Source organism: Coptis chinensis, chromosome 6, assembly GCF_015680905.1.
Source record: "Coptis chinensis isolate HL-2020 chromosome 6, ASM1568090v1, whole genome shotgun sequence".
NCBI classification, from domain to species: domain Eukaryota; kingdom Viridiplantae; phylum Streptophyta; class Magnoliopsida; order Ranunculales; family Ranunculaceae; genus Coptis; species Coptis chinensis.
In genome coordinates, this window is record NC_141461.1 from 62,825,028 (window position 1) to 62,881,950 (window position 56,923).

The 56,923-nt window shown below is 36.9% G+C and overlaps 3 protein-coding genes across 5 annotated transcripts; 2 read left to right on the plus strand and 1 right to left on the minus strand.

Moving 5' to 3' along the window:
• Positions 1 to 20,314: 20,314 nt before the first annotated feature.
• On the plus strand, positions 20,315 to 33,251 carry TNO1 (TGN-related, localized SYP41 interacting protein). Of its 2 annotated transcripts, XR_015198436.1 has the most exons (9): positions 20,315 to 20,591; positions 20,670 to 20,870; positions 20,941 to 23,844; positions 27,414 to 28,269; positions 28,367 to 29,013; positions 30,820 to 31,040; positions 31,842 to 32,001; positions 32,083 to 32,164; positions 33,086 to 33,251. XR_015198436.1 is itself a non-coding variant. In XM_086565595.1 (8 exons), exons 1-8 carry the CDS (start codon positions 20,547 to 20,549, stop codon positions 33,186 to 33,188), a joined length of 4,998 nt encoding a protein of 1,665 aa, XP_086421721.1. In that variant the 5' UTR covers positions 20,315 to 20,546; the 3' UTR covers positions 33,189 to 33,251. The 2 variants fall into 2 exon arrangements, 1 of the variants encoding a protein (XP_086421721.1); XM_086565595.1 differs by lacking the exon at positions 30,820 to 31,040.
• On the plus strand, positions 33,242 to 36,945 carry LOC147493874 (glyceraldehyde-3-phosphate dehydrogenase, cytosolic-like). 2 transcript variants are annotated; one of them, XM_086565597.1, is made up of 11 exons: positions 33,242 to 33,527; positions 34,100 to 34,200; positions 34,282 to 34,397; positions 34,588 to 34,687; positions 34,794 to 34,940; positions 35,041 to 35,101; positions 35,181 to 35,278; positions 35,503 to 35,645; positions 35,764 to 35,847; positions 36,372 to 36,461; positions 36,662 to 36,945. In XM_086565597.1, the coding sequence occupies exons 2-11, from the start codon at positions 34,198 to 34,200 to the stop codon at positions 36,705 to 36,707; spliced, it is 888 nt and encodes a 295-aa protein (XP_086421723.1). In that variant the 5' UTR covers positions 33,242 to 33,527; positions 34,100 to 34,197; the 3' UTR covers positions 36,708 to 36,945. The 2 variants fall into 2 exon arrangements, with proteins under 2 accessions (XP_086421723.1, XP_086421722.1); XM_086565596.1 differs by lacking the exon at positions 33,242 to 33,527 and adding an exon at positions 33,586 to 34,028.
• Positions 36,946 to 39,857: 2,912 nt separating this feature from the next.
• On the minus strand, positions 39,858 to 50,024 carry LOC147493875 (prohibitin-3, mitochondrial-like). Its single transcript, XM_086565598.1, has 2 exons — positions 48,926 to 50,024; positions 39,858 to 40,087 (listed from the first exon to the last, which is right to left on the minus strand). The coding sequence occupies exon 1, from the start codon at positions 49,772 to 49,774 to the stop codon at positions 48,932 to 48,934; it is 843 nt and encodes a 280-aa protein (XP_086421724.1). The 5' UTR covers positions 49,775 to 50,024; the 3' UTR covers positions 39,858 to 40,087; positions 48,926 to 48,931.
• Between the last annotated feature and the right edge of the window lie 6,899 nt (positions 50,025 to 56,923).

Below are 56,923 nucleotides of genomic sequence, written 5' to 3' on the forward strand. Positions count from 1 at the left end.
GGGATGCAAATGGGGGTGTTGGGAGCTTGGAGAAAGCCGTTAATGGCGGCGAGAAGCTTCCAGATCCAGTTTTGGGTTGAAGATTTTAAATTCAAGAATGGAGTTTTAGCTTTTATTAAAGTGGTAGGGGTTGTCGCGGGGATCAAAACCGTGGGCTTGAAATGGGTGGTCGAGTGGAGGTCGACGGTGGTCGATCCGGTGGTGGAGGCTGTTGGAGGGAGAAGATGATTGTTGACCAGTTGGGCCTGGGTTGGTTTCTCTAGGCTTGGGCTTTGGACCAAAGCCTTGAGTATGGTTTTGTTTAGGCCCGATTCTATTTTAAGTTGTTGGGCCAGTTCTAGATTAAGTTCTATGGGCCAGTTTTATTTGGTTTAGTTTGGGCCCAGGTTAGGTTAAGTTGTTTGGGCTAAAACTATTTGGTTTTGTCTTGGGCCTTAGTTGGTTTTTGGGCCCGATTTTAGTTTGTTTTGTTTTGGGCCAGTTCTATTAGTTTTCTTTAGGCCAGTTTCTAATTTATGTGGGCTGGTCCTTATGTCCCCAATTGGGTTAGGTGGAATAAATAAGTTGGTTTTAGACTTTTGGGTTCTAAGGTTTGGGCTTGGCCAGTTGGGTCCAAACCATTACCTTGGTCATGAGCCCATGAGCCATGCACCTTGACCTTAGCCATGAACCATGGCTATAACCATGAACTTATTGGACATGGAAATGACGTGTTGACTTTGACTGTTGACTTTGACCGTTGACTGTGGAATGTTGATTTTTTTCTAGATTTTCACATATTTAAGAATATGGACAAATGTAGTAATAAAATATTATCGGAAATTGTATAATTTTGTTTGTCTTTATCTAATTAAGATTTGACGTGAGTAGTGTGTAAAGCATATAATATATTGGCACGTAACAAGCGAGGAATTATTATAAGACTTAGATATATATGTTTTTATGAGTATTCCATTATTTACGGACTTAGATTCATGGACTTTAGATTTTTGGGGATTTGATTGTGGACTGTGGACTGTGTAATTGTGCTACGTTTTATGTTGTAAATTGTATGGACAAATCAAATGCTAAAATGCTGTGGAAGCTTGTATAAATTTGGTTGTCATTATCTAATTAAGATTTGACGTTGATATTGTGACATTATATAATATGTTGGATATATATATTAAATGCAATAGTTTTGGAGAAGTAAATGTATAAACGTTCCATTATTATATATGTGAGATGCTACTATGAGGTAGTATAGTATTTGTGGATATTTTCCATGGGAGTGTGGCGTAGTGCAATAATATATTGGCACGTGAAAGAATGAAAGTGGTTATGAGATATAATTGAGATATTTCTAAATATTATGGCTTAGTGCAATAAGGTATTTGACCTGCACGTGATATAGTGGAATTTTTATGAGTCATAAATGTATGACATTTGAATAAATTACGTAACGAAAATCCTAGAACCTAGCTACCACAACTCATGTGATTTGCCCTGTGTGGGCGTGTGTAATTTGATTGGCCCTTCCGGGTTTGGTGAATCTAAATGGCCTTCGGCGTAAGTAATGTGATTGGCCCTTCCGGCGTTTGGTAAAATTTGAATGGCCCTTTCGGGCGAGCCAAATAGTGGATTGATTATTCCGTTCGCAAAATAGAACGAGACGCGACGACGATATTTTATGCCGAATAGTGGGCGATTTTGCATAATGGCTTTCGTGTGAGGGTTACCCGGTGTCGCGCATCCCGCTTCGAGGTGGTAGTTACACGGAGTGGTTCATTATGTGAGGAGGCATGTGGATGTACATGTTCGGCGGTAGAGGCGATTGTGGTAGCCAGAGAAACTAGGTAAGACATAGATACGACATGATTTTAGGGACACGCAAAGAAAGCCTTAATTAATATAATTATGGTACTGTGTTGGTTAATGATGTATCTTTAGATAGATGATTGTATATGGTTTTGCAGAAGTGTGGGTCAAACTAATTACTTGGGCAGAGACGACCCACTATGTAATTGAGCATGAAATGCGGTACGGATATAATATGCATGGTTGGTTATTTGTTTAGTTAGAACCTAAGGCACCTCGATGGAGGAACTACATGCCTTATTTATTATGCGTATAGTTTGTTGTGTGGTTAGTAGGAAGTTAAGGCGCCTTAGTGGAGGAACTACCTGCCTTAGTTATTGAACTTAAGGATGTTGTATTAGTCGTGGAAAGTTAAGGCACCTCGGTGGAGGAACTAACTGCCGTATGAATTGTGTATATATTTGGTATAAGTATATGTTGTATTTTAGAGCTACTACTCACACCAAAGCATTTTTTTTATAATGTCGACTGATTTGCATGTTTGCTTATCGGGTGTGTTCATTAAATGAACATAGTTGATAAGTCTTGACAGGTTTAGTGTTGAAGAAGATTGGTTGCTGCTCATGGTTTGCGTTAGCGTCGCATTTCAAGATAGGCTTTGTTTTCCTTTGAGATGATATAGATTTTCAGTTGAGATAAGGTTATTTGTATTTTCATTTGTTAATTTTTGTAATGAAGAGGACTTTTGTTAATTTGAAATTTTTATTGGTTTTTAAATTATCCGCATATTTAAACTGTTTATGGGTTTTTGGGAGTTGAGAGTGCATCACACCTCGAAGATCGAAGAGTCGGGAACAAATATTGTTTTTCCGAATTCTGTCGAAATTCGGGGTGTGACAGAATCAAAGTCGATAAAGCTAAGATTGAAAAAATTGTTTCCCTTCCTATACCAAAAACAGTTCACGACATACGTGCGTTTTAAGGACACGCAGGGTTCTATAGGAGATTTATTCAAAATTTCTTTAAGGTTGCTCGACCTTTAACAAATCTCCTGCTAAAAGATGACGTCTTTGACTTCAATTTCAATTGCAAACAAGCATTTGAGACCTTAAAATCCGCCCTGACTACAGCTCCTATAATTTATCTACCTGATTGGTCTAAACATTTTGAATTAATGTGTGACGCGAGCGACTACGCTATTGGAGTTGTCCTAGGGCAATGCCGAGATGACAAGCCAATTCTCATTTACTACGCTAGTAAAACTCTTAATGAAACTCAACGTAACTATACCACCACTGAGAAAGAGTTTCTCGTTGTTGTCTATGCCTTGGATAAGTTTCGTCCTTACCTAGTTGGTTCTTCCACAATAGTCTACACTGAATATGCAACACTTTGTTACCTGCTAGCGAAAAAAAATGCAAAATAGCGGTTAATCCGATGGATACTCCTATTGCAAGAGTTTACTCTAGAAATTAGAGATAAAAAAGGTTGCGAGAATGTTGTTGCAAACCATTTATCATGACTCGTCAGTGATGTCGATAATGATACCGAATCCATCTGTGATTCCTTTCCTGATGAACACTTGTATTCCGTCTTTTCGTCTCCTTGGTACGCTGATATAGTAAATTACCTAGTTACCGAGGAAGTCCCTTCATCTTTGTCTCGTACTGACCGGAAAAAGTTCTTATCCAATGTAAAATTTTATTTCTGGGATGATCCTTACCTCTTCAAGTATTGTTCAGACCAACTGATCCACCGTTGCATTCCCGACTGGGAACACAATGACGTGTTATCCTTTTGCCATGAACAATCTTGTGGTGGTCATTTCAATGGTAAGAAAACTACGGCCAAGGTTCTACAATGTGGGTTTTATTGGCCAACACTGTTTAGAAATGCACATGAACATTGCAAAGCCTGCACCCACTGCCAGCAGCTAGGACGCATTACTCAGCGCAATATGATGCCCTTAAATCCAATTTTAATTGTGGAAATTTTGTATGTGTGGGGCATCGACTTCATGGGTCCCTTTCCAAATTCTCATGGCTTTCTCTACATACTAGTAGCTATTGACTACATGTCAAAATGGATTGAGGCAATGGCATGTCGTGCGAATGATCATAAGACTGTCGTTTTGTTTGTAAAAGAAAATATTTTCTCTCGTTTTGGTGTTCCCAAAGCTATCATTAGTGATGGGGGAAAATATTTTTGTAATAAATTTTTTGAGCTGTTAGTAAAGAAATATGGAGTTACTCACAAGGTGCCAACTCCGTATCATCCTCAGACCAGTGGCTAAGTAGAAGTCTCTAATAGAAAGATTAAGTCCATTTTAGAAAAAACAGTTAATCCATCTAGGAAAGACTGGTCTCTCTATTTATCTAATGTCTTGTGGGCATATAGAACGACCTTCAAGACACCTATAGGCATGTCTCCTTACCGCCTCATTTTTGAAAAACCTTATCATCTGCCGGTTGAACTTGAGCATCGTGCTCTATGGGCTATCAAAAGCCTTAATTATAATACCAATGCAGCAGGTGAGAAGCAAAAATTGCAATTAAATGAGCTTAAGGAAATTCGGAGTGATGCATATGATCTCTCGAAGTCCTATAAAGCAAACATGAAAAGAGTGCACGACAAGCATATATTGAGAAAAGATTCCAAAATTGGTCAAAAGTTTTGTTGTACAACTCAAGATTACACATTTTTCCAGGAAAATTGAAAGCACGATGGTCTGGTCCTTTCACTGTCTCTGCTGTCACTCCTTATGGGGCTATCTCTTTGAAAAATTTAAACGATAATAGCGAACTTCAAGTAAATAGCTAACGCCTTAAACATTATCATGAGTTACGTTCTCCAGATGTCGAAAAGACTCTTTTCCAAGATCCAATCTACATAGACTACTAGATTCGCTGGTGTACTTCCTTCTATGTGTTTAAAAAAGGGGAAGTACACCATTAGGGTAGCCAAACCCTCTTTTCTTTTCTTCTCTCAAATCTTTTAGAGTGTGTGATTGTAAGTGCCGGAACCAAAGTCCACAAAAACTCAATTTCAGAACTGAGTATAAATGTTTTCTAATAATCAAGCAAACGTGCCTTATGGTAAACAATGGGTACCAAAAATTTCTCCTCCTTCTTTCTCTTCCCTTTTCTACTCTCTTCTTCGCGAACTTCAGCTCATCATTTGGTGTAAGTCTCACTCATTTCAAATAAGTAATGGCTGTAGTACTTTTGATCATAAGCGATGTGCGCTAAGGATGGGGTGGTGTATGCATTGTCAGACACCTTTCTGTCCAGGTCTTCAATTACTATCCGATATTTGCCAGTATAAGGTATACTTTTGTCTGACACCAGCTGAGCAGGATAAACTTCATTGTCACCCCGTTACTCCCACAGGTTGGGATTCATCTTGAGGATCTGACGTTAAAAGACTCACATTCGTCTTGAGCATCTGACATTAAAAGATTCACATTTGTCTTGAGGATCTGACGTTAAAAGACTCAACATGTATATATTCATTTTTTTTTCCTTAGCACTATTTTTGTGACCAACAAGATTCGTGTTCAACATCGGATGTGGCCTTCTTAGGACACGGACAATGGATTGCACCAGACCCCCTAGTTGTTTCCTACTTAAGTTCTTTTTGGGGCAGTTTAAGGCTATACCATATGTAATAAGGGTAATATTATTAGACCGTTGCACCCCTCACATGGTCAAGGATAGCGCCGTCCTACACCCTAGGCCCCCAAAACATAAAGGTTAAGCCACAGTCTGGCTGGATTGGGTTCCCTCCAGCGCCGATATGACCGTTGCCTGGAATTTTACATGGAGAGTCTTCTGGCAGTCTGGTGTTCCAAACATGTTACTCTTCCCTTGTACATTTGTATATAGGTCTCTAAATAAAAATATAAAATATAAAATAAGTAAAAAGGGTTGAGTTCTGTCTCTACAGGACTCAACCCCTTGACATATTGTATATTCTTCTTCAACCTTTTCAAAAACAAGTTTGAATGTGCCCTTTCCATATCCCATTGGATAGTATTTTTAATGTCGATCATTTTGGCAGCTCATTCATTCCATTTGAAGTTGAAACGAATCGAGATTTCATGTTTGAAGTTTTTGGACCATTTCGGGACATAATGGGAATTTCTAGATTTCATATGGGCTTGGGCCAAAAATTTCGATCCGACCCAACTCATGTGTGCGAGCTTTTTAGCCCATGTGATCCCCTCCCACGCGTCATTCACTTTCACCTTCTTCCCCCACAAAAAACCGGATCTGGTTCCCCTCAAATTCCACTCGCGCACGCGATACACAACCCTACACACAACACGCGTTCGCGAGTTTATCACCACCAAACCAATTTATGTTCCATCAACCTTCCAAAATTTTCCAGCTCATCTCAAAGCCACCCTATGCGATTAAATCAGACCTCTCTATGGCTCAGAACAGGCGAATCACAGTTGAGCGGAATTTTTCAATCTCAACAATGGGGGAATGTTCCACCCATTTTTTGATGAGGAAATTGACGCTAGAGGATGGGAGTATCTCCTACATCAAAATGAGGAGTCTTACTCCCAAGATTTGGTTTTTGAAGTTTTACAACAATGGAGGTTTCCGGGGGAATGAGTTTTAGGTAGCGGTCGACGGAGAAAAATGTGAACTCACGTTGGAATTAATCTCGGAAATCACGGGCATTCTAATCCCGTTCAATGAACCAATGCTATAGCAATCCGAGTACCCAAGGATTTACGACCTAATGGTCAACACGCTAATCGAGGGGGAATATAATGAGACCTCGAGATGTGCGTTCCAACACTCTCTGCGTCGCAACCAGCTGGTAGTAGCACAGTGGTTGGCTTACAATGTCATTGGCACTTCGAAGACGTTTCTGCACCTATTGTGGATTCTACAGGAACGCAAGGTAAATTTCTGTATGGTGGAATTCCTCTGCACTATCATTACGAATGCAAAATCCAGGTCAGCACCTCTTGCCGTACTTGTCACTCAAATTATGCTTCATTGGGGTTTCCAATCTGCTACTCCTTTTATTGACACGAAGTCGTTTGAAAATTTGGGCATTTTTAAGACTTGTGTCCTGAATCACTTGGACCCGTAAGAGCACATAGAGGCCGAGCTCCCTAACGTGCCTACCCCTCCTCAATCTCCATCACATTACTTTAATAAGGATGACTTGCAAGAAACTCGTCATCCCATGGAATCATTACGCTTGATGAACACTGGCATGTGTGAAATATTTACCCGCCAGGAGCGCATGGAAACTTCCTTGGTTGCTTTCCAGCAGCAGATGCAAACTTCCATGGGTAATTTTCAGCAAGAGATGCGTAATCATCATAGCCGTTTCCAGCGCATGTTGATGGCTAACCAGCATCAGTTTCAGGAACAAGTGGTTCAGTCTTTAGGCAACATACAGGACCAATTAGCTAACTTAGGAGTTCGCAGTGACCGTCGTCGTCGTAACCCTGGTTCATCTTCCATGAACCCTGAAGATTCACAATAGCAGCTTCCTTCTTTTAGTTTGAAAATGACTCTATCATTTTACACCACCACCTAAGCCCCACAATATCTAATAAATACTTCTAGCTCAATTAGGAATAGGATGGTGTGATAATAAGTAGTAGATGTGATTGATCAACCTCAGCTCCTCTGTTTGTCATTGAGATGTGAGGAAACGTGTGCCACTGCACACTGGAGTTAGCAAAACCTGAGTGAAAAAATTAAGAGCGAATTTGTGTTTCAACACATACCTGTGAGAACCTATTTAAGGATGCTCACCAAAGGATCCAGAAACGTCCTTACTTGTACATTTCAATATAAAGTTCATTATATGCATGTTTATATGTAGATGTTTTAATTATTGTATGCATATTAACTTGACTTTCAAAGGAATTAATCCTCGTTCCCCACTAAGGAGATGTATGGATATCTGAGATTAATTTAGGAGACAAGTTTTTGTTACTGAGTCATTGTAGTATAAATGAAGTTCACTATAACTCGTCCACTAGGGAATTCCTAGTGGTTTAAGGCCTTGTTGTATACGGTTAATGCAACTGCACTCTGCGAAACGAGAACTAGCTTAGAACTACACATTTTTTGCCACTTATCTATTAAATATATCTTTTTTGCTTAAGGACAAGCAAAGTGTTGTTTGGGGGTGGTGTGATAAGTGTAAAGGTTAAGTTTGGTCTAACCTTACAGATGTATAGATTTGGGGGAAATTAGGGGAAGATTGTGGATATGACTGAGTTCGTTCCGAACAAACTGCCTACGTATCAGGTTCTCCCTGAGGAACCTGAATCAAGTTAGACGTAGTTCATGATTTGGTGTGATTAGATCTGGTGTGGTAGATAGAGAGGTCTCTTCTGGAGAGCCTAGGGGGAAGATAGAGTAGATTTGGTGATCTCTCGGAGGGAGCCGATCCAGCCCCAGCAGATGGAGTCGATTTGGGGTGAGCGGATGGAATGGATCTAGCCTCCATGAATGGAGTTTCTCCCCTCATGATTTGGAAGGAGAATGGAGTCTACTTTTATAGTCTTCTTAGTGATCTTTTGTCTTCTCTTTCGTCAGGTCAAGTCGTATTAATGTGAGACTTTATAGAGCATTGATAGCAAAGCAATAATAAGCGTGGCTGAAGTTTTGGACTTGATGGAGACAGCTGGCTCGTCCGTTACTGACTGTTACGATGGCGCATTATGATGGCAGTTCATGAATGAGTATTCAGGCAACCTACTCGGTGATCTCATGGAGAGACTGTCAGTTTGCTATTAGTTCGTAATGAGGTCATCGGGAGAAGTGTTCTTTGATAAGTTGTGCTGGACACGTGTATAATATACATTGGTTGTGTATATTAGTCCCTCACACAACCCCTTCTCATTAGGTTGTCCTGTTCAAAGGGGCGACCTAATGAGAGAGTAGTTCCATTCGTGGGAAGCGCACGGGGAGTTTTAATCAAGTCGACGTAGTTCATGTTTTGGCCGATGGATCGAGTGGTTGTTATTTGTTGAGTCGCTCTTGGACGAGTTCATCTACTCGACTTGAGTCACTTTGGAATGAGCTCATAGGGCGGGTACATGTTGAGTTTCTCCTAGCTTTAGATCGTCCTGCATATGAGTGACTGATATGTAGGTTGGGTGGCACTTCAGTAGACTAAGTGGCCATTCCAACGTTGAGTTTCTCCTGGACAAGGTCATCCACCCGGCTTGAGTCACTTTGGATTGAGCTCATGAGGTGAGTACCTGTGGAGTTGATCCTGGATGAGGTCGTCCACTCGGCTTGAGTCATTTTGGAGTGAGCTCGTGAGGCGAGTTCATGTGGAGTTGATCCTGGACGAGGTCGTTCACTCGGCTTGAGTCACTTTGGAGTGAGCTCGTGAGGCGAGTTCATGTGGAGTTGATCCTGGATGAGGTCGTCCACCCGGCTTTAGTCACTTTGGAGTGAGCTCGTGAGGCGAGTACATGTTTAGTTGCTCCTAGACGAGGTCGTCCATTGGTATGATACTATGATAGCTCAATCCTGAACTGGTCCTATAAGTATAGGTCCCCAGTTGGTGAGACTATTTACCCGACTGGAGTCACTTTGGAGGAGCTCATGAGGCGAGTACCTGTTTAGCTGCTCCTAGACGAGGTCGTCCACTGGTATGATACCATGATAGCTCAATCCTGAACTGGTTCTAGAAGTATAGGTCCCTAGTTGGCGAGACTATTTACCCAACTGGAGTCACTTTGGAGTGAGCTCATGAGGCGAGTATATGATGAGTAGGTCCTGGACGAGGTCGTCCACTCGGCTTGAGTCACTTTGGAGTGAGCTCGTGAGACGAGTACATGATGAGTTGCTCCTAGACGAGGTTGTCCATTGGTATGATACCATAATAGCTCGATCCTGAACTAGTCCTAAAAGTATAGGTCCTTTGTTGGCAAGACTCTTGTGAACGATCTGTGAGTTAGGTGGCATTTCAGTAGATTGAGTGGTCATTCCATAGTTGATGTGACGATTGTTGAATTTAATTAGATCTTTTGTATGTCGTCAGCATGGCGTTTTAGTTGACCTGCAAAAATTGTGAACTAGCACATAGTTGTTAATACAGGCTAATGGTGGTAGATACCTCTGGATTAGTGAGGTACTCGTGTCGAAGCGACTGTTCTTTAGTGAAGCCCCTAATGTATGATTCAAATTTGAGCGTCCTTGATTTTGAGTTGATCTCGTTAGCATTCTTTGAAGCTAGCCCCTAGTTCGTGTTGTAGATGGTCTAACAAGGAGAGCTCGGTTGTGAAAAGGAAAGCCCGATACGTCTTCAGCATTTTATGTACGATCTATGTAGCATCGCACTTGACGGTACTCTGGTTGATTCGCTTGGACAGCTTGTTGATCCGTTGATTCACCTCATTGATACCGTCCTCAATGGTGATACCGTTCGAACTCTGGGTTGCGACCTAGTTTTTCAGCGTCAGGTTCTTTTGCCAGAGGAAAGTAATGCTCTCGTTCATTGTCCCAAGCTGGCTGACCAGGTTCTTGACTTGCTCCTGTAGGCTTTCCACGCTTTGTGGGCTTGAGGGAAACTGATTTGAAGAATGTCGTTTTTCTCAAGAGATCGGACCACAGACAGCGCCAATGTAAATGTTAAGTTTGGTAGATAGAGAGGAAATTGGGAGAAGATTGTGGATATGGCTGAGTTCGTTCTGGACAAACTGCCTACGTATCAGGTTCTCCCTGAGGAACTTGAATCTTAGGAGAAGATTGTGGATATGGCTGAGTTCGTTTTGGACAAACTGCCTACGTATCAGGTTCTCCCTGAGGAACTTGAATCAAGTTAGACCTCGTTCATGATTTGGTGTGATTAGATTTGATGTGGTAGATAGAGAGGTCTCTTCTGGAGAGCCTAGGGGAAGATAGAGTAGATTTGGTGATCTCTTGGAAGGAGTCGATCCAGCCTTAGTGGATGGAGTCGATTTGGGGTGAGCAGATGGAATGGATCCAGCCTCCATGGATGGAGTTCCTCCCCTCATGATTTGGAAGGAGAATGGAGTCTGCTTTTATAGTCTTCTTGGTGATCCTTTGTCTTCTCTTCCGTCAGGTCAGGTCAGGTCGTATTAATATGAGACTTTATGGAGCATTGATGGTGAAGCATTGATGAGCGTGGCTGAAGTTCTGGACTTGATGGAGACAGCTAGTGTCACACCCCAAATTTCGACAGAATTCGAAAAAACAATATTTGTTCCTGACTCTTCGATCTTCGAGGTGTGACGCACTCTCAACTCCCAAAAACCCATAAACAGTTTAAATATGCGGATAATTAAAAACCAATAAAAATTTTAACTTAAACCAAAGTCCTCTTCATTACAAAAATTTACAAATAATATTAGGTTACAAATCTCTTTTCAGTAACTCTTTATTTAAATACAACTGAAAAATATAAAACAACATTTGTCTAAACTAAAAATCTATTACACCTTAAGGGAAAACAAAACATATCCTGAATGCGACGCTAATGCAACCACAAGCAGCAACCCACCTTCTTCAACATGAAACCTGTCAAGACTTATCAACTATGTTCATTTAATGAACACACCCGATAAGCAAACATGCAAATCGGGTCAGCATTATAAAAATGCTTGTGTGAGTAGCTTTAAAATACAACATATACTTATACATATACATACACAATCTATAAGGAAGTTAGTTCCTTCCCCGAGGCGCCTTAACTTTCAACGACTAATACAGCATCCTTAAGTACAATAATTAAGGCAGGTAGTTCCTCCACTGAGGGGCCTTAACTTCCCACTAACCACACAACAAACCATTCGCATAACAAAAATGCATTTAGTTCCTCCACGAGGCGCCTTAGGTTCTAACTAAACTATAACCAGCCAAGCATATTCCATACTTACCTCATTTCATGCTCAATTACAGAGTGAGTCGCCTCTGCACAAGTAATTAGTTTGACCCACCCTTCTGCCAAACCATATACAATCATCTATCTAAAGATATATCATTAACCAACATATTACCATAATTATATTAATTAAGGCTTTCTTTGTGTGTCCCTAAAATTCACGTCATATCTATGTCTTACCTAGTTTCCCTGGCTACCACAATCGCTTCCCAATGCCGAACATGTACATCCACATGCCTCCCCTTACATAATAAACCACTCCGTGCGTAACTACCCCCGGGATGCCGCACGGGTAACCCCTCACACGAAAGCCATTATGTAAGTACTGCCACTATTCGGCATAAAATATCGCGCTTCTCGTTCTAATTTTGCGAACGGAATAATCAAGCCACCATTCGGCTACGATTGCCAAACACATAGGTCAATCAACATTTTATATATACACCCTATATAAGGGCCAATCAAATTGCACACGCCCACACAGGGCAAATCACATGAGTTGTGGTAGCTAGGTTCTAGGATTTTCGTTACGTAATTTATTCAGGTGTCATATATAAATATCTCATAATAATTCCACTATATCACGTGCAGGTCAAATACCTTATTGCACTAAGTCACAATATTTAGAAATATCTCAATTATATCTCGTAACCACTTTCATTCTTTCACGTGCCAATATATTATTGCACTACGCGACAATCCCGTGGGAAATATCCACAAATACTCTACTAGCATCTCACAGATAAAATAATGGAGTGTCTATACATTTATTTCTCCAAAACTATTGCCTTTAATATATATATCCCAACATATTATATAATGTCACAATTGTTTCAAACGTATCGCATACATTTTTATAGCATTTTAGGAATATTATATCTCCTAAAGTTTCTATCTCGTCACGTGTCAAAATATACACAATATCAACGTCAAATCTTTCCTAGACAATGACAACCAAATTTATACAATCTTCCACAGCATTTTAGCATTTGATTTGTCCATACAATTTAATATATAAAAACGTAACACAATTAAACATTCAACAGTCCACAATCAAAGTCCATGAATCTAAGTCCGTATATAATTTAATTCTCGTAAAAACATATATATCTAAGTCCTATAAAAATTCCCCGCTTGTTACGTGCCAATATATTATAGGTTTTACACACTACTCACGTCAAATCTTAATTAGATAAAGACAAACAAAATTATACCATTTCCGACAATATTTTATTACTACATTTGTCCATATTCTTAAATATGTGAAAATCTAGAAAAAGTCAACATTCCACAGTCAACGGTCAAAGTCAACGGCCAAAGGACAAAGTCAACGGTCAATGGTCAAAGTCAATGATCAATGGTCAAAGTCAACAGTCAACGGTCAATGGTCAACGAGTTCATGGTCATAGCCATGGTTCATGGCTAAGGTCAAAGGTGCATGGTTCCTGGGCTCAGGGCTAAGGTCATGGTTCGGACCCAACTAGCCAAGCCCCAAACCCAAACCTTAGAACCCGGCCCCAAAAGTCTAAACCAACTTATTATTCAGCCTGACCCAATTGGGAACATAAGGACCAACCCACATAAAATTAGAAACCGGCCCAAAGAAAACTAATTAGTTTTGGCCCAAACAAAACAAATAAAACTGGCCCATAGAACTAAAACTAAGAATGGCCCAACACTTAATCAAAACTGGCCCAACACACTAATGAAACTGGCCCAAGAAAACTAGTTAGTTTTTGGCCCAACCAACTTAATCTAAACCGGGCCCAAACAAAACAATACTCAAGGCTTTGGCCCAAAGCCCAAGCCCAGCCGGTCATCTTCTCCAACAGCCACCACCAACTGCTCAAGTCCGACCACCACAACCTCACCTCCTCCTCACATCGGTTTGACTCCCCCTTATAAACCAACCAACTTTAACAAAGGTAATAACCTCAAATGCTTAAATTCACAAACTTCTCCAAAACTAGATCTGGAAATCCATCGACCTCCATTAATGGCTTCCACAAGCTCCACTCAACAGCCCTCGCGCACCCTCACTAGCTACCCATCACCCACAATCCATTCAAAAACACAACCAAACCCAATAACAAAGTTTGAATACAAGTGGGCGATTTACTGTCGGTCGCCATTAACAAACACCCAAGCTTTAACAGCACCTCCATTGACGCTGCTCAAAGCTATCAACAACCCCGACATCACCCAAACACCAAACCAACAATCTTCCCACACCACCAATAGTTTACCCAATCATCGAATCAACAATCCACATTCAATACAACAAGAGAAATTTAAAACCACATCAAAAAGTAAAAACTCTGCAGGACGATTTCTACAGGACGATCTCTGTCTAGGCTTGCGCCACCATTAACAAAGCTCCCAAGTTTTGGAACCGTTCCAACAGTTCAATAATCTAAGCAAAAGATACACTAGCATTACCTAGTTTAACAATTCGACAATAATCGCAGAATAACTACAGCCGAACAAACGAAAATGAACCGAAACCTTTGACAGTAAAATTTTGTCTATATACCAGTAAAACTCTAGATTCCGTGAAATAGAAAAACTATCTACTCACCTGTATTAAAAGCTCGACGAATTCCTCCTAGTCCGAGTCGTCGCGCTCCAACGCTCGAGCAAACAAGCCGCCTCCATATTTTTTATTTTTTATTCTCTAAAAACCCTATTCTCTAGAACAATGTGATTATATACTTGGGTTTGAAACCCAAGCCCAACACAGACTCGGGCCCAGAAACCAGGCCCACGTATCCCAAATCCAATCTAGCGAATTTTAAATAAATCAATTAATTAATAAATTAATAACTAAATACATATTTTAAATACGGGCGTTACAGCTATACACATCTCAAAAGAATCTCGTCCCTAGATTCGGAAGTAAAGTAATTTATACGAACAAATAATATTGGTTATTAACTTAGAACATACACAAGAATGTACTGAGATTAAACTTAAGCAAGATAACGTTGGTATTAATTATTTTTAAATAATTCCAGAATATATGTCCTCAGGTCATTACAAAATCTATCATAGTTTAACTGTCTATATTAAAACACATTATTATTGTCACTTAAACGCAAGATAAATATATCATTTCTTTTTAGCATGTAGTTTCTTGACACGTAGCAACCTCTACGAAAAATAATATTCTACTTAAACTAATCAATAATATTGAGTAAGTTCATCCCTGTATAAAACATTATGGAGTCTTTCATTATCATGCACCAAAGAAAAATTAGTGCCCTGATACACTTAAAATAAAAAATCACTCATGTCATTGATACTACAATAAAACTTTATATTTACTTTAGTCATGCTATCAAAAATCCTTTTATTTTATTATTTTATTGTATCTACAAATATTATTTACTTGCATTGCTAAACAAATTATTAAGGGAACTCTAACTCAACTTCATGCAACTATGATTCATCAACACGAGAGGAAGATAAACAATCAAATTTATAGTACTCTCATTTCAGCAAAACAAAAATGAATCATATATAGCTATAGAAATCGGAAATATTAAATTTAGAACGACTATCAAATCCTAATTCAAGGATGCAACTGGATCAAATATAACACGTATTCAAAAAATAATTTTTCATATTCATCTATCAAAACCATGTAGACTAAAACAAAACACTTAAAAATAAATACTCGACATTCATTGCTATTATCATTATTACTAATTATTTTAAACGGTGAAAAGATTCCAAAAATTAATCTCCATATACAATGACAATTAACATAAGACTTGCTACCGTATAACACGAATTTTAAAAAATTAGGATAATATAAACTCACTTCTAATATATCACCCATAACAAGTTATATTCTCACTGTAATATTTATGAACTATAAATCAAGGTATATATTTCAGAATACTTGAATATGCAAAAATCAATGTGAAACTAATTTAACAATATTAATCAATCATGTCTTATGGCAGTTACTGACTGTTACGATGGCGCATAGTGATGACATTTCGTTATGGCAGTTCGTGAATGAGTATTCGGGCGACCTGCTCGGCGATCTCATGGAGAGACTGTGAGTTCGTAATGAGGTCGTCGGGAGAAGTGTTCTTTGATAAGTTGTGTTGGACACGTGTATAATATACATTGGTTATGTATATTAGTCCATCACAATAAGCACCAAAAAGTGTATTATAAAACCCCGTAAATACATAACATTTCAATTAATTATGTGCTTAATAATCATAAAATAATTGTATTTTGTGTTTTTGCAGGTTTGCGCAACTAACGTAAAAATGAGGATAAAGCCAGTATTTAAGCACGGCCCACCCGCCACTGAACGCAGCACATAGACCCACTCTACGGGCCCATAAGATTGGATGAGTCATCATGCAAGTCAAGACAAATTAAAATGTGCAAATTATTGGCACAAATTGACACCTTGCATGACATTAATGAAGTTGACTAGATTTAGGTGCTAATAGTGTAAAAATATGCAAGGTGTCAATTTGTTTTGATTTGGAGATAAGATAGAAGTTAATGTGATTAATAGTGGGAGTTGGCTCACGTGGGTGGAAGAAGAGAAGGCTTGAAATGGGCTGATTTGTATTGATTTTTAGAATCACTCCATTCATTCCACATGTTCATGTATGTTATTTTTCTAAGTGTAATAGTGTTTATGGAAGCTAATATAGTTTTCTAAATAAAAGTTCTTACTTTTTACCTTAAAAATTCTTCTCTTTGCACTCTTCTTCTTCTTTAATTCAGCATATAACAAACATCTCTTGCATATCTTTCCTAGGATCATGAGCTAAAATCCTCCCAAATGATAGTCATGTGAGGATCAGTGAACGTTTTATGGTTCTAGAATCATTGCTTAGAGGCTTAGGTTTTCTTTGACACCCAGTTACAAAATGACTGAGACTGACAAATTTTGGAGCCTGGAACTTTAGAAAAGCTAGCGCACACGACCCATTGACACTGGGATCACTCGCACACGCGAGTGCTGGAGAATCCCATTTTTTATATTTGTCCGGATGGCGTGAAATGAAACCAGGAGTTGAAGAGCCATTTCAAAGATGAAATACCTCGACAACTCCTCATGTTAGCAAGATATACTCAAAGATGAGTACCTCTTGCTAAGGATCAATACTTGAATCAGTTTCGGGTTTGTCTATGAACCCGAGACTGGTTAGAGAAGAGGTGATTTTATTCCCTAAAAATCCATGTAACTAATCTTGCATGCATGAGTAGGTTAATCCTCTCCTTATCTTTCTCTCTCTATTTATTTAAGAAACAATTTGCAAATTTTAGATAAATTGTGTAGTAAGTAATTGTTAGGAAAAAGAAATCTTCAAAATACCAAAACAAAAATCCTTCTCACTTAGTTCTCTAAGGTGCTAGATTTCAGTTGTGATATCATTCTTGTCTTAAGGTTGAACAAAACCCTTACTCTAAACATACCAACAAAAACACGTGAGTAAGGAAAAATTGAGTTTTAGCACGTAGTAGGTAGAAAAAATCTAATTTCATAAGATACTTAAAAGTGCTAACATCGCCTAATACATTATATTGATGTATGAATAGTGATTGTTACCCAAATAGGTATGAATGATTGTTCATACTCCAATAAGTGTTTTTACCAATCATACATTATGTTGAGGTATGAACACTGATTTTTCATACCCCAAATAGGTGTGAACAATGATTGTTCATACTCCAATAGGTGTTCTTACTGATCATACATTATGTTGAGGTATGAACAATAATTGTTCATAGCTCATGTTGAGGTATGATCAATAATTGTTCATACGCCAAATAAGTATGAACAAATACTCCTATAGGTGTGTTCTTACTGATCATACATTATGTTGAGGTATGAACAATGATTGTTACTCATGTTGAGGTATGAACAGTGATTGTTTATAGTAGGGGTGGGAATTTGGCCCTAACGACCCTAACCGACCCGACCCTAAGCTCTATAAAGCCCTCACAACTAAAGCCCTCATAGAGTTTAGGGCAAGGCCGGCCCGGCCCTAATGCCTTCTAGGGCAGGGCTAGGGCTAAGGTTCTAAAACATAGGCCCGACCCTAATTCAACCCTCATTAGCCCGGCCCTAACCAAGCCCTAACTGGCCCTGTTTCACACTTTCACTATAAATACACATACCATAATTGTCCAACTCTTTGTTAAATATTTTCAATTAAAATAACATTGTCATTTGTAATTTATTACTTACACCCAAGGGTACTTCCAATAACTTGTCTTATATAACAAAAACTTGTCAACTTAGCAGTCATGAAGAACAATGAGCACTAGCCTAATAAAAAATAATACTTTATTCCTTTGATCATCAAGTCAAAGTCCAGAACTTATTATTTACAATTTCTTTTCCCACTTACTTCTTATAAATTATATTTTTATTCACATCCAAGTTAAGTCTAGAACTAAAGGTTTCCTTCCACACCATTAAAGCGAAATACATAGCAAACATTTATAACATAGAAACCAAAAAACAACATTTGTCAGAAAAATGGCATTTGTAATCTCAAACCTTTCTCCATCACTTGTTCAAAAGCTAATATTTTCATTTCCACATACAAAGCTTGAATCACTTTTAAATTAGAAGAAAGATAATATTATATTTGTTTGAATCTATTATGGAAACAATTTATGATATTGGAAACAGTTTAACAACTTCCTCTGGCCCTTAACCAAAGCTATTATGTTTCTTCTTTATATCTATTACTTCTTTCTTTAAAATGATAATATAATTATTTGTCTATGTATTTCAATGTTAAATGTAATTTTAGTGAAGTTTGAGTACAAGGAAGAACAAATTCCAAACTCTCGATGTACTTCAGTTCATTAGATTGTGGATATGCATTTTAAATTGTTGGACTTATCCAGGATTATTACTAGATTGGTGGGACTTTGAGTTTGTAGATTATTGTACATTTTTGTAATATAAATGAGTTTTAAAACTGATGTAGTAAAAAGAAGAAAATATATAGGCCCGGCCCTAAAGCCTTTAAAGAGGGCTTAGGATAGGATCAGAGCTTGAGATTTAGACTTGTGACCCAATGGACCGCACCAATCTATGCCGATTTTTTTAGGGTCAATGACCCGACCTTAATATCTGAAGGGCTTTAAATGTTTAGGGCCGGGCTAGCCCGACCCGGCCCATTGCCCACCCCTAGTTTATAGCTCATGTTGATTGTTCATGTCATACCCCAAATAGATATGAACAACGATTGTTCAGGGATGAACAATGATTGTTAATATATATTCCAATAAGTGTTTTCATTGATAATACATTATGTGATTGAGGTATGAACAATAAATATTCATAGCACATGTTGAGGTATGAACAGTGATCAAATAGGTAGGTATGAACAATGAGTGTTCATACTCTAATAGGTGTTCTCACTTATCATAGATATTATGTTGATGTATGAACAATGATTGTTTATACCCAAACATACATGTGTTCTCATTGATTATACATATGTTGAGGTATGAACAATGAGTGTTCATAGCTCATGTTGAGGTATGAACAAAGATTGTTCATACTATATATACATACACCAGGTCGTTTTTGTTGGGCCGGGCGGCTTATCATTTTGCGTCAGGGGTAAACTTGACTTTTTACCACCCCATGCCATTTTTTATTTCGTGTCAAGAGTACACTTGACCTTTCATCTACCCAATCTTTGTGAGTGATTAAAAAAAAAGTGATTTTTTTGGTTATTTTAGGCGGCTCTTTTGTCCTTGTGACTTACTCTCTAGAGAATAGTAACACCCTTGATTCAACGTACGTAGATTAGTAATTGGGTCGGATTTAGGTTTGATATAATATTCTACTGACCACCTGACTTGACCCAACTTGACCCGATCGATTGCCACCCCCTACATTCAGCCAACTCAATCTAGACAGGGCTAGCTGAATCATATAGTGAAATATGCGACTGCTTAGGGCCCCGCGCCAAAGGGGCCCCAATATATTTCAGCCAACTATTGCATTTTTTTTTAACTGTTAGATAAAATTTAGATAACATTTTTATAATGGAAACTACGAAAATACAATATTAAACCCTTGTTTCCCTTGTTTTCTCCACGTTTCCCTCGATCTCCTTCTCCAACAAAAAAACACTCCTTGCCTATCTATAAATAATAAAAGTTATTTATTTAATCGCTTCTTAACAAATATAAAAGATTAAAAGCTACAATACAATAAATACAATCTTACTTCCATCATCTCTTCGTACTTTCTTTAGTTTTTCTCTATAATCTCTCATTCTTTTTATAATTTTGATGTAGATTTTTTTTTTCTCTCTCTCTTTCTCTAGTCTCTAGCTATTTGCAATTCTCTATTAAATAAATCTATTGAAATTTGGTAGTTTAAGTATTTGAGAACACTATTCAAACAAGAAAAGAAAAAATGTTGGGATAACGTTTTTACACTAATTGTTATCTTCTAATTCAATATTTCAAACTTTTTAGTATTAATGGCAGAAAGTCCCCTATTCCAACTTTGTCTAGGTCTTGAGCCTCTCCTGAATCTAGATCGGGCATTGCAGCCACTAGACTATCGCATGTGTTTTTTTTTGTATGAAATTTGAGTAACGCAAATTAGGCAATCAAAGCAAATAGGTCTCGGCAGTACTCCAAAGTCCAAACTACCCTTACATGGTGTGCACGTGCACTAAATCAACACTAACATTAAAAAAAAAAAAAAAAAAAAAAAAAAAAACTTTTAGACATCTGTTTTAAGTTCCGACACCAGCAGGAATATATATTTCTTTCTTGTATTTCGTTTTCTCGATTTCAGATTCCTCAATTTCAGGGAATCTTAAATGGCTGAGACGCCTCCAATAGTAGCTGACAATAATGTTGATCAGGTAACTTTTTTAATTAATCCTTTTTCTTTTATTATTATTATTATTATTTATTTACATTTTATTATTTTTCCAATTCAGGAACCTAGTGCCACACCGTTAGATTTTGACGACACTGATTTTGTTGATGCTCCCGAGGAGCTTAATATTGGTGAATCACCATCAGCTTTGCATGTTACTGAAACTGTGGAGGAAGAAGAGGACGGGAATCAAATTCGTCAATTGAAATATCAACTTTCTTTGGTTCAAGCTGATAAAGATGTCATGGCCCAAAAACATATGGTAATAATATTTGTTTGTTTTAAATATAAATTAGTTTCTTGTTTTTTTAAACTAGTGTTGTTATTTGTAGGAAGAACTTAATGCTGTTGTTTATACAAAGGATCAAGAGATTGAAAATCTTAATGGAATTACGGAGGGTTGGGCTGAAAGGGATATGTATTTCGAGGGTGTTACTAAAAAGTTGTTGGGGTTTCTTGATTCTGTAGTACAACAGCAAGAGAAGGAGGAAATGGGTGAGTGTAGTTTAGTTGAAAGACTTGATAAGACTACTTGTTTGATGATTGGGAAGTATAACCGGTTACAGTCTGAGGTTGGTCAACTTAAGCAGTTTGTTAATGATGTTGGGCCGGAAATCTTGATACCTGAGGATGCTGAATTTGGTAGTATTTTGGATGTGGCCTGTAGGGTGTTGGTTGAACATAAGACAGTGGAATATAATTTCATTGAAAAGATAAACCAAGCTGAGGATGAGAATAAGAAATTGCTGGAGGAACTTGATAATGTGAGAAAAATGATAGATGTGAGTGATGGGGAAGTGAGGAAAGTTAAGATGGAATTGGAGCAGGAAAAGAATAAATCTGCTACTACGAAAGAAAAGTTGGGAATGGCTGTGACAAAAGGTAAGGCATTGATTCAGCAGCGTGACTTGTTGAAGCAGTCTTTAATTGAGAAGACAACTGAGCTCGAGAAGTGTTTGCTTGAACTACAAGAAAAATCAAATGCCCTTGAGTTTGCTGAAATGCGTAACATAGAGTTGGCTGATAGCAGAAGTTATGCCGCTTCACTTCAGGAGTCTCTTTCAGAAAGAGATATGGCCGTTGCAAAAATTGAGGACATCCTTTCTCGGACTGATATTCCTGATGGTGTTCAATCTATGGATATCATAGACTGTGTCAAATGGCTTGCAGATCAGAAAGTTGAATTGCAAAGTGTTTCCATGGAATACGAAAAAGTTAAAAGCATCCTATCTTCCCTTGATCTACCCGAGGAGGTTGCATCTTCTAAGTTGGAGTTCCAAATCAGTTGGCTCGGGGAGTCGCTTTCTGTTGCTAAAGACACTATAGTCAAGTTGCAAGTTGAATTGATTAGTACCAAGGTTGTATCTGCTTCAATTGAATCTGCAACGGTTGAAGCTTTTGATGAGATAGACCACTTGAAAACATCTCTCTTGGCGCAGAGAAAGGAAAAAGATTCTCTACAGATGATGTTGGGGGACCTATCAAGTAAATTTGAGGCGAATGTTGAAATGGAGTTTAAGGCCAGATATGAAAAGGATAAGATGTTGGAAATGTTTCTCGAGGCTTGTGGAGTGGAAGATCATGGTGGAGTCCCCGAAGCCTACTCTGACATGAGGACCGTTTTGGAAAAGTGTGTTGGGAGGATGAGAGAAGAGATAACCAACTCTTGTTTTGAGTCTACTTATGCTGGGAAAGAACTGCTTGAAAGAACACAGACTTTGTTGTATGTGAGAGATCAAGAAGTAACACTATGTAAGGACATACTAGAAGAAGAGATGTTGAAGAGATCAGAGGCGACTAATATTGCAAATGAGTTCGAGAGAGTATCCATGGAAATCATGGCATTGAAAGAAGAAAAAGATTCACTACAAAAAGATCTTGAACGATCTGATGACAAATCTGCTCTTCTAAGGGAAAAACTGACCATGGCTGTGAAGAAAGGGAAGGGGTTGGTTCAAGAACGGGAAGGACTGAAACAATCTCTTGATGAAAAAGACGGAGAAATTCAAACATTCAAGCTTGAGCTAGAGCAGCAAGGTACTATGGTCAGTGAATACAGAGACCAGATTAATAAACTGTCCAGTGATTTAGAACACATCCCCAAGCTGGAATCTGACATTCTCACTCTGAAAGATAAAACCAACCACCTTGAGAAATACTTGCTTGAGAGTAACAGTATGTTAGAGAGTGTAGTTGATTCTATGGAGAGTGTTGTTCTTCCTGTGGACAATGCTTTTGAGGACCCTGTGGCCAAGGTAAGATGGCTTGCTGAATGTTGTAAGGAATATCACAGTGGTAAATTTGATGCAGAGCAGGAACTACAGGAAGTCAAAAAGGAAGCTGGTTCTCTTTCTGGTGAGTTAGTTGAGGCCCGTGCAACTATAAGCTCACTTGGAGATGCACTAACAGAGGCAGAGAAGAATTATGTTCTACTTGCAGAAGAAAAGAAAGCTTTGGAAACCGGTAAAACACATGTTGAACGAGAGTTAGAGAATGCAAAAGGTGAAGCTAGTTCCCAGGGTAGCAAGTTTGCGGAAGTTTGTTCTACTATAAAGTCACTGGAAGATGCACTATCACGAGCAAAGGAAAATATTTCTTTGCTTGAACTGGAGTTGACATCTGCATGCGTTGATAAAACCTGTGTGGAGAAAGAATTGGACAAAGCAAAAGAAGGAGCTGATTATCAGGCTAGCAAGCTAGCAGAGGCCTATGCAACTATGAAATCACTAGAAGAAGGATCATCTCTGCTGGAGGAGAGTCTCTCTGTACTTACAGGGGAAAAAACTGCCGCACAAGCTGGTATTGCTGCCTTGGAGAATGAGCTAGAGAAAGTGAAAGGCGAGGCTGATTCTCATGCTAGCAAGCTAGCAGATGTTTATGCAACTGTAAAATCTTTGGAAGATGCATTATCGACAGCTGAAAATAATATTTCTGTACTTACTGCTGCAAACGAAAATGCTGAAATGGAGATACAAACACTTAACAGTAGATTGAATGCAAGTATGGAAGAGTTGGCTGGAACTCATGGGAGTGTAGAAACCCAGTCTGCACAGCTTTTTAGTCACTTGAATCAACTCAAGGAGATTATGAACGACAACAGTTTATTATTGTCGTTCACGCAAGGTTTTAACAAAAAAGTTGAGAGCCTGAGAGATATGAACCTCCTCCTTGAGAGTGTACGAGTTCACTTTCCTGAGCAAGGTTCAGAACAGCTGCAAATGACTGCTAGCACCGAGGTATTTTTCTTGAGTACTTGTGCATAGTTATTTTGCTAGATTACTTATTTAGTCAGTTAGAAAAGTACGTCTGTTGTAATACATTAATAAAATAGATAATGAGTGTCAATAATGCCTCGAATTTCTATGTTAACTTATAATGCCTAATGAACTCTTTGGAGAAGTTTCCATTCCAGAACTGTGCTTCCTTTTTAGTACTGAACTCCCATTGATTATCAGTAAATGTTCAGTGTATAGGACGTGTTCTGAGATGACTGAATTGTCAACTGTTCAGGATAAGGGGAGGTCAGCATCTTTCAATCATGTAATCTTGTTGCTGTTTTTGTTCTTTTGTTTTGGTTTTGTTTATGATTTTGATTTTTTTGTATTGAGCCTAAGTAGTAGCAATTTGATCAATTTTTGTTCATCAGCTTTTATTTCCAGATTATCTTCTGTATTAAACTTTTAAGTGTAGAAGTATCTGTAATGTCAATTGTGTGCAATGGTTTCTTTTTCTGTTGTGGATACATTTATAAAACAGATAATTTTGAATGTAAATACTGCCTCGACTTCTAAGTTAAGTAATAATGCCAAATGAACTATCTGGATGATTTTCCAGTGCAAAACCGTGCTTGAGTGCTTCCTTCGATCTTATCAAAAAGTGTCCAGTGTATAGGACGTTTATTGAGATGACCGAAATGTCAACTGTTCAGTCCAAGGGGAGATCGGCATCCTTCAATCATATAATCTTGTTGTTTGTTTGTTTGTTGATGTCTTTGGATCTTTTGTATTTTCGTATGTGAAATTGAACCTAAGCATTAGCAATTTGATCAATCTTTGTACATGAGCTTCCTATTATTTTCGGATTATCTTTTGTATTAAACTTAGTCAAGTGAGCGGAGCGAACGTTCTGGGCCGAAGGGGGCTATGCGGACAAAAAATCATTTGGTTGGTTTCTGTCTGTCTGTCCTCATTCCTCGTCTCTCCTCTTCGCCCCTCTCCCTCTCCACACCCTCTCAATCTCTCCCTCTCCCCTCTCCACTCTCCACCCTCCCTCTCCCTCTCCGCTCACGCCCCCACTGCATAGCAATATACTAGTATAAGTACGTGTAGTGCTGAGAGTGGAAAAAGGTGAGAAAGTGACTTGCCATTGAGAGTAACGAAAGAAAAGTGCAAAGAAGGTAAGCTTAAGTTACGCCACAAATGACAGCAGTACAACAACCAAACCCGACATGAGAATCACAAGTGAATCACCCCCCTCCCTCCCCCGCGCGTGCTAAGTCCATGTATGTCCACAACCTAGGTCGGCTTTGGTGTTATGACTTTGACACTATTGAAGCTGCTTGGCCAATACAATCCCTATAAGCAGTAGTATTTGTATATAACGCCACTGAGTGAGCTGAAATGGGCTGGTTCCCAGCAAACTTTTTATCTCACCAACTACAATTTTGGCACTCATCTTTTGGCCATGTTATTCCAAACCAACCTGGAAAAAAAAGAATACTTTATTATGTTTCATTTCACAGATAATAATGTCAAGATAGATGTGCTAGATTGTGATCAAAAGATGGATCTCGAAGCGTTCTGGGTGAACAAATTTGATAAAACTTTTGCCTATAAGGGTTTGGTTATACAAAGAGAGTTATGTTAGTAGAGACAAAGCTGAACCTGTGTGCCCTTTATTGTTGGAACAGCAAGCAGAAGGTCAAAGAGATGTTGGGTGATGTACCAATTAGAGATTTGTCGGACTGTCGGAAATGAAGCTTGAACTGAAAGCTGAAAATTTGGCCTCCGACTTATGAGATTAGAAGACAAATACATGGCCTTACGAAGGTGTACTTGATTTAAGGACATCAATGATTTAGCTGAAGTTTACCAATACACATCAAAATAGAAACTATTTTAGCTTTTAATGCAGCTGTTACATTTCCTTCTTCTTCTCCACCTTCTTCTCCACCGCTAAGACTGGGATTGCCGAAGAAGGAGAAGTTGAACATGATTCAGGCCTATTAAACAATTTGGTTTTAATAATAGTTTTAAAGGAAAGGAAAGTCAATGCTGGTAGGAATCCCCTTCTCAGTATCCTCCCATAGATTGAATATCCACCCAACTCCCCTTGTTAAATTTTCAATTCTCAAGACATTCCCCCTTCTTGAAACACAGACAACAGAGCTGCGGATCTTTTTTTTTTTTTTTTTTGCTCGATAAAGATGAAATCTCATTAAATATGAAAAGAAAGTAGGCCGAGAAAGCCTACTATTACAAAGAAACAAAATAAAACTAAAAACATAGCCACAGGAGGCTAACCCGAGAACTACAAATTATTCTACTTCTAAATACAAAAGTCTATTCCATCTTACCACAAAATACTCAAAAGGGATACTCCTAAACTCTTTAAAAATCTTAGACCACTGAAATAATAGAGCCTTAATAGATATGATAAACTCCTGCTTAGATGCGGAAACGCCTTCAGAGCTGCGGATCTACCACAAAGAGCTTTTACGAAGCATAGTTATTGAAAAATCTTCCAGTTACAATAAAGAAAAATTCTTGGAATGTATAGGCTTTCACGAAAAAAATTCATAAGGTTTGTATGACTAGCTCTGTTTATTATTATTCCCGATTTTCATGGCTCTTATATCTGGTCAGTGAAAATGCCTTGTCGGGATTGCCATGTCTCCTTTTTCATGTCGTGTGCAACTCATAATAAGATCTTGACCATAAATATTAGGAGAAAGAAAATAATTGTGAACTTCTGTCATTTGTGTCAGGCTAATGGAGAGTCAGTTAGTCATACTTTCATCGTCCCTTCTCATAGGAGATCTAGAGTCACTTTGTGTGTATTGAGTTGTTCCTCCGTCAGTAAAAGATTTGTTGGTTTCTTGGGTTCTAACCATTATTCTTATGGGTCGTCGACTGTGGAGCATTCTCCATTTGCTATTGTGTGGGCTCTATGGCTGGGGAAAAATTAGGATACACTTTCAAGGTTGTGTGGCGTCAATGGCAGAGGTTATTATATTGATCAAAGGGTTCATGTTCCTTTGGTCAAAATTTTGGAGGAGTGGAGAAGCAAACAATCCAGAGATTTTATATTCTGATGGGATTCGTTGCTCGGCCAAGCATGATCAAGGCTCCTACTTATTTGTTTTTATTAGGATTCACATTGTATTCTTTTAGTTTCGTAGTTCCCTCTTGTTGTGTTTCTGTGGGATACCTCATCCTACCGTACTGATATATGTTTATACCCACTTTATAGATTAAAAAAACAAGAACGCTTCTACATGCTACGATTCTATTTTCTCAAGTAAACGTCGCATGACTAAGGAACATTTTTGTTGTTTTTATTTTTCAATAGTCACATAGCATGGTTTTTTATATTATAAAATGTTCTGTTTATACTACTATGGTTTGTGGTAAAGAAATATAGGAGTGATCAAGTGTCATTTTGAACTTTATCCAGGATTCATATCTGAGTTACATTGTTTAAAATATAGCTTTTGTAGTAATATTGATTTTTTCCGTCATTTCCCTGTAGTGTTTTCTAACTACTGTGGTTTATTTCTTATTAGCTCTTGTTGTATGATTTTCAGAAAGATCCCTACTTGGCAAAGTCTTTTTCATCATACATTGACGAATTCCCTAATGGTACAGTAGATAACATCGAGCCAAATGCAACAGATATTAATGACATTTTGACAAAGACCGTAGAAGGGTTCAAGAAGAGGAACCAGCTTATTGAAGATAAGTGGCATAGTTTCTCCAGTTCTATTGATGAGCTTATTGCAATTCTCTTAAGAGAATTACAGGCAACTAAAGACAATGTCATAGATATGCTCAACCCTATGGAAGTGTTAAAGTTAGAATTCAAGAACTTAGAAGCTTATAAACAGGCAACAGAGGGTACTGTATCGACATTAAAGAATGATATAATGATGCTACTCTCGGTGTGGGCTGATAGTACGGATTATCTTGGATTCCAGATGGATAACAGTTTGGTAAACCTGAGCTCCAACCTGGAACAAGAAACGTTGAACAGAAGCTTGTACCGAGGAACAAGAAAAGCCAGTGGGGATGCAATGGAACAACAGCTGGAAAGACCTGGTGGCGATGGAAATGGTAAAGAGGCAGAGAGTTTTTTAACGGCAGCAAGAGAAGTTCGAAGTCAAATAAAATATCTAGAGAATGTAAACCATTTAACCTTGACGGCCATTAAAGAATTGCAGGGTAAACTGCAAGAGGCTCAAGTAGCTTCAGAAAATTCTATGATAGAAAGGGATCTAAACCAAAACAAAGTATCTATGTTGGAGAGAGATTTACAAGCACTTAAAGACCTCTGCAGTGGATTGGAGACAAAACTAAAGGACTATGAAGCCAAAGAAGATATGTTGAATCAGAAAGATGCAGACTTTTCCTTGATGTACCATTCATTGGCAATGAAAGAACGAGGTATAATTGTTTTTTCTTGAGCTTAACATTTGTAGTCTGGTGATTTCAGTTCCATGTCATATCTTACTTACCACTGTTCTACTCTCTCTGATTTCAGGCACTGAAGGCTATTTACTGCCAGAAGGCCAAGCTAAAAGACTATTTGGAAAGATAGATCAAATTAAGCCCTCTTTAGACGAGTCGGATCTGGATAAATCAGTAATTCAATATTCAGCTCCTGTAAAGAAGTTTTTTGTTATTCTCGATTATGTTACCACGTTGCAGCATGATTTAAAATCATTATCTCATGACAAAGAAGATTTGCAATCAAGTCTGTGGTTACCGGTCCATGAAGTTGAATATCTGAAAAAGGAAATTTCAAGTCTTCTTAGCATTAGCCAGGATTTAGAAAAGACGAACTATGACTTAGCTGAGCTGACAATAGAACTGGAGAAACTTATTCAGAAATTTGGAGGAAATGTTATAATTAGAGACAATAAATTTGGTGTTAAGGGGCTCTTATCTGTGTTGGAAAATTTGGTTGTGGGCTCCATTCTTGAATGCGAAACATCGAAGTCAAAAGCCCAGGAATCTGTTACTAAATTGCATGATAACCAAAAGGTTTTAGATGAATTGTCAGAAAAGGTTAAACTGCTGGAAGACTCATCCCATAATAGGCCTACTCTTCCGGATGCTGTACAGGAAAGAAGAATTTTAGAACCTTCATTTCCATCTGGGTCAGAGATATCTGAAATTGGTGATGAGGTAAGTGTTACTTAAACTATATTTACCTGTTTGTTCCGACTTATTTAATATGATTTATGAATTTATATTGTTTCAGAGTTTATATGTTGTTAAATTTAAAAATAGGGTTAAATTATACATTTAACTTATCCTCTATTTTCACTAATCAGTTTTGGGATACCCCCACTTTTAACAATAGTTAGTCACTTTCCAGTGGTCATGCCGCTGCACAGAGGCCATTTTAGTCTTCCCCCATGAAGAAAGATCACAATTAAGTTAATTAAGAACAAAATAACTCAATTATTATATAAAAAGAATATGATTTGATAAGAAACTCATTCTAGGAACTCTTTATATAGATAAATCACTCCTTGATTGTAGTTTAGACTCCTGCCTTAAACATCAATTACCTGCTCCCTAAGTTATCTAACGCCTAATATCTAGTTTGATAAAGAACAAAATAGCTCAGTTGTTAAAAAGAAAATTGAAATTGATAAGAGCTTCATTCTAGGAGCTCTTTATATAGGTAAATAACTCCTTGATTATAGTTTAGACACCTACCTCAAACATCAATTACTTGCTCCCTAAGTTATATAATGCCTAATATCTAGTTCTTAATTATATGGTATTAGAAGTTTACAACATAAAATGAAGATATTCTCAAATACCTAGTCCCATGTGAATTCTGTGTTAGTTGTTTAGTTTTACATATTTTCCCTTTAAGATTAGCAGGCTTGTACTCAACAAGCAGTTGGTTGTTATTTTGTTGATGAGCAAGTGATTAAGAGAAAGACTTTTAAGCGTTTTCTATGATGAACTAGAGTTCTTGAATTAAATTCATTGATGTTTATAACTCTTCCACTGATTAGTCTACATCCGAAAAAATTGTGTGGAACTAAAAGAAAAAGAGAGAGACTTCTTAAGTTTTGAGAAGAAGTTGGTGGGAGTTGTTAAGTTTTCAAAAGAAACTTGTTCTTAAGGGGGGAGAGAAACCTGTGTAAAGGGTTAAAGGCCACAGTGCGCCCCCCCCCTCCTCTTAGAGTTGGAGTGCGCCTCTATTCAAAATGTCTTTTTTTCGTGACTGATTAGTAAGAACTAAGAAGCATCAATTCCAGTCAAAAGTTTCAAACAACTGATCCAATCGGCCACAAGTTTTCATCTTTGCTAAAGATCATACATAACTCATACATAACTTCATTTGGATAAGATATAATCAAGCCCTCACCCCTCTTTCAGTTGTGCAACAATATTGGTAAATATTTGCTAGTTACAACATACAGTACAGTATGCCTCATTCCCGTTTTGTCACTAGTCACTATTTTTCTCTAAATTGCCGAAGTACCACTATACCAAACAAGATCAAGCAAGTGGTGGTCACTGGTCAATAATGCATTTGCGTCAAGATAAGTGCTCTGCAATTGGGTATAGGCAGTAGTGTGGCTGCACAGATGTGTGAAAAAGGAGAAGTTGATGAATCATTAAGAAAACAGCTCAATAAGTTACCAGATTTGAGAGTCTACTTTAATTGAACCAGAAAAATGAAGTAGAAATTGATAGAAAACAAAACCGTAGTGAAAGTTGAGAATTGGGCCGCTTGCTCGACTCGCTCACCTCTCTTTCTATTGTTCGTCATCTTCTTTCTTTCAAATCTGAACATAGTCAAACTACTTCCAGCTTTTGATCAATTTTCTTTCTGTATGACTGTATGTACAAGTTTATGAGGAATGCTGTATCAAATTTAGTGATTCAGACTCGAGAGAGATGTTTTCTTTCCGCTTTTATCAAGTTGGATACTTTCAGGTTAAGGTTCATTGATCTATTTTGTAGGACAGTGACGCATGGATGTCGTGGTGGTGGTGGTCCAAGTGGCTAGAGTGGTTCTAGTTTATCTCCTTGTCGTCGTTGTTAGTCGGTGGTGGGACACGAACAATATCTCTTCAGAGTAAAACTTGTAGGCGACCCAGATGATGACACATTTTTTTTCTTATTAGATCCTGTCCCTTGGATTGTTGTCATCTAGGTGAAGACACACATCAATCAAAGTTAAGGTGTGTGCCGTAGTTTAGATGGTCTTCTAGATGACAACCTCATGTCAATCAATTATCATGTATTTCAGAATTCATTTTTGTGGTGTTTGGATGCAAAATAGTGGAGCCTTTGCAAAGTTGATACTGTCTCAAACTGGTTGATCTGATCTTAGTCCTTTTTATAAAGAAACGACGTCGCATATAATACTCAATTTTGACACTGACGCATCATGATTCTAATGCTTCTTGTTTGAAAAGCTTAAACCTCAAATTAAACTGGTTGTGCTTGGTCAATATAGCTCCCAGTTGGTCTACTTCTGAATTGACCACAACACCAATCTTGCTATGTCCCATTGCGCGATCTTTAGTCAGATTAGCCAGATATTTCTAACTTTGTCATCTCTGACTGCTCCTGTAGTATTTCTTCTCTTTGAGCAGAGAAAGGATATCTATGTGGTAGTTGGACTCTTCTGATAAGATCTTAGGTCTGAACGCTTGCTGATTTTTTTTGGCTTCTGTAAGAATGTGCTAGACCATTTTTTGATGTTAAATGACTAGATGGTTTTCTGTGTACTATAGGGATAAAAATGGCACACTGTTTGGTTGCTTGTAACTAGAATGCTCATTCAATTATACCAGTTCGATAACGTCTGAAATTGCTTGATAAAGCAGCATCCGGAGTTGTTGGATATTATTTTTATCTGGAATGAACTATATTACATTAATTTTACCTCTACATACATGAAAGATTTGTCTTACAAGATTTGTACTGTGAAGTGTTTGCATAAAACCATTGCTTCTTATAATCTTATGCTTACGCAGGATCTATTAGGGAAAAACTCAGTGTCACCTGTGCAGTCTGCTGCTCATGCTGCGGTTGTAAGAACCATGCGTAAAGGGTCAAGTGACCACCACATTGCCCTCACTATTGATTCTGAATCTGATCGTCTTGTCAACCATCAAGAAACTGATGAAGATAAAGGTGTGAATTCTATATTATGTTACTCATTTTTGTGCTTAAAAATGGTAGACATTCAAATTCTTATTAAATTTTCTCTTGCAGGTCACGCTTTCAAGTCTCTCAACACATCAGGTCTTGTTCCAAAACAAGGAAAGCAGATAGCGGATAGGATTGATGGAATATGGTAAGTTATATGAGACATGCTGTAAATAGTTCACAGGAAGTATCCCAAAGTATCTAAAACACCCTGAAATTGTAGACTAGGAGCTTGTGTTTTGACTGTCTGACCCTATAGTCACTCGTGAGACTTCTAGGTATCAGAGACCATAAACATTTATCTGTTACTACTAACCACCATCCACTAAATAGAAAATCATTGGCTGGAATTGCACGCTGTCTTACTGAAAGTTTTGAATTAGCTTGTTAACTGAACCAATGAAATCTAATTCATGTGCCATCCAACCAATTTAATCTCATTCTGAAACTAGCAGAAGTATGTCATGTCAGAGCACCAAAGTAATATTTTAAAACTACCACACCTTATACGACTTCTGTACCAAGTGAACAGTGTATGACATTTGATTTGAGGGTTATCTGTATCAAAACAAAAATGGGGAGGACAGAGGAGGATAGGTTAACTCTAAATCAACCTAAAATTGGAGGGGTGTCTCAAAACTAATCTATTATTGACAGCCAAAATAAGGCTACTTTAGTTGGAATAGATTTCAAACTTGTTATATCCAAATAAAATATGGTGAGCATTCAGGTAAGAAAACGGACTTTTCCTTTTGTGCGGTAATTATATACTCAGCAAGATCATTCTCACAAATTAACCATTTCAAATTTTGTAAAAACAAACGAGGACTGTCGAATTGAAAATTTACAATTCCAGTTTATTGTCAAGTTGAACATCATAATTGAATGGTTAGATAGTTCCAAAAGCAATCATCTTTTGCTGGTACAAGTTAATATGATTGTGGAATATATTTTAGGGGCATTTTGGAGTTCAAATGAATGTGATGGACACAAGAACTCTTAGTGCTATGATAGGAGAAGATGTCATATAATCATTTTTACTGACTAAACTCCCTTCTATACATTGCAGGGTATCTGGTGGGAGAGTTTTGATGAGTCAACCAAGAGCGAGAATAGGGCTCATGGCCTACTGTATTTTGTTGCATTTATGGATATTGGGCATAATTTTATAACAAAGCCTTTGAACCTCACAAATATAAATTTAAATTACTTTATAGAGAACAGTCTTCATTGAAGGGATTGGAAAAATGTCTTTACATTTCTCTGGACCAACTATATACCCTTCAACTCATTCATTGATTTACATTTCTATACTGCAGAGAACATACACAAGTGCTTTCTAATTTACACCCAGAGAGTTTCACTGGAATTGCCATGGTGTAAAAGAGTGTGTTTAGGAACTACATCTTTGCCCCAAATAGAATTTGACCATCTCAATGAATCCGCAGTTTGGATCCGTTTCATAGTTGTCGATTCCAATAGTGAGATGTCTTATTTCAGTTCACCTTAAGGTAATTTCTGCACCAAGACATTCCATTATCCTATCTGGCAACAGGATCATGAGTTAGTAGTCTACTTGAACATATCACAGTGAAGTGAGCTCTCCTGTAGCTATGTTAAATTTCACACTCCAGCCCATGAACAGTCTGTTCTTTGCTTCCACCAAAATCATAGATAACTAAAAGAAAAAAGAAAATAAATATTATATAGCAACAAGTAACCGAGTTGAACTGTAAAAATAAAAGCGTAACCCATTGTTTTTTACAAAAATGCTTTCGCAAACCCATTATTAGTGCAACATGTAAGGTTTAACTGTTTAAGTTTGATATAAGAGCGAATATCCCACATAATATTCCCCAGATTTAATAGTTTTTTTCTTCTTTGACTAAACTGACCCAGAACGTTCTAGATTTCGGGGACAAGAATTATTTTCTCTTCTCTCCTCACATCATAACAAACTTGTTTTCTTATTATCATGGCTGGTGACAAGAAGATTAAAATAGGAATCAATGGTTGGATACTTTTTTTTTTTTTTTTTTTTTTTGATTGACTACTGATGACGGACGTGGACGTGTGTTTGTAGGATTTGGAAGGATTGGAAGATTGGTGGCACGAGTAGCACTACAAAGAGATGACGTGGAGCTTGTTGCTGTTAATGATCCTTTTATCACCACTGATTATATGGTAGTATATATTTGATTGATTGATTATATGGTAGAAATTAAGTGGTTTTTATTTGATTATTAATTTGTTAAATGTGTGCAGAGTTACATGTTTAAGTACGACAGTGTTCACGGTCAGTGGAAGCATCATCAACTTAAGGTCAAGGATTCCAAGACTCTTCTCTTTGGTGAGAAAGCAGTCACAGTTTTTGGAAGCAGGTACTCGTATTTATATTTTGTATATCACTCTTATTCGTTTTTTTACTTGTACTTGGGTTGTGGCATCATTGTTTTGATTGAACTTGCATGTTTATGAGGGGTCATTTTCTTTGAACAAGACTGCAAAATAGGTCTGCTATTGTTCTGATTTACTTTTTTGCCTTGTGATTTTGTTCTGGTTTAAATAAAGAAATCCTGAGGAGATCCCTTGGGGCGACACTGGAGCTGAATTCGTTGTTGAGTCGACTGGTGTGTTCACTGACAAGGACAAGGCAGCTGCCCACTTGAAGGTTAGAAACGATTGCCATTTTAAGATAAGGATTTCATACCTTCATGTGTGGTTGAGTGCCCCTTTTAAAATTATATTGTCTTTGTTTTGGATGTCTTGCTGATCAGGGTGGTGCAAAAAAGGTTATCATTTCTGCCCCAAGCAAAGATGCTCCTATGTTTGTTATGGGTGTCAATGAGAGTGAATACAAATCTGACATCCATATTGTCTCAAATGCTAGCTGCACTACCAACTGTCTTGCTCCCCTTGCCAAGGTTTTCAAATTTATATGTTTTGCATCGATGGATTGGTTGATCTACTTTATATATCTTTTGTGTAGAGGCTGTTTTTCTCATTGTTCTTCATGTTGAACAGGTCATCAATGACAAGTTTGGCATTGTTGAGGGTCTTATGACCACTGTTCACTCTATTACTGGTTAGTTTTTTTTTCATTTTCGGTTGATTTTTCTTGCATTGAGGGAAGAATCTTTAAATTAATTTCTTCTATTGTGCAGCCACGCAGAAGACTGTTGATGGCCCATCAAGCAAAGACTGGAGAGGTGGAAGGGCTGCATCATTCAACATCATTCCCAGCAGTACTGGTGCTGCTAAGGTACTAGCATAACCTTTTTTCTTTTGGTCTTATATGTTGCTTTTTGGGTTTTGAGTAAGACAGCCCCGTTATAAAGTTGAAAGATTTTGAGGTATGGATGTGTGATTTGTTGAAGTTCATGTGCTAGGTCATAACTGTTGTTTATACGGTCACAATTTGTTTCAGTTCACCGTATTTTTTGGAATTCTTTAAGTTGATTGAATTTCAAATTGTGCAACTTGTAGGCTGTTGGGAAAGTGCTTCCTGTATTGAATGGGAAATTGACTGGAATGTCTTTCCGTGTCCCTACGGTGGATGTCTCAGTAGTGGATCTTACCGTGAGGCTTGAGAAGGCTGCGAGTTACGAACAAATCAAAGCTGCTATCAAGTAAGGATTGCAGTATGTTAACTTGTTTGGTTATGGAGATTAGATCTTTTTTGGAACAACTTTCGGATAGGAATTAGATTTCTTTTCTTCTAACTAAATGCTATGTCTGGATGGTCAGGGAGGAGTCTGAGGGTAAGTTGAAGGGAATTTTAGGGTACACCGAAGATGATGTGGTCTCTACCGACTTTATTGGCGACAGCAGGTAAGGAAATTTTTTAATTAAATTTCTTTTGTCAATTTGGTGATTGACAGGTTTTATGCATGTGTCTAGTGAGTGCACTGTATGAGATTGAAGGCGCAGGGGCATGAAAATATGAGGCTTAAGGGATGAGCCTAGAGCCTAGGTGATGGGCATAGGGTAGCCTTTGACTTCTTAGAGTGCATGCCTATTGACACTGTACAGTTTGCCTTTCGATATTCCACAGTGATAAACTTTTTACTGTAAAAGGTTCTAACTCCCAAAAAGTGAGCTTCTATACGCACCCCTTTTTGTTGAAGGGTGGCTAAATATTGGTGGCCACACAAGATAATTGGAAGTTTCTTTTTAGCACACTTTTGATGTTACAGCTTGGCTAACAATTTTAGTTAGTAATCATTTGGGTCTCCACTTACATTTGCCTGGAATGTGGTTTTTTGCATTTGTTTTGCTGTATTTATTTAAGTGTACTTCTACTTGCTTGATTTCCAAGTCTATAGGTTTTATGCTTTTTAAATTTTAACTTGCAGGTCCAGCATCTTTGATGCCAAGGCTGGAATTGCTCTGAACAACAACTTTGTGAAGCTTGTGTCTTGGTATGACAATGAGTGGGGCTATAGGTAAAAAAAAACTGCCTATGCTGACTGCTGAGACATGTTTCCCACTATGAACTGTATATGGTTTATGTCTTGCCTGTCCTATCTGTTCCCAAGAGTTGCAGTTCATAAGATATATTTTATTTAAATGACTACCACGGTTATCAATTATGTTCTTTCTTCCTTCACAATAGCACTCTGACTTGAGTTGTTTTGTCATGCAGCTCACGTGTGGTTGATCTGATCGTCCACATGGCCTCTGTTCAGTAAACTCATGTTCTGAAGCTGCACTCTGTTTAGCTGCAGCGTGGTGTTATTAGTTGTCTAGTGTCTAGGGAGAGGATGATTTGTAATAAAAATAATTGAGAGTGGTGATTTAATGTTCTTAAGTCCTGAAGATAGCACTGAATCTGGAGTTATCCTTCTTTTAGCTATCTCTACCATATTTTGTTCTAAAGTACAGTCATGTTCTTAGGTTGATAACCAAGGAGTTGCTGCCTTACCAGTACTTTCTTTTTGTTTTTCATCGCCTTTGTAGGCAAACTGGAGCCATGTAGCTTTAAAACATTTTTTTTTGGTTGCGCAAGTAAGAAAGAAACTTAGCAGAAAAGGCCTGACCAGGAATCCAGGATTGCTATTTCACGTTGGACATCACCTGAAAATTAAAAATCTACTTGCTTCAATTAAGATTTTGTTGGGAATAATTCCTCCTAGTATGGCCAGTGCAAGGAAATAAATTTTTATGATTAGGGAAAATTGTCTTTTTGGTCTAGGATAATAGAGCAGAGGAATGTTTTTGTTGTGGATCCATGTGATCATGTGGATTGCAGATAAACTATTGAAAATCTGATGGATGCGTTTTGTTTGTTCCGGAGCGTGGGCATAGCTGATGGGAACATCAAAATCTCCTTCCTAACGTATGTAAACGTATGTACTTTGGAGGTTGGACTAGTATATATTTCACAAAGGCAATACAGTGGTTAAAATGAGAAACAAGTCGAGTTTGGAAATGGTCAAATATATGATGGTGTATGAATATGTCTGATTATGTAGCTAGACCATTTATTGCCATCGTTCGAATGTTACGCTCGTTCTGATGGGAGAACTGTGACAAAATAAAAGCGCGTACTCTAGTTTCTCTATGTTGTAGTCTTATTAAGAGGTTTAAATTCAACCCTCTAGAAGCTTCGAAATTACGCACATTCCAATACAACTCAAAACTGAATCAAAAGACAAGCACAAGAAACGGGACTTATTTGCTACTCTGCTCTACAGCTCTACTGGACAGTGTTCCTTACGCATCAATGCATATCATTGCACCGAAAGTGTAAGAACACTTCAAAAGATGAGTCTAAAGGTATATTCTATAGGGCCATATGGTAGCGAAAAATCGCTCTCAAATGGCCTGTTATACTTGAAGTAAGCTTCTACCATGGCTGTTGGACACAGAGTTCAGGCTGCCCACAAAAGCAATTACTTCTGAAATTTCACACTATTGTCTTGACAATTTCTTAGCTGCACCACAACTCAGAAACTAAGATCACATCATTGTGTATAGCGTGGCTCTAAAGGGACTGCAAGAGTGAAGAGTCTTTGAACATTATCGAAAGAAGAAGAAGAAAGAGTCTCTGATATCATCTCAATGGCAGGAACTATGGAAGTGCTGCATTGTTTTCTTTTGACTAACCACAATTTGTATTAGAGATGATTTTTCATGCTTCGTATTTTAAAATGTCGTGAATGAAGCTGTGAATGATTAATAGTTTAATAACAAAGTTCACCTTGAGACACTACTCAGACAGAAGTACAACAAAAGGAAAACGTTCTATTTGCAGCAGTGCAGCACTAGCAGCCTGCTCACCCTATCTCTAGACTCTACCATAGTAACAATGTTTCAAAGTCTGCAGTATTTTCAGAAAATTGAGACAATAGTTGTATACTCAGCATGCTGATATTTCCAGTTTTGTAGTGTCGGATATCAATATATGCCTAGATTTAAAGTTCAAGGTTATATTGACATCTTAGGGAGTATGGTTTCCTTTCCTTATTCTTTTTTTATCTTCTTTTCATTGTTCTTTTTTTTAACTTATCAGGTATTACATTCGCAAAAACCACCCCTGGATACTGTCACATTCATATTCTTACATACTATTTTGAGCTGACAGAAAACCTAATCTTGAACAGAAGTCGACCAGATGTTGTAAACATTACAATGAAGCCACGCCTCCGCATGTTTCGATCTGTACGGATGATTTGGAATAAAGATGAACCAATCACAACAATATGTTTTATTCCAGCAGTTCCTTCTCCTGCCCACAATCAGCATTTCCAGCATGTCAGTTCCACAAGGACTGTTCAGAAAGAGTGAGTTTCAAAAAGAAAATTATCCACGACTAGCATGTCATTGTGTCAGTGCAGATTACTAGTCCAAAGCCGGTAGAGTCTTGTCGCATATATATACCCACCTCAATGTTTCTTTCCAATCAACGACCAGAAGATTTGTCTACCATAAGTTTCAAGGAGATCAGCTCTGAGACATTTTAATAGAAAAGCATATGCCCCATTGGATATCCAGCTACAGTTGGCCAGTCGGAGACTTGGGGCCGGTGGTAGCAACGTTGACTACGTTAATGGCAGCGACACTCTTGCCATGTATTTCGGGACAATGAATTTCTTTTTGAAAATATAGTGGGTTGGTTGTTTTTAGAACCAAGAACAGTGGACTGATGTATTCAAAGTAGTGCTAGGAGATACCTTATACAGTGTATGCTCTGAAAGAAATAGCAGGAGGTTTACAGGCAAGAACATGACTGATGATCTGATTATCTAACATACTAACATCTAGAGACCAGACCAAAGGGAAATGCAAGGCAGAATTAGGAAGATCTTTGATGAACCACTAAATAGGGTATGCCGACTACAATTGCCTTGCACACGGAAATTACTGCCTGAAGCCCTGAACCATGCTTATGGTTTCCTCAGGTCGAACATAGGGGGTTGTCCCAAAGTTGAACATCTGTTCTGAAAATCGAGCTCTTCCCCATCTAGAGAGGCTTAAGAGTATTGCTGTACGCATGGACTTGTAGGGTCAGAGGTGCTCCCCCCTCTTGGAGCTATTTAAATCATTCAGATGGCGGAGGATATACCTTTTAACTTTTAACTGTTGGATGCTCATTACCATCTTGATTTTTTTTTTTTTTAGTATTACCATCTTGATCAAGTGTACTGCTAAGTACTATCATGCGAACAAAGAAAGTAAAAGACCTGTTGTTCTATTGGCTTCTTAAAATTAGAGAAGACCTAGGGAAGGTCCTTGGCCTAGGTTGTTAACTTGATTGCAAAGACACAAACTTTACCGCTTGCATCTTGCACCAAAAGAAAATAAAAGAAACGGAAAAACAGAACAAAGTCTGAAGGACATAAAATAAAGAGCAGCTTTCAAATCCATTTGAATCCACCATATTGCATATAACGTCACAAAAGTCAAGTAATAATTTGTTGCAATTTAAAGGATTTCCTACTGTTTTCAAAATGCTACCATTAGAACACAAAAGAAGTTCCAAAATTCCAAAAACAAAAGTGCTAAGCACTGCAAGCATTCCTAGGTGGATCTTCTCATCAAAAGCTGCCCAGCACCGCAAGCTTCATTCCTGCACATCAAAGGAGACTATCAGAAAATATGATTGCAACATATTTGTGCATTTACCTAAAGAGTAAGGACTGGATGGGACTTGTGCACTTTGCCAGATGGTTACGTTTTTCAATATCTGAGTCGATGACAAAGTTAACACAATAACTAAGATCCAACTCACAAAGAAGCAAAACATTGGTCGCACCCTCAAGAAGCGCAAAAACAGCTGATAAGACTTGGCATAAAAAAATTCAAAGACGCCTAATTTAAGCAAGATTATCCACAAACCTATAAAAATTTCAGTAGTACAGATCCTGAGCTTATCACCACTTTATAGAGGAGATCCTACAGAATTACCTTTAAGGATATCCATCAAGGTCAGTGTTGTCTTCTACTGCACGAGACTTTTCATCACAATGACTGAGTCTCAGTGGTAAAAAATAGCCACCAAAAAATGTTAACAGATATTTTACACCGCCACATTTATATTGAATAATCAATCATTAAGAACAACATTCAAGCTGGCAAAAGCTCCATTCACCAAACATCACTTCTTTGTTAAATATTTTAACCACTAAAAAGGGGTTTCTTTCCCGCCTTCTAACAGGGAAAACATGAGTAATTTAGTGGTTTCAAGAAGTACCTACCCCTTCCTCTCACATGATTTCTCAACCATCTCACATTTCAAGATTATTATAAGATTACTATGATGAACAGATCCAATTCGCTCACAACATCCTAATTGGTTCTTTGTGAGGGTCCAAAGGGCCCAAAAAAAGCAACTATTTGAACAACGTCAACAATTCCTTACCATTGATCTCCAACCTAGATCAGATATCGAGATTATTAGAACGGGTTGGAGACAAAATGGAATGTCCGGATGCAGCCTGAGTCAAGTTATCAAACTACCTAGGGTCAATTATTAATGGGAGCCCAAGCATCAATTATAGCATTGACACACGTGAAAAAAACGCTGTACCAAACCCAGCATAGAAATCTAATAACTGTACTCCCTAAAATTGATTTGGTTGGGAGCAAGTGGGAGGAGCAGGGGCTTCTTCTCCCTCCCTTTCTTCAAACTACGATTCGTCTTTTCACATCAGTAGACCCCAACAGTATTCAGGAAATACCATTCTTATCACCGATATCTAGCAGGGTCCGATGCACAAAGAGAGTATATCAAATTATTCAAGAACTTTCCACTTGCATGGCCCTAATCCTTTCCTCCTGTTCTCTATTTGAACCTTTGATTCTGGATCCTTTTCCTGAACCAATAGGATTACTCAGCAAGTTGTACTACCTATTCTATGCCAGGGAGATTACTTGATAATCTGCATTTGTCTTTGGCAGGGAACAAAGAAAGCAAAGAAAGGCTTAAGCGGGTACTTTCCTTTTTTTCTTCATGGGACCTTACCTAATTGCCGAAAAATTGAAAGCAAATGGCAAAAGCAACTAAAAAAATAGTTTCTAAAAGTCCATAATCAAACTCGGATTAGTGCTATAATCTAAAAACAAAATCAATCAGCAACTTATCACTAAAATCCTAGGTTACATGGACACGCCATATTTTGAAAAAAATCCGTGTCGGATACATATCCACGTGTCCGTGTCGGATACGTATCCACGTGTCCGTGTCGGACACATATTACATGTAATTTACCTCGAATTTTGATATTTTGCCATGTCCGACAATTTGTATCCGTGTCCGATACGGCGTGTCAATGTAACCTAGCTAAAATCTTACATTTTGGATGTAAATTCATCACTTTTTTCTTTTCTTTTTTTCTTGGTTTTGCCTGGATGGAGGATTAATTGGGCTGTATTAGCCGATGCCTGATTTTTTGCAAGGTCCGAGAAACAAAGAGGAGCACAAACATTAAAGGGCAATTTTAGGCAAGGAGGGAGAGGAAAAAATAAGAGGGGCAAGAGAAGAAGAGGAAAGAAAACCGTCTCTTCGACAACTAAAAAATACCAGCAAGACATTTTCCGAGGTACACCTCCTGCAACAGGTACTTGAGAATCGACAGTGCTTTATAGACCAAAGAAAAGGTAAATAGGAAGAGATTTCCTCATTACAACTAACAAAAACAAGCAAACAAAAACCCAAAAAAACAGAACTGTAGCACCACGAGTATCTCTTTACTCAATATGTTTGAAACATATATCCCATGTCTCTTCATGCGCTTTAGACCAAAAGAATAGGAGGCATTTAGACAAGATTACTTCCTCAAAGTGAAGCCACTACACCATCAAATTGTCTTCTATTTATTTCTAACCATAAGCCAACACAATCAGTCAAGGAGTTGTTTGTCTCATGGGAATTTTTCCAGTTACAAGAGGGAATCGTAACTAGAAAAAATCCCACAAGACCAACAACTCCTTGAATGAACCAAGAAAAATACAAATGACCCCTCACCCTAGAGTACACCAGACCTGTCGGAGAAAAAAGGCATTTAAAAAGGATGTAATTCACCACAACATCAAATAAGCTATGATTCTCTGACTGAGCATAGCTCCTGCATACTGCACAAAAGTTGACCAAGGCTTCTTAACATGTCTCATTCTATTGTTAACAATTTTCAGATTACATTCCTCGTGAATTGTGATGCATACCAAATGGAAGAAATGATTTCAGAGAGAACTTTGGAAGCCATCCAACATAGCACCTGTCTATGTTGTTAGGGACAAGTGAGATGCTAGGTTTCCCAAGTAGAGCCACCTCGGTAATGCCTTTGACCAGGAAGTTTTTCAATAAAAATTACCTCCTAGGCCACCTCGCTGCTGCCTTCGACAACATGGGAACCTGGCATTACAGTGAACGGTGGGGCACTAGCCTGACTGAAGAAAGGGTGCAGATAAATTTCTTTTATGTTGCATCTTTTTTCTATTTTTATTTTTTATTATTAATATTTTATTGTGTGTGGACTGGGGGAGCATAGCATAACTATCTTCAAACAATAAAACTGATCAAAGCGGTTTTTTCTCCTTTTTTCGGTCTGTAGAACTAATGAACAATATTAATCTGTCAAAATACGCATTAATCCATGATTCCATGTTACCAAACTTACCGTGAGCACTATAACTACTTTTCAAGTCTCAAATAGCATAGAAATTGAAGCATAAGACATGTAATACGTAAACTATTTTTCAAACTATAGAGTTGATCAAAGCATTTTTTTTTTCCCTTGGCCAGTAAAACTAACGAAAAATTTTGATCTGTCAAAATAAGTATTAATCCATGTTAGCAAACTTACCATGAGCACAATAACTACTTTTCAAGTCTCAAATAGTATACAAATTGAAGCATAAGGTAAGGAACAAGTAGCAAACCAAACATGAAGACATTAGAGATAAGTCATAACTATTACAATAAAATTAATACTCACATAGAAACTCTACTACTAAAATAAATATCCAAGAATGGAAAATTATACCCAAATATATATATATATATATATATATAAAAAAAAAAAAAATATATATATATACCCTAGAATATAAAAAAAATTTTTGTGGATATCATCAAATCACAAAATTTCAACTTATTTGGAAACCTTTATCCTAGATAAAAATTGTTGTCATCAAATCTAACGGTCCAGACAATTGTGTTTTAGCAATCATCTTTTACCAAGGTTAGAGATTTCCAAATGAGTTAAAATTTTGTAGAGATGATATTTATGGTGAGTAGATGATATCCACAAAAAATTGGATTTGAATTCATTTTCTAAGTGAAATTTTACTTAGGTACTTATTTTAACTTAAAATAAGTATGTACTTCTAAGATCCGATATATATATATATATATATATATATATAGTAATTCTCTAAAAAGTAGCTACTTAAGTTAACTTAAAATAAGTACGTACGTAAAACTTCACCTACAAAATGAATATATATATATAGTAATTCTCTAAAAAGTAGCTACTTAAGTTAACTTAAAATAAGTATGTACGTAAAACTTCACCTACAAAATGAATTCAACCCTAATTTTTTGTGGTTATGAAACACTCACCATAATGATTATCTTCCCAAAATTTCAGCTCATTTGGAAACCTCTAACATAGATAAAAATTGTTGTCATCTTTAAAAAGAAATCTAACGGTTTATAAATGTTGAATTTTTGCAATTGTTTTTTGCCAATATTAGAGGTTTCCAAATGAGCTGAAATTTTGTAGAGATGATCTTAATATTGAGTATATCATATCCACTAAAAAATAGGTTTAAATTCATTTTGTAGGTGAAGTTTTACTTACGTACTTATTTTAAAGTTAACTTAAGTAGCTACTTTTAAGAAAAGGACCTTAAATAAGTACCAAACTAAGTACCAAATCTAAAACAACTCACAACTTCACCTACAAAATTATTTAAAACCTAATTTTTGGTGGATATGATCTACTAACCACCATAATATCTCTACAAAAATTCAACTTGTTTGACAATTTTAAACATTGGCAAAAGATGATTGCAAAAACTAGACATTTCTGGACCGTTAGATATTTTTTCAAAAGTGGACAACAATTTTTATCTAAGTTAGAGAATATCGAACGAGTTGAATTTTTGCAGAGATGTTCTTTATGGTTAGTAGATCATATGCACAAAAGATTAGGTTTTAAACCATTTTGTAGGTGAAGTTGTGGGTTGTTTTAGATTTGGTACTTATTTAAAATCCTTTTAGGAGTCGGGCTGTCTATATATATATATATACAAATTAAAAATAAAAGGTGTCATGCCTAAATTTTAAATCAACTCATCATCCAATTGAATGAACACATAAGCATCATCCATCACTACATTTAACTAAGTCCCGCATAATACTTCAATTAAACTTCAGATGAGAGACATGTCAAACTCTTTATGGCATCACTCGATATCCTCTTCAAGGAAATATAGCCATCATTTATATTATTTTTAAGGGACCATGCACCTAAAGGGGCAGGGTCTACGCCTCTTCCTAGGTTTTGGAGCAAGCCTAGGCGGGTTTAGGCAACACTAGATGCTCCTAAGAGAGAGGTACGGAGGCCTTAGGCTCGAGGTGAGCCTGGAGCCTTTGACTGTATAGAAACTAGAAGGGAATTCAGCACTATGGCAAAAAAACTGGAAAAACAATAACTAAATAATAGAAGGAGAAGATATCCATGAATCCGTCAGATTTAGTTAATCTGACAATAGTGCTACTGTGGTGTGTACAACCCTGAATACATATATTCCATCCTACATGTGTCTCTTCCTGTATGTGTCTGTTTGTGTACAACCCTGTGCACACCCTATCCCATGTGTATGTGTGCACTTATATGTATTATCTACAAGTATATAACAGACACAGAGACACACTCATATATCTTGCAGTTTCTGATTGAAAACCCATGCATAGAGCTTGAACTAAATATTGTATATAATATAAAGTTTAAATTAAACAATAGCTAAACAAATGTAAGTCATACATTCCATTTGCCTCCCAACGAGCCCACATCAACCCCACTGATGTGTATGTGTTTATTAATTAAGGATAAGACATGGACACAGAGGCGCAACCCTATATATTGTTGTTTCCGAGAAACCAATATTACGCATTGAAATTACAAAATGTATATAATAAAAAGTTTCAATCAAACAACAGCTAGACAAATGTAAACTGTACTTTCTATTTGCCTTTCAACAAGACCACATCAACCCCCCTCCAGTGATACTTACAATTTGCCTCCCAACAAGCCCAACCCCCCCCCCCCCACACACACACACACAAATGTGTATGTATATGTATATATCAGGGCACTGACACAGAGGCGCACCCCTATATATTGCTGTTTCCGAGCCTTGTAAACCAATATTACGCATGGAACTTGCACATTTAAATTGAAAATTGTATATAATAAAAAGTTTCAATCAAACAACAGCGAAACAAATGAAAGTTATACTTTCTATTTGGCTCTCAGCAAGACCACATCAACTCCCCTCCAGTGATAATTACCATTTGCCTCCCAGCAAGCCCACATCAACCCCCCAATCCCAATGTGTATGTGTATATCAATTAAGTATACAACACAGAGACAGAGGTGCACCCTATATATTGCTGTTTCTGAGTCTTAGAAACCAATACTACATCACGCATTAAACTTGCACATTTAACTTAAATTACTTAAAAAATGTATAGAATAAAAAGTTTCAATCAAACAACAGCTAAACAAATGTAAGTGAAACTTTCTATTTGCCTCTCAAGAAGACCACATCAACCCCCCCTCCAGTGATACTTACCATTTGCCTCCCAACAAGCCCACTTCACCACCCCCCCCCCCCCCCCAAAAAAAAATGTGTATGTGCATGTGTAACTGTATATATCAATAAGTATATAAAACAGAGCCAGAGGTGCACCCCTATATATTGCTGTTTCAGAGCCTTGAAACCAATATTACGCATTGAGCTTACACATTGCTAAAGAAATGTAAGTGATACTTTCCATTTGCCTCTCAACGAGACCGCCAAAATGTCCCCTCTATTCTTTTTTTCCCCTATTGAGGCTCTGAACTCAGGTACAGGGTATCAATTGCCATAAATTTTACCAACTAAGCTAGCTAGTACCTACAACAAACTAATATTCTTTACCAAGCCAAACAGATACTCCAAGAATTGAAAGGATTACATACTAACCAGTGAAGTAAATCTAACAACTTTGTAATGCCTCTCATGCCCGATCAGATTTTTTGCCATTGGGGTCACAGCTCTCACCCTCATACATCTTCATAGAAAACACAAGCATGTTCTAGTGAACAAGAACAATCGTTTAAGCTCGGAGACACAACAATTTAAAACCCTTAGCTGATTGAAAGGGCTTGTCCTCAATGGACCAGGATTTACAATTGCAATATAAGCACTTTATGTCTTGTCAAGCGACTAAAATAGTAGATGGAGGTCCTGTAAAAAGGTTCAGCACAGTTTCAGACCTTGTTCCTAGTCAAAAGCGATTACGCTGTTGGGCACTTGGGCATGAACCATTATTCTCTTTCTCAAGTATACAGGTAGATGATTCTATATATGTCACAAAATTCTTGCCACCGCCAAATCATGTCTTCCGCAATTCAGTTTTTATTTTGGATATTAACTTTTCCATCGCAACCATAAAAGGATAAATAAATTAGCAGTTGACTCAGGGTACTCAAATACGGTGTATAGTAGCCATAGGAAGCACCAATAGAAGCAATTCACTATATTGAACGTCAACAATATACGATCAGGTTAGTATAATATTGATCTTCTAACTAAACTATACTCAATTCATAAAACCCAATTCAAACATGTATAACATATGAAAAACAGTGAACATAGAGAGTGAGGGATATCTAAAAAGACTAAAATCAACTATACTCGTTCCTTTTTATTTCCAATTTTTTTCGCTTTAGAATGTTTTGAACTCAGTTATGTGGTATCAACTTCCACACACTTACCAACTAAGCTCCTAGCACCTACGACACAAACTAATACTCTATACCAAGACAAACATCTATTTCCTCCAAGCACTGAACAAATTAGTTTAAGCTCAAATTTACAAGACAACCTAAAACGCTTAATTTTGTAAGGACCCTCTTTTTCTTTTTCTTTTCCCCTTTGTAGGGCTCTATACTCAGGTACAGGGTATCAATTGCCATAAACTTTACCAACTAAGCTGGCTAGCCCCTACAACAAACTAATATTCTTTACAAAGCAAAACAGACACTCCAAGCATTGAAAGGATTACATACTAACCAGTGAAGTAAAACTTACAACTTCATAATTCAACTCATGCCTAATCAGTTCTTGTCATTGGGGTCGCAGTTCTCACCCTCATACATTTTCATAGAAAACAGAAGCATGCACTAGTGAACAAGAACAATCCTTTAAGCTCGGAGACACATAAAAATTTAAAACCCTTGGGGCTTATCCTCAATGGATCAGGGTTTACAATTGCAATATAAGCACTTTATGTCTTTACAACAATTCTTCTTCGCCCAAGTGAGCTTTTCGAGCGACTAAAATAGTAGATGGAGGTCCAGTAAAAAGGTTCAGCATAGTTTGCAGAACATTGTTCCTAGTCAAAGCGATTAGCGCTTTTGGGCACTTGTGCCTGAAGAACCATTATTCTATCTCTCAAGTAAACAGGTATATGACTCCATATGTCACACAATTCTATCCACAGACAAATCATGTCTTCCATAATTCAGTCTTTATTTTGTATATTAAGTTATTAACTTTTCCATCTCAACCAGAAAAGGAAAAATGGATAGGAAATTGACGCAGGGTACTCAAATACATTATATAGAAGACATAGGAAGCCCTAATAGAATAGATTAACCATTTTGAACACAGTAGTTAATTAAAGTAGTACGACAATCTAAGATCAGGTGAGTTTAATATTGATCTTCTAACTAAACTACACTCCTTTCATATAACACACAAAAACACTGAACAGCATAGAGAGTGAGGGGTACCTAAAATCAACTATACTCCTTCCTATTTCCAATTTTTCTCGCTTTTGTATGTTTTGAACTCAGTTATGTGGTATTGACTTCCACACATTTACCAACTAAGCTCCTAGCAACTACGACAAACTAACATCATATACCAAGACAAACATACATTTCCTCCAAGCACTGAACAAAATAGCTTAACCTCGAATTTCCACAATAACTTAAAATGCTTAGTTGATTATAAGGGCTCGTCCTTAATTGACAAGGTATACTTTATACATTTGGCAGTTCACTCAAGTACATTCTACAGAAGACTTATAGTAGTTAAATAATATAATAGACAATTCATAATACCCAAATTATGAAAACACATATAACGTCAAATATAAAAGTATTGAAAACATATATGAAAAATGTACCTAAAATCAGCGGCCAGTAGGATTGAGAGCAAGAAGCATATTATTCCCCTTGGGAAGATACATAACATTCCCAGACCTAGCCAACGTGGCAGCATTCTCCCTAGACGCTTCAATCCTCCTCAACTCAATCAAGCCCATTCCAGCAGCTGCAGTAGCATCCGATATCAACTTAGCAGCTTCACTCTCTCCTTCAGCTCTAATAACCGCAGCCCTCTTCTCCTGCTCAGCTTTCATAACAACATACTTAGACCTCTCGGCTTCCTGTTGCGCCACCTGTTTCTGCTCAACCGCTTTAGAAAACTCCAACCCATAGGACAAATGAGTAATAGCGACGTCATCTAAGACGATGTTAAAATCCTTAGCCCGTTGTATCAAACTCTCTCTAGCCAGTGCGGAGACATGGGGCCGCTCGGTAAGTAACTGGTCGGCATTGAACTGAGCGACGACAGCTTTCAAAACCTCATTTCCAATCGAGGGTAGTACCTTTTCGTCATATTCAGTCCCGAGGGTTTTGAAAATAGTGGGTAGTTTTGTAACTAATGGACGGGAGAGTAAACGGAGAGTTAAGTTGACCATTTGAAGGTCTTTGGTACCAGAGGTGGAAGTGAAAGTGTGGGGCCGGGTGCGAATATCGAAAATGTATGGCTTTTGTATTATTGGGATTAAGAAATGAGTTCCTTCTGAAACGGTTTCGTCTAGGACACCGCGGAAACGGTCGAATATAACGGCACGTTGCCCACCGTCAACTGTGTAGAGTGATGCGTTGACTAGTGATGCACCTAGACCTAGACCTAGTGCGGCGCGGGCTGTGTTTGTTAGGAAGGAGACTGCTGCTTGATTGCTACCCATTTTTTTTTTTTTTGTTCAAAGGTTTAAACTTTACTAAACCCTAAACCTTAGAAGGAGAGAAGAGAGTGAAATGAGGGTATATATGGGTAGGTAGGTCATCATAGGTCCCCTGTCGTGGAAAGGACGAAAATACAACGTGGACAATTTTTATATATTACGAAATTTCAATGAGATATCAACGAAGAAGAAGAATGCCGATATTTACATATGATGTTCCATTGTAAACAAACTCATGATTGATTGTTAGGGCATTTTTAGTTTTAGACTCGGGTAATTTTTTTGTACATATGATCTTCCAACTACTTTAAACATTGTCACAAAAAATTGTTCAAATCCAAAACTTTTAACCCCATCGAATAGGGTGTGCATAAAACCGGCCGAACCGATAAAACCCACCAAACCAAAATAAACCGGTCATTTTTCAAGTCGGTTATGTTTATTAGTCGGTTCGGTTTGGTTAAGTATATGTGAAAATCAATAGGGTCAGTTTGGTCGTTGATTTACTACGAAACCCCACCCGAAACAACCCGCCATATATAATATATATTAGAATATACATATTTAATTGATTTAATTTAAAAATATATGAAAATCGGTTGGTTCGGGTCGATTAATATCGGTTAAACTGTAACCCAATTGGTTCGGTCCGGCTGAAAATTAGTTGGTTCGGTTCAATTCGATTAGTATAACTCAGTCAATTCGGTTCGGTTCGGTTCCTGATAATCAGACTTTTTATAGGTTTGTTATTTTTGAGTCCAAAGTCCGTAAAACGTCGATACCATAGATCGAGTAAGGGATCCTCCAAACCTTAGGAGTATGCTAAAGTTCACAACTAAAATTTACAGCTTCAAGGGAATTAGCGAGTAGGATTTTAGGTTATTTCTTATGTTGCTAATTAAATATATATTCTCAATTAAAACTTGAAATGCAAGTTAACGTAGAACTATAAAGATTAATTTCTTAGTATAGAGAGAGATATATATATAAAAAGAGGGTCAATTATAATCATGTCAGATCAGTTACAAACTTTTAGAGCACCTTATCACTGCATCTCTAATCCGTCTCGAGCTCATAGACAAACCCGGAACGGCGTCGGGTATCGATCCCTAGTAAGATGAACTCAGAGAAGGAGTTGAACTGACATTCCATCTCTGGAATATCACTTCAACTCTTGGTTTAATTATACACCAGCTGGGCAACCTAGAGGGCTAACGGCTACTATAGGATCTCGCATGAGACTTGACCTAATGTTAATTGGGTCTCTCATGAGACTGATCTGGAGTATCAGTACTCTAAACTTGATCAAACTCAATCATTTTGGGACTAGATGTATAACAAAATCTATTTTCCTAAATAGTGATTATGGACTACTAAAACGCAGCCTGATCCTCACATGAGCATCATTAACCCTCTCCTTGGGAGAGTTTTAGCTCATGGTCCTTGGATGGATTTGATGTCTTTGATATATGAAATGAAAAAGTAAGAAGAAGCAAAGCAAAAACTGCAAATTTTCTTTGAAGAAAACAGATCTTATTAAAAGTTAAAGACTTCATGTATCAACACTAGTACGAAAGCTTCAAAGAGAAAAATACAATGCATGAAATGTAAAACAGCAAAAATGGAATGCCTTTCTATTCTCCAACATCCCAAAAGATATATCAAGTCCTCTCATGTGCAGCCTTCCCACCTTTACTACAAGCTTGTCTTTTTCTTCACAAATCATCCAAATGTTAGCACACCTTTTCTAATCAAAAGTCTAGTCATGCATTTAATTTCTAGGTGTCCAAGAGTGTCTATAACTTGCCACTTGTCCATGCATGATGACTCATCACTTCTTGTGGGCCCGCAGAGTGGGTCCACGTGCTGTATCTAATGGCGGCCCGGGATGTTGGCATTTTTATAACTTTCTGTATTTGCGTAGAGCTCGTCACCCTCGTTGTTTTGGCAGTCACTTGTTGAAATCGGATTCCAGGTTTGAAAGATATGAGATTCGGAAGTTTGCTGCTTCTTTGCACGTGATCCCGTTCTGCACTGGTTTTGTCCCGTTGGAATCTTCGGCTTTAGTCAGGCTTTGTTGGGCTTCACTGGGGCTGAGTGGGAAGACTTCAAGTATGCACAGTATTCCCGTGCTTTGATGCAGGTTTTATCATCATATTCACGTTAACTGCAAAAATCTACAAAAATACGAAAATATAATTATTTCATGATTATTAAATACATAATTAACCAAAATGTTATGTTTCTAAGTGATTTAGTATTACAGTTTTCGGTGTTTATCAGTTATAGAAAAATATGAACCGATAGGGTCGGTTCGGTTGTCGATTTAGTCCTAAACCCAACCCAACCCAACCCGTGCACACCCCTATTTAATGTAATATTATAAAACATGCATTTAATAACACACATTAACTATTATATATATGTTATATATATTTAGTAGGCTTTTACATCTAACAAACAAAAACTATATATTATAATGTTTTGATTTGTCTTTATTTAGTGTAATATAATACTAAACTTTATATATCAAAATCATAGTAATCGATTTCGGTTTCAGTTCTGGTACCCATCGGTTTTTTACTATTCGGTTCTAACAGTTCCGGTTCTTTATCAGTTCGGTTCTTGAAAACCCATTTTTAATGGGTCTAACATTTTAGGACCCATAACTGCTATAAACAGTTTCGGATAATTGGGTACCCATGCACACCCCTACTTATTACAACAATTCAGTGCCATAGATTTATAGCACTCACTAGAAAAAAAATGAAATGCTATTGAAATAGATAGCATTGACTGGAAGAAAAAAAACGATATTGAAATAGATAGCACTCACTGAAAAACAAACGCTATCAAAATAGATAGCACTTTTGTAATAAACACTATCAAAATAGTAATAGCGCTAAAATAAAACGCAATTAAATTGATAGCATTTACCATAAAACGTTATATATACTTTCACAGCATTAAGAAAAAATGCAATTAAATGAATAGCATTTACCAGAAAATGCTATCAAATCAATAGTGTCTTTGGAGACAATGCTATTAATAAAAGCATAGCATCGTATTTGATAGTGTTTTGTAAGAGATATAAAGTAAAATTCATAACGTTTTTGGGATTCTATCTTTGTCCTTTTCTGCAGTAGTACAAACTTCTTTTCCAGGCCTTCATATAGGGTTTCACATTGTTACGTTGTCATAGTACAAAACTAGGTTTTTGATGATGGGTATACGCCTATGATATTAAGAAATCCTTCCTAAGTTCGATATTTATAATAATAAATATAATAATTTTTAGATATCATTGTTTGTAAGATTTCAGGAAACTCTTAAATCTTAACATTATTTCATTTATTTGATACGTATTCATAGTATTCATGGATGATGGTTCAAAATTTGTGATAATTTTTTAGGTGCCCCTACTTGCTTGTTTTCCTTTTAAGCCTTTATCATTGAAAATAATGCATAAATTTCTTCCGAAACATTCCTAAAAATAAATTTGCCATTATAGGATAAATCTACTAGCTACTTACAATGACTCAATAATAAGACTATTTATAATGCTATCCAATAACCCTAAGATCCTAGCCATCCATATTCTAGTAAGCTTTAAATCTCAACCCTCTATTTATTTTACATCTATTTATTTTAAAAGTCACATGTTAGTCACATGACTTCTTGAAAAGACTATAAACATTACAATAGACCATATATGTGTTTTGCGTATCTTGTATTCTCTCACTATTTCAAATTTGTCAATTTGGTAGAAGGTTGCATGCTGGAAAATGCCAATTCAAGTTTTAATCAGTAAAAAAAGAGAGAGGATGTTTAGTTACTTGATGGGTTATTGAAGGAAGCATATTAGTTGTTGGAACTGTGGAACACAAGGATATCTCCTTATACAGTATCATTATCTAAGTACCATAATAATCTTAATTCTTTGGGCTCTTTTAATTTGCCTAGTAACAAAACAAAATAAATAACACCAACAAACAAGCTAATTATGGGACCATTTTGATGCTCCTGCATCAACCCACCCCCGCATCCTAAAAAAAAACTTGACTTTGTAGGGAACACCTTTGCAAACTCAGCATGTACTTCTGGATCAATCTTTTGTAGTTTTTCCTCAGAAATCCAAGTGCTCTCACTACTCTAAAAAAACAAAAATGGTTTCCTATTAATTAGACTCCAAAACCAACTTCCCATGTAGATCGACTAATAATTAATCTAATTTCCTTTTGAATCTAAAGCATTCGGTTGATTGTTTTTCTATAGATTTGAAACACATTCAAATTTGAAAACTAATATGATACTTAAAATTTTAATTTATGAATGAAGGATTTATAGTATAGGCGTATCTCACGTGGACAACTCTCTTCAACAAACTACCAAATAGATATCCACATGACATGACAGACTCAAACTCTTGGTTAATAGAGAGCCCACCGAGAATAATCTCGGTCCCCTGGTGTGTGCTACTTTAGTATCCTTAGATATATATTATAGCTCTACCTTCTTGGCTCTATTTTTCAAGGCTTCACAGAGTCTCCAATATTTTGTAAATTCTAATACTAATTATGAAAAAAATAAATGAATTCCAAATTAGGAGTTTCCATTATCCACGTAATGGGGGTTCAACGAAAAGTCCCACAAAAACACTCTTTCCCAATTTTTCTTCTAAATTAGAAATTTAGCTATATAAACCCTAGAAAACCCAAGTAGAAAATAACCCAAATAAACAAAACCCATATATCAAAGAGTTACAAGATTTCATCTTTTTTGCACTAAAAATTATTGTTAACAAAGTTAGATCAATTATAAATGAGTTTCGAGTACCAATAAGTTTTAACAGTAATAGGTAATACGGTATAGAAGTTAAGCAGTATGTTGGAGAGACATTCAGCCACGACAATGTATGATATTTAAATATTAAGGTCGAATTCAACAAGGTAGATGATCATGTTTGTGACATGGTGATTTCATTGTCCTGATACTTATATTTTTAGCAGCAATATCATGCTTTATATCCTCAATGTCAAGGGAAAATGTCAATCATGTGTTTTTATATGATGACAACAAGACACAATAATAATGAAAATAACTAATGATTGTTAGGAGAAAATGATAACTTCTAAGACATGTAGACCTTGCAAAACACATTAAGTAAAATACAAAACATTATTATTCTCAAATTTATAGAAGGTCCAAATATCTTTGTAGTGTATAGACTATCGATACTAATCACATGTTACTATGTAGTGATAGTCCATAACCTATTAAAATATTATACCAAAAAGAGAACCATCACATAATGCTCCAAGAATGTTTAGATTTGCGTGTAAGGTGGGGTTTTCTTTTGGATCGGTGAGAAAATGAAGGGTTTCTTTGAAGATGACTCTATTAGTGATATGAGCAAGCTAAGTAAGTGATGCAACTGCATTGAACTAACTTCAAAAAATAATTAATAAGAAATCATAAACTGGATGTGAATGCATCGATCTAACCTCTAATAATAATTAACAGGAAATCGAAAACTAAAAACAAACATATCGAACTAAACTAAAAACATAATTAACGTCAAATCAAAAACTGGACCCAACTGCTTAGAATTAACCCAAAAAATTAATTAATAGAAAATTAGAAACTGGATGCAAATGTATTGAACTAACCTATCAAAATAATCAACGGAAAATCAGAAACTGGATGCAGCTGTATTGAAATATCCTTATAGAATAATTAACATAAAATCAAAAATTGGATGGAAATGCATTGAATTAACTTCAAAGAAAAAAAACTAACGAGAAATCGGAAACTGGATGTAAATGCATCGATTTAACCTAAAAAAATAATTAACGAGAAATCATAAACTGGTAGCAAGTGCATCAAACTAACTTCAAAGAATAATTAACAAAAAATCGGCAACAAGATGCAAATGCATTGAACTAATATCAAAGGATAATTAACGTGAAATCGGAAACTGGATACAACTGTGTTGTAACCTCAAAAAATAATTAATGGGATATTGGAAACGGGATGCAACTGCATGGAACTAACAACAAATAATAATTAACGAGAGGTCGAAAACTAGATGCAAATATATTGTACTAACCTAAAAGAATAATTAACGGAAAAACAGAAATTGGATAATCTTTGATCACACTTAGTGAATAATGTATAATATATTTTTTTTATGTCAAGTTTGCAAAGAAACTACAGAAGAATCAATAGAAGTTGGTATTACACACCACCTTTAAATCTTGAATAACTAATAGGAGATCACAAATTGGATGCAAATGCATCTAACTAACCTCAAAAAATAACTAACATGAAATCCAAAAATGGATGCAACTGCATTGAACAAACCTAAAAGAAATGATTAACGATAAATAAAAAAAACTAGGTGTAACTGCATTGAACTAACTTCAAATAATAATTAATGAGAAATTAGAAACTGGATGTGGATGCATCAATTTAACCTTAAAGAAAAATCGAAAACTGTATGCAAATGCATCAAACTAACTTCAAAGCATAATTAACGGAAAATAAGAAACTAGCTATATGCAATTGCATGGCACTAACCTCAATGAATAATTAATAGGAAATCGGAAACTAGATGCAAATGCATCGAACTAACCTCAAAGAATATTTAACGGGGAATTAGAAACTAGATGCAAATTAATCAAACTATCCTAAAGAATAACTAACGGGGAATTGGTAACATGATGCAAATGCATTGAACTAACCTCAAAGAATAATTAACGGAAAATCCAAAACAGGCTAGATGGAAGTATAATGAACTAACTTTAAAGAATAATCAACTGGAAATTGAAAATTGGAATTTTTTTTATGATCCAACATAGTGAATCATGTACTTGTATGATATTTTTTTAAGCCATGTTTGCAAAGAAACAACAAAAGGATTAATAGAATTTGGTATTACACACTACCTTGAATTACTAATGGAAAATCGAAAATTGAACGCAATTGCATCCAACTAACCTCTAAAAGTAATTAACAAAAAATCGGCAATTGGATGCAAATACATTGAACAAACCTCAAAAAGTAATTAACGGGGTTTTTTTTTTTTTTTTTTTTTTTTTGCTAAAAATAATTGTATTGATTAAGAAAAGGTTCCAAGTTTCAAAAAAGAGT

Excerpts from the sequence above, each read along its gene's own strand:
- TNO1 (XM_086565595.1), top strand. The coding sequence starts at position 20,547 with ATGGCTGAGACGCCTCCAATAGTAGCTGACAATAATGTTGATCAG. Across the intron at positions 20,592-20,669 it reads CTGACAATAATGTTGATCAG|GAACCTAGTGCCACACCGTT; the intron begins GTAACTTTTTTA and ends TTTCCAATTCAG. Across the intron at positions 29,014-31,841 it reads TATCTGAAATTGGTGATGAG|GATCTATTAGGGAAAAACTC; the intron begins GTAAGTGTTACT and ends ATGCTTACGCAG.
- LOC147493874 (XM_086565596.1), top strand. The coding sequence starts at position 33,992 with ATGGCTGGTGACAAGAAGATTAAAATAGGAATCAATG. Across the intron at positions 34,398-34,587 it reads GTCACAGTTTTTGGAAGCAG|AAATCCTGAGGAGATCCCTT; the intron begins GTACTCGTATTT and ends GTTTAAATAAAG. Across the intron at positions 36,462-36,661 it reads GACAATGAGTGGGGCTATAG|CTCACGTGTGGTTGATCTGA; the intron begins GTAAAAAAAAAC and ends TTTGTCATGCAG.
- LOC147493875 (XM_086565598.1), bottom strand. The coding sequence starts at position 49,774 with ATGGGTAGCAATCAAGCAGCAGTCTCCTTCCTAACAAACACAGCCCGC.